A 54,212-nucleotide genomic window follows, 5' to 3' on the forward strand; every position below is an offset into this window, starting at 1 on the left:
TCAGATAATCCTGAAACTCATGGCTCAGATATTCACCACCACGATCTGATCGTAATGTCTTAATCATCTTGCCACGCTGTTTCTCTACTTCATTCCTAAACTCCTTGAACTTTTCAAAGGCTTCAGATTTATATCTCATTAGGTACACGTACCCAAATCTTGATTTGTCATCAGTAAAGGCCAAATCCATGGAATCTAGGTATCCATCTGCATGCATCCTAGACAATCTTGTTTCGTTTATGTGCCCTAGTCTACAATGCCAAAGATAAGATTGATTATCTATCCTAGGTCGTTTCACAGCTACATTGAGCACTTCAGTTCCCATTTCCAGAACATACAATCCATTTATTAATGAAGCAGTACCATAAACAATATCATTCAAAATGATAGAAAATGTACCATTCTTAATACTAAAAGTAAAACCATCTTGTTCTAAACAAGAAATAGAAATAATGTTTCTAGAAATGTTCGGAACATAAAGACAATTATTCAAATGCAATAAAAGGCCCGTAGGCAAAATAAGGTCGGCATCTCCAACAGAATGAGCAGCAACCCTTGCTCCATTGCCAACGCGAAGATCCACCTCGTTTCTCTCCAATCTCCTTGGGCTCCTAAGCACCTGCAACATATTGCAGATATGAGAACCACAACCGGTATCCAATACCCATGAAGTCGGATTAGCACAAGAATAATTTATCTCAATCATGAAAGTACCTGAGGCAGAAGCATCACCATGCTTCTTGTCCTTCACACTCTTCAGGTAGTCTGGACAATTCCTCTTCCAATGGCCTTTCTTGCCACAATGGAAGCACTCAGCATCGCCTTTGTCCTTGGATGCTTTCTTACCCTTCTTGTTGCCCTTCTTCTTCTTGGATTTTCCTTTGGGCTTAAGGGAGTCACCTTTAGCAGGCTCCTTACCCTTACCCTTACCCTTGGCCTTGCTAGGCCCACCAATCAGAAGAGCTTGTGTCCTATCCTTCTTGATAGACACTTCAGCAGTTGTTAACATACTTAACAATTCAGGCAAGCTCACAAGCATCCCATGCATGTTATAATTCATTATGAATTGACTGAAGGAAGGTGGAAGTGAGGCCAGGACTAAGTCATTACTCAGTTCGGCATCCATCAAGAAGCCTAGATTTCCTAGCTTCTCAATCAGCCCGATTATCTTAAGAACATGACTGCTAACAGACATGTTCTCAGACATCCTGCAAGAGAACAGTTCTCTAGAGGCCTCATACCTCTCATGCCTGCCTTTAACGTCATACAACTCCTTGAGATGTAAGACAATAGAGGGAGCATCCATATGCTCATGCTGCTTTTGCAGTTCAGGCGACATGGATGCCAACATGATGCATACTGCCATCGTATCGTCATCCATGTGTTGTTTGTGGGCCTCGAAATCATATTCCGCGAACCCATCTTCCCCTTCCCTAGGAGCTACGGGTAATGCACCATCAAGAACGTAGGCAATCTTTTCGGCCCTAAGAACAATTCTCAGGTTCCGATACCAGTCCATAAAGTTTGAACCGGTCAGTTTATTCGTATCAAGTATTGAGCGCAGTGACAGTGGATTAGTCATACTAAAAACTGAAAAAAAAATGTAAAGAAAGATTAATTAATATATTGTCGTGTTACAATTTATTAAAGACTTTAAATAAATTGCCCCTCCCACTATTTTATCTAAGTCAATGACCCTTACCATTTGACTTAGGGTTAATCTACTTTTAGATTTTACCTTAGTGAGATTAAGAGTGCGATTATTTATTTTAACCCTCGTCTGAGACCGCAAGATTAATTTAAATAATGGGTTGATCCTAATCAACAGTATCTCATACCCTCTCTTAACATTAGGTTGACAACTCCTTGTCACTTAGTGGTGCATCTCATGCAACCAACCTAGCATTATTACCCTAAGCCCATAAGCCCGGCTGGGCCTGCAACTTATGCCTCAGTTAAGCATTAACCAGCACCCTAAGTGTCTAACACTTCTAATACTACTCTTACTCAACGAAACAGTGGGTCCCAACTGAGTTGTGGAGCACCACTATGTAGAGGAGGTTCGAGTAATATTGGTGGTGGGAGGTAATCATATGCTTAATAATTTATTCCTTTTAAGGGTTCCTTTTATTTAGGGATTTTATTAGGTCTCATCAAACGCATTAATATATTATCATGCTAGTCGTAACCTATGTCATACATCTATCGGTTTAGACTAGTCGAAATTGGACGTGCATAATAATCATACAAACGCGATTTGTCCAATTCATGCATACTAGACGTCATAAGCAATAAAGCATACATATCGTGATGCACTATCTCATGCATGCTAGTCGTACAAAACATACATGCAAATAAAACAATTTATTTTGAGATAGTCATGGTGCTCGATCTTTTGTCCATCTTGCTTCTCAAGCCACGGCTTCTTGTCGTCTATACGCCACTAGCCTAAATTCTCTAATTACAATTAAAGAAACTCCAAAACATTTTGGAGGGACAAAATTTAAAATACAAAATTTAAAAATCAAATTACAACTCTAATTTAAAGAGCAAAAATTACACATTAATTTTAAAATTCGAAATTTAAACTTCGGGCACCATGACCATCCCCTTCCTCTTTTGCACCTGAAATGTTAGACAACTCACAAGTACAAAATATTATCATATAATATGTTTTTCACATATGTCTTGATATTTAACAATTAAACATCAAAACAAAAAATTAAAATTAAAATTTTCTTAGATTTCTCAATTGGCCGAATTATATACAACCATTAATATAACTCAAATTTTATTGACTCTTTCTCAAAGAACATAAAATTTAAACCATGCATGTAGCCATCTACACTTGATGGCCGAACCATATACTAATGTATATGAGATTAATTTTCGAAAAATTTTATTACATGCTTTGCTCATGAAACAATTCATGAAAAATAAGAAAACAATCAAGGTGTTCAAAACACCTTTCATGGTCGAACTCCACCTTTCAAAAAGGTGTTTCCTTTTAAAACTTTCATAAAGAAAAGAATGATAACCATGAATACATATGGATATATGAACACAACAATCAAATTAAGATGTTCATAAAAAAAAAAAAAACAAAAACAAAACTTTAACCGTTTAAAGTATTGTAAATTAAAATCCATACATAAAAATTGAATCTTTAACTCTTTAAAGAAATTTTAACCGTGAGAAACAGGTTCACAAACAAGGTACCATCACCCGTCTATGGTAAAGTAACCGGGCTCTGATACCACTTGAAAGTAGAATTGGCCTTGAAGGCCGAAACATGCGTGAGGGAAAAACAAAATTTTTCGCAAGCGGAACACACATGCATATCAAGATACATACTTTAAGACGTATGTCATACCTTGTTCGTGAAAACTCAAGATGATCAAGGTAGGTCTGAAGGGTTCAGACCCTCTAACGTTGATCCACACCACCCGCGTCTAGATACAGGAACTCCTTCCAGTAAGGCCGCCGATTGATCACCACAATAAGGCTTGCTATGCGCTCAGTGTGTGATGCAGGAGGCTAGGTAAAAGTGTTTAGAAGAGTGAAGTGTTCTAAGAGAAAACCTCACAAGGGGCGCATAGATGAGTAGAGAAAGGCTTGGCTTTTCACAAAAACCTAAGGAGGAACTAACTACACATTAAGCACACAAGAGGAGCCTTTTAAGTTTCAAAAACAAATCAGATTTTTCTCCCAAAAATCTGATCAAAGTGGCGCCCTATGGGGAGAGAATAAGTGGAGTTGTTGCATTTCAAAAATTGCCAACAACATCCCAGAATATTCTCATGAGACTAAGTTCAAAACCTAGTCAGAAATCTGATCATGAATCATCATATAATCAGCTATATGGTGCGCCCCATATAGCCTAAAAGGTGACCAGATACATTTGAGTTAGTTGCATTTCAAACTTAAATCAACTCACTCAAATATTCTCCCAACAGACCGTATCTTCTGGAGCTGATTTTGATGATCAAATCTAGCCAAAATCAGCACCCCATTATCCTTGGATTATGTCCAAAAGATCTCCTCCTGATATGTTCCAACAAGATCTCATCTTATCCTTTTGTTATGAAACAACTTTTCATAGCCAATTCAAATTCGAATTTCAAACATTTGAATTCAAACTTTCAAACACTTAAATTTTTTAAATTCAAATTCAAATTCAAATTCAAATTTCAAATTTCAAAATTCAAAATTCAAATTTCAAATTTCAAATTTCAAATTTCAAATTCAAATTCAAAATTCAAAATTCAAAATTCAAAATTCAAATTTCAAATTTCAAATTTCAAATTTCAAATTCAAAATTCAAATTTCAAAATTCAAATTTCAAAATTCAAATTTCAAATTTCAAATTCAAAATTCAAAATTTAAACATTTGATAATTAATTTAACTAATTAAATTAATTAGTAATGTCTTGGACTATCCAAGCCCATTACTTTGATCCATGCGCCCTCCACCCTATCTGTGGAGTTCCAGGCCCAATACCTTTAATGCTAGAGCATCTAGACAATTAGGTGTTAGTGTGTGTAATAACTTCTGGTCTTAGGAAAGACATACCCAAATATAAAGAGACTACTCTAATGATACTCTCTGTGAGAGTTCCTCATATAGTCTCTTTGTGGGTCTGTTCAGTGCGAGCTATACCCTTATAGGTCCACCCACGACTTTAGCTAAGACATCTCCATATCTGTAGCTGATGAGGTCTTTACCTTGCATCCAAATACAAGTAGATAAGTCGTGCTAGTCTTACCCGAGATCACTGATCCCCATTCTCAGTGTCTCTAGACTAGGAACATAAAATTAGGAATAAACATGCAGTATCCTTGAATCCTCATGATCGTGATCTCATCACAGATACTCAAGAGATACCTATTTTATTCCAAGGGGTTTATCCAGTTACTCATATAAATATTAATAGTAATATTGAGGCAAAATATGAAACAAGATAAATAGTGCTTTTATTTGCGACAATATAAAAGGTCTGCATATGTCCTAATCTAATCAAAAGATTGTCTCTAGGACATCCATATACTAACAATGGTGACCTCACCCATCCTCATATGAAATGTCTGTGTCTCTGTGCGCCATCGCTCGACAAGCACAGATATTATTAACCTCATGCCATATTCCAAAGTCAGGATATAGTGATACAATAAAAAATTACTAACCTCATGGTTGCGCAAGCGCGCTATATGGTAGAAGCCTGCCTGCCTCAGCCATGGCTCAATCTCTTCAGGAATGGCACGGTGATCATGTGTCACAGCATGTCGCACATTAATCACACGATCCTGGACATTCGGATCCTCACAGGTGTTCCACACATGTGTGGATATATGTTTCTGCTATAAAGTTAGGAGAGTCTTGTCTGAAGGCCCAGGGTCAATCACGCTGTGTGGAGACCCAGGACGAGGTGCCTCATCATGCTCATATCTAAATAAATTAATACAAAACAATTAAATTAATATTCATCAACAAAGAATTCGTAAATATTTAGCTAAATAAATTAAATTAATAAAAGCACAATTCAATAGGTTTTTCTCCATTTAAGTTTCTGCTTTAACTAAATTAAAAATTATTGCTAACCTATCGTTTCTAAAATCAACAGTAACTAACATTGAAATAAGTATTAAAGAATAAAGAATAAATTATATTAATTAAACCTACAATTTTATGCGTTAATAGATTCACATAATTTCCAACCTAAGGTTTCAAAAATTTAAGAATTAAATAATATTTCTAAATTATTAACGTTTATAAATTAATTAAAAAATTTAATTATGTAGACCTACCATTCATTTATGCGTAAAATAAATTAACATATTTATTAACCTAATGGCTCAAATACCAACATTAAATAATATTAACACATTTTACTAGCCTAAGGTTTCAAAACCCTAAACCCTAAATCTAAATTTATAAATTATTAACGTTTATAAATTAATTAAATTTTTTATTATGTAGACCTAATCATTAATTCATGCGTAAAATAAATTTACACATTTATTAACCTAACGTTTCAAATACCAACATTAAATAATATTCACAAAATATTACAGCATAAATAAAAAATTATTTATATTAGCCTAAGCATTATAGCGTGGAATTAATTAACACATTTTACTAGCCTAAGGTATCAAAAACCAGAATTAAATAACATTACACATGTATTAAAGCTTAAATAATAAATTAAATAAATTATACCTAATCATTTATGCATGATTTAAAATTATCACATTTACTAGCCTAAGGTTGGAAATATCAACATTAAATAATATACCACATTCACTAACCTAAAGTTTCAAGTATTATTCACTAACCTAAAGTTTCAAGTATCAACACTAAATACTATAACATATTTACTAACCTAAAGTTTCAAGCCTAAACACTAAATAATATAACATATTTACTAATCTATTGTTTCAAGTATAAATATAAAAATAATATAACACATTTATAAAAACATAATTAATGAAACAAACATATTATAAAAGCAATAAAAAAAGATACTAACCTTGTAGAGAGAGAAAACACTCAGAGAGAGAGGGAGTGAGGGAGAGGATGAGAGGAAATGGTGGGGGAGGGGTAGGGACCGTGGGATTTATATAGGAAAAAACTTGCACATAATTCGCTACCATGGGTAGCGAATTAGTGCAAAGCTGCCACGTGTCTGACATGCGCAGAGCAGCAGGTGACCGTTGCCACGTATTTCGCTACACAGTGTAGCGAAATATGAGTGGCTTGACACGTGTCCGAAAGGTCACTGACCAGGCTGACCTTTTGACCACGTATTTCGCTACACTGTGTAGGGAAATACGTGGACCAGTGGGGAGGTGACAGATCATCAGGCCTAATTCGCTACACTGTACATGTGTAGCGAATTAGCCTGCGTGGCAGTTTGGCAATTTTTACTGTGCGCGTGACATTCTGGTAAATTTTATGATGAACAGTGGCACAATGGTCACTGTTCCGTCTATTTTACTATTATTAGAAAAAGAAAATAGATTGCAGATAAAATAAAAATAAAATACGACCAAATATATTAGAAACTTATAACATTTAAAGAAAAGATGAAAAAAAAATAGAAGAAAAAAATTAAATATGTCTAAATAAAAAAAATACCAAGGAGACAAAAAAGAAGATCAAATATACTTAAAACTTAAAATAGTAACATAAAAGGCTAAAAGTAAAAAAAAATCTAAATAAAAAAATAGACTGAAGGCAAAAAAATGAAATAGAAGAAAAAATAAGACCATAAATAAAAAATCATAAAATAGATTTAGGACAAAAAATAGAAAATAAAATAAGACTAAATATGTTAAAAATTTATAATATCGATTTCTTATTCTTTTATTTCTTTTTTTGTCTTATTTTTTCCTCCATTTCTTTTAATAGTGATAAAAAGACTAAAAGTGAAAAAAAGATCAAACATATGTAAACTAAAAAGAATAAAATAGATTGAAGATAAAAAAATAAAAATAAATATGTTGAAAACTTACAACGGTAATTTTTTTACTTCTATTTATTTTTTGCTTACTTTTTCTTCTATTTCTTTTTTATCTTTAGTTTATTTTTTCTTTTTGATTTACATTATTTTAATTTTTTTATTTTAGTCTTTTGAGTAAGTGTTGTAAGTTTGCGACATATTTGATTTTTTTTTTTTTTACTTTTTTGTCCTCTCTCTATTTTCTTTTTTTTATTTAGACATATTTGGTCTTTTTTTTCTATTTTTATTTTTCTCTTTTTTAATCTATTTTCTTCTTTTTGATTTAGATTATTTTAATTTTAGTCTTTCCTATTGTTATAAGTTTTCAATATATTTAGTCATATTTTTTCATCTATTTTTAATTTTTAATTTTTTCTCTCCTGTCACAAGATAAGAAATTTGTCTCTAATTGACAAAATATATATAGGTGGATCTCACTTTGATTTTTTTCTCATTCCTCTTTAAAGTGGGATCCACCTATATATTGTGTCAACAGGAGAAAACTATTACCTTTTTTTTCTATAAGTAGTGTAAGTTTTTGACATTTAATTTTATTTCTTCTTTTATTTTATTTTATTTTCCTTAGTTTATTCTCTTCTTCTTACAAGGGTAAAATAGGTAGATTAATTTAGTTTCTAACTGTGTTGAGGATGAGTTTGGTTGGAAATAACCATAGGAGATAAGTGATTTAAAAAAAAGGGTTTAAGTGATTGAAACCAAAATCGTAGGAGAGTTTTTGAACTCTTCCCTTAAGCAAATTTTAAACCATTAATATTTAAACTTGTCACAGTTGTAAATAATGATAGCTTTTCCATCGTAAATTAAGGATTAACACCTCCAAAAGATGTACAAAAATTAAATAAATAACACAAATAAATATTTTTTATATTTAAAAAATCATCAAATAAATAATATTACAGAGAGTTGAAGAGTATAGATCTTATAGGTATTGTTCTGGACCCATGTTATAGGCCTCATGTCCAGCTAGGCAAAATGAATCTTACTTTAGGTAAAACCTCTCTATAAATACACTAATAAAAGAAACAAAAAACCTCTCTGTAAATAACTGATTAAGATTAAAAAATATACTCTCTTGAACCCTAATCCTTATTATTGTCATTGTGCGAACACATACTTCCTTTGACTTTTAATTAGCCTCTTATCCATGCACAATAATTTACCACCACATGCAATTGTCTCTTTCATAAACATTGCTAGTCAATTGTTATTAGAAAAATATTTTCTCATGTTATTGGAGACATCTTGTCTTATGTCATAGAGATAAATATGTTGGCCCACCTTTTATAAGTCACATATTTATCTCTATGACATGAGACAAGATGTATCAAACAACATGAGATTAATAAGTCTCATTGCTATTACCAACGAAAATTAATAATTCTACTAAGGTTTTTTTTTATACAAGTTTGAACCTCTAACCTCGTGCAAATTACTCAAACTCCTTATTATTAGACTAATTTTAGTGAGTTTGCTAAGATTTTTTTTCCCACAGAGTGAAGAGTCCAATTCAAAATGTTAAAAAAATTATTAACTTTTTTAAAGATGACTAATTTTGCAAAATCAATTATTATTTTATTGGATGCCAAATAAATATATTGCCCACAAATTGTTCAAGTTAATTGGAGATATACGAATTTTATTTACTTAAATATTTGAAGCACATTAATTATATATAGACTTAAAAAAAAGTTAAATGTCCCTTTGAAAAATAAAGTGCGAATAAGTAATAATATTAACAGAACTTAAAGAAGAAGCTTTTTATAAATTTAAGAATTTAATATGTATGGTTACATCTTATCAAAATTTAATTTGTGAACCTCTTAATTAATAGTTATCAACGTTGTAGTTGGCTTTTTTTTCTTTTTTCTTTTTCAGTATGTTATACATTTTTTTTTTTTAAAAAATACTATGAAAATACATATCGTAAGAGACTAAGAGTCACAAAATAATTTTATTTCCAAATTGCTTTTTGCAAATTTATTTAGATACTAAGAACTTATTTTGTTTTAAACAATACAGATCGGTTTTACTTTAATCAGCATTTAGCAATCTGTTTGACCATACTTATTAGGGATTTGATTTTCTCATGTTGCATGAGAATTCAATTCTTATGTTGTGACACAACTAATAGTGAGCCTCACATATATTAAAAAGAGAAAAAGAAAAGAAAAGCTTTGTACGCAAATCGAAGAGTCACAATATGAGAATTGAATTCTCGTGCAACATGAGAAAATGTTTTCCCTACTTATTATTATGATTTTACGTACATTTTTTAATTTTAAAAGACGAAGCAAACTCCGACACAACCGTTTTTAATGGCATGTGCCAAACAACTACACGTCACATGCATAATCCTTGATCTAGTATAATTCATTCTGAGCGCATACTTGATCCCAATGCTGCTTATGATTATTACTTATTAATAATAAAACCCACCTACTTCCACGTCCTAATATCGTTAAATTTATATAAGGAAGGTGAAGTTGAGAATATTTTAGTAATAAAAATTTGAAAATAGATCAGTCGATTCAATTTTCAAGTTAGAAGAATCAGTGAATAATATACAGTCTTAATTTTCTTTCATTATTTTTTTTAAGTATATCATTATATATAATTTTTTAAAAAAAATTATATCTATCAAAAGAGAATTTCAGTATTACCAAACACAGATCAATTAATACGTGATATTTCAGCATAATCAGAAATCTCAAATTTAAATTCTAAATATGCAATTGTGTCAAAAAAATTTAAGAAGAGATTTGTCATTTTTGTAATTCTACCATACTCAACTGAATTAGTCGAGTAATCAATGGTGAATAAATTAAAAAAAAAAAAATTTCATTGCGGGTCACAAGATTCATAAGAGAATAATGGTTTTTTTTATTTTATTTTATTTTTTTATACGAAAGAACATGGAATTTAAATGAATTATTATGAATCGCCTTAGAGATAGCATGAAGCACCTAGCAAACTTCTATCTGTATGGACATGAATTTGATCTCTCAGCTTGTGAAACTGTAACTCAATAAATATTATTCAACCACTTTCTTTTCTTTTCTTTTTTGATTTAATATATATAGGAGCTGACCTGCCACATGAGGTAGCAGAGAGCAAGGAAGAATTTCTGCGTCATATGAGGTTGTGGGCTATTAAAGACAGAGTCAATCAACATTGAAATAAAGCCTAAAGAATGGGGCAGAAACCATCAGAGAGAGACAACTTTGGCTAAGTTAATGATATATATAAATGAAGAGCAGAGGAGAGAGAGAGAGAAAGAAAAAAAAAAAAATGGATGTGAAGAAAATTGTGGTTGTGGTAGAAGATGTAGATGCAGCTAGAACTGCTCTACAATGGGCTCTTCAAAATATCATACGCTATGGTGACATCATCACCCTTCTCCATGTCTACCATTCCACAAGATCAAGAAGCAGAAACAAAGCTCGTCTTCTTCGCCTCAATGGCTTTAAGTTAGCTCTTTCCTTTCAAGACATCTGCAACAACTACCCCAACGTAGTTAACTTCATTTCTTGTTTTTCTTTTTGTTCTCTTTCATTTATTATTATTATGTTAGAATTAACGGATATGTGCCATAATCTTAGGATTGTGTTACAGGCAAAGGTTGAGATTATTGTCACGGAAGGGGACCAAGAAGGAACCAAGATTGCTGCTACGGTGCGAGAGATTGGAGCTTCAGTGCTTGTGGTTGGACTTCACGATCATAGTTTTCTTTACAAGTAAGTCCAATGTGAAAATATTTTGAGTTTTGAGGTCAATTTCTTGAGTAGATGAATATTGGAATTATTAATAATGCCTATGAATGTTGGTAGTTGTTATCGGAAGGTCATGTGATGAATGATGATGATCCTCTCCTCAGAATTCATTGCTTTTTGAGACAAAATTCAAGTTGGATTTCTCTCTTGTCATTGTCATCTTGATGTGGATGATCAATGAACACCTGAAAAATAGTGTTCTTTGGATATGTATTTGGGGAAAACAGAAAGGTAAGGTTCTGATTAGAGGTCAGCTTCTGTCTGATGGGTTCTGGGGATTTCACTTTAATTACATCTTACTCAGCAATCTGGCTGATCCTGACCTTCATTATTTGACAACATTTTCATGGGTTAGTGGGACCTGAATTTATTAATTGTCCAATCTTCATGTAATATATATATATCACTACCAGAAAAAACTTGTATAATGACGGAATTGCTATGGAAATTCCGTCGTTAATTTCATCATCGCTATTATTTTCCATCGCAAATTCCCTCGCAAATGATTTTGCGAGGGAATTTGTGACGGAAAGTAGTAGCGAGGATGAAATTAGTGACGGAATTTCCATAACAATTCCGTCGCTATACAGGTTTTTTCTAGTAGTGTATATATATATATATATATATATATATATATATATATATATATATCAGGTTAATATTTTTCTAGGCACTTGAGAATTATGGATAGTACATAGTTATAATGTTAAAGTTGTTTTTTTTTCTTTGCTCAGTCACTTTTCAGAACTTGTGTAATGACGACGTGGAAAAAAAGAAAATAAACTGTAACATTATAACTATATACTAGCCATAATATATAAATAAAAAAATAACTTGAAATAAGTTTATCTCATAAATATTTTATTAATATATATTTCCTATTAGTTACTGCCACACAAAAGAGTTCTAAAGAAGGAAGCTCCAATACTACCATATCTATATATGGCTCAAAGAATTGATGTGGTGGCTCTACCAAATGCTTACAGAACCATTTAATTGCATTTGACACGTATTCATTGTATTTTGTGTCTTGATCAGATACCAAATGCATTGATTTTCTGTTTGTTTCTTATATATATTTTTTTACCTGTGCAACTTTGTAGTACTACTAGGAGAAATCATACAACTCAAAGCTGTGTTTTTATTCATTTGTAACAGATTCGCAATGGCCCATTCCCATAACAGCATAGCCAGCAACTTCAACTGCAGAGTACTGGCGATCAAGCAGCCTCATGTGTCAACACCTAGGCCCATGATATCTGCATTAGCTGTACTTGACAGTTCAACCAACATGGACTTTTCACAGATTGATATTTCTAGATTAGAGTAAGTTTCATGACAATCTATCTCACCATCAACAATTTCTCCGCATGTTACATTCTTTACTTGAGATTAGGAATTTGGAGTTTATATATTATTAGAAGCCTACATTGTTTCCATATGCTATTTAAGTAAAAGCCTGTTTATAGTGTATCTTTGTTTGTTTTCATTAAAGTGGCTTTCTTTCATAAATTTTGAGTAGATATAAATGAAGCAATTAATTAAGAGCATAATGAGAGGCACAAACCCACAATTAAGGTTTTTTAACACAGCTTCTAATAACTCAGTGTTAGAATTGAATTGCAGAGTCTTTCCTACCCCTCCAACAAAAATTCCATACCGAATCTGCCCAAACCCGTCAGCAATTATTTGGAGATCAAGGAGGACAAGGACAAGGAGAAGGTGAAGGACACAATTTCGTTCAGAAAATCTTCTTTTAATTGAAGTGGTCCCAAAAGTAATTTGGGCCTTTTTTTTTTTTTTTTTTTTTTTTTGCCCTTTCCAATTTCCTACAATTTATGTTCACCTGCCACACATACACATACAAAAGAAAAGTGCAATTGACAGATTAGTTTGGTCGTCTATGCCTACGTTAGAATAGTTTGGCAGTTTATGCCTACATTTTTCTCATTGTACAAAGGATCTTGTGGTAACATTACCTTCCTACAGATTTGAAGAGTTAGGTAGAGTTTTCCTTTTCTTTATTTTTTTTATCTTTATCTTTCGAATTTCCCCCTTGCTTACCGAAGATGCTATGACACTGCCTCATTGACACGGCATAATACCAAATTCAAATGGTCAAATTCTCTTTCTTTTCTTAAAACTTTGAATTGGAGACGCGTCACATGAGAGCGTTCTGTGCACGGGATCTCTTTTACTTACGGTAGTAGGTAGTTACAATATAAGAGACTTCACATTGTACGGGGCGTTTGGCAGAAAAATGACGATATTCAAAAATATGATGGAAGATTGAGTTTTATGAGAATATTAACTAGAAATTGTTTGGTAGGTTAAAATATTATAGAAAATATTAGCTTAATTTTCTTAAATCTATATTTGATTAATGTTAAAATATTGCTGGGAATATGTGGTGAATTTACTAAACTAACCCTTGTAATTCATTTTGTTTATTCAGTAAAATATTAGAGAGTTATTTTTTTATTTGAATACAACTGCAGTGCCGTTTTAGTTTTTTCAGCCTAGTACCTATTATCAAGACCCATCGTTCATTCCCCCTCCTCGTTCTCTATCTGTCACCGATCAAAGTCTAACAACAAATATTCGTTCAGAAACTATACTCACAAGTCGAACAATTTGATTTAATTAACATATACCCCTCACAAAAACAAAACAAAAATCATTTCCACAGGCTGTTTGGACATGCAAAAGGAACAGCTGTGACAATTTTTTGGAGCAGCTAAGCTGACGGAGCAGCTGTCCACCATTTTTCGAAGAGTGATGAGGCTATTTTTTCAGGTCTCGGAGCGTTGTCTTTCTCAAATCCAATTTCTTCAGGTCGTCTCCTTCAGAAAACAAGTACACGAAAAGCAGAAAGCAAGTACACGAATCAGAGTTATTTTGTCACAAATTTTGCGGTTACTTTTCCATCTCCCAGGAAAGGTGAGAATACCACTATCTAGGTTGCATTTTTCAGTGGTATTCTAATCACAATTTACACACAAAAAGGAATCCAAGGCATCCTCACTTCTCCAGGATTATTTTCTCAAATACTGTACCAAAGAAGGACTTCTTAAAAATCCATCCCAACTTTCCTGGATTTTCAAAATTATTCCCCCTACCAAACACCCTGTAAGGTGTTACCAAATGGCATTTTGTACAAGTGGTATGTTGACCATATAAAATCATGTCATATGGTTAGAAATAAAATCTCCCACCAAAATTTTAGACTTTCCATTCAAGGAAATTTTTTGTTTCTGTTTTAAACAAATATAATGGCTAATTAAATATCAAATGCTAGAAAATTCATTTTGTGTTCCAAATCTTACCTTTTCCGCATTAAGGATATTTAATAATTTCCATTTAATGCAATTATTAACTTTTTTTTTTTGGAAACAGAGGAAAAAGAAAGAACAACAACTACACACTAACACATCTAGGCACCTCATTACTTATTGCATCATCAGATACTAAAGTCGTACACCCTGCAGGAGCATTATCATACCAGAGGGTATTCCAATCAGGAGGAGCAGCATGAGAGGCCACCCAGTCAGCCACTTGGTTTCCCTCTCTATAGACATGACCCAACACCACCATCCATTGTTTAGAAATTAACATTCTGATTCTATTCACAAACTCATAATAGGGATGTGAGCTAACACAACCCTCTTCCACTAGCTGAATTGCCATCATAGAGTCTCCTTCCAAAATGATCTGTCTCAGTCCCTGATCCCAAGCCCATTCCAGACTTATAATGAATCCCCACAACTCGGCCATTAGGATTGTTCCATTACTTAACTTCCTAGCAAAGCCTTTGATCTAAGCTCCTCAATCATTTCTAAAAAAACCCACACAGGTTAGTCGAGAACCATTAACACGACAAGAGCCATCATTATTGACTTTAATCCACCCAGGAGGAGGAGGCTTCTAGCTTATCAATATCTCTTTGTAATTTTCTAGAGCTAGACCCGCACTAGATAAAATACTAGCCAGTTTAATATTGTTCACAAAGAGAGAAACCTGGGAAAAAATCTCATAGGGAGAACTACTTTTTGTAACATCCCAAGAGCTGGCAAGGGCAGGGAGTGATCGCCGGTGCGAAAAGGCACGGACAATGAGCGGCTCATGCCAAATCTTGCAGCTTGGGGGTTCATGAATGAATCGAATCAACACCCGAAAGAGAGGGATTCCATAGACTGTGCTGGTATGGGACGGTACAGTTAGGAATGACTTATAAGAATTAATTGGTACTACCTATACTAACAAGATGCATCTACTTTTCGGTAGCCCGGATCGGAAGAACTCCATAGTTAAGCGTGCTTGACTTGGAGCAATTCTGGGATGGGTGACCTCCTGGGAAGTTTTTCCGGGAAGTGTGCGAGTGAGGACAAAGCACACTGAAAAGTCTCGTGTTAGTGTGTGGGGACAGTCATTGATTCTTGCAAGTGGCCAGGCGTTACAAGTGGTATTAGAGCAGGGTCTCTCTTCTAGTACGGTGTGGTTCGAGGACGAACCAGGCGGAAGCTGGTGGGCATGTAACATCCCAAGAGCTGGCAAAGGCAGGGAGTCATCGCCGGTGCGAAAGGGCACGGACAATGAGCAGCTCATGCCAAATCTTGCAGCTTAGGGGTTCATGAATGAATCGAATCAACACCCGAAAGAGAGGGATTCCATAGACTGTGCTGGTATGGGACGGTACAGTTATGAATGACTTATAAGAATTAATTGGTACTACCTATACTAACAAGATGCATCTACTTTTCGGTAGCCCGGATCGGAAGAACTTCACAGTTAAGCGTGCTTGACTTGGAGCAATTCTGGGATGGGTGACCTCCTGGGAAGTTTTTCCGGGACGTGTGCGAGTGAGGACAAAGCACACTGAAAAGTCTCGTGTTAGTGTGTGGGGACAGTCATTGATTCTTGCAAGTGGCCAGGCGTTACAAGTGGTATCAGAGTAGGCTTTCTCTTCTATTACGGTGTGGTTCGAGGACGAACCAGGCGGAAGCTGGTGGGCATGTAACATCCCAAGAGCTAGCAAGGGCAGGGAGTGATCGCCGGTGCGAAAGGGCACGGACAATGAACGGCTCATGCCAAATCTTGCAGCTTGGGGGTTCATGAATGAATCGAATCAACACCCGAAAGAGAGGGATTCCATAGACTGTGCTGGTATGGGACGGTACAGTTAGGAATGGCTTATAAGAATTAATTGGTACTACCTATACTAACAAGATGCATCTACTTTTCGGTAGCTCGGATCGGAAGAACTCCACAGTTAAGCGTGCTTAACTTGGAGCAATTCTGGGAGGGGTGACCTCCTGGAAAGTTTTCTCGGGAAGTGTGCGAGTGAGGACAAAGCACACTAAAAAGTCTCGTATTAGTGTGTGGGGACAGTCATTGATTCTTGCAAGTGGCTGGGCGTTACACTTTTTCCATTAAAAATCAGGTTGTTCCTGTCCTTTCAGATGGACCAGCAAATTACTCCAAAATACATTCTTCAAGTAGTGTTCTAGCTACCCCTCTTTAAGTTCGTACTAATCTAGGATTCCATGTCATTTCTTAGAAAGGAGTTTAAGCCCCTGTTATCTATCCACATGTTCCACACCTCTTGAGCCCAAATACATTCTCTAAAAATATGATCAGTGTTCTCAGCTAGGGAATGACATATGAGACAAGCAGCATATCCTGCCATATATCTGCAGACTCTCTATGCATTAGTGATCAAGTTGTCGCCAAACTAAAGGTTAAACGTGATGGTTTTTGTCTATCACCAAACTAAAGGTTAACTTTTAAAATTGATTCTCTAAAGAATATTCTGTCATTATTTCGGATTTGAATTTTCTCATGTGAAAAAAACATAATATGGTCATGTGGAGGATTATAACCATACAAAGGTTGATCAATTATAATAAAGAAAGAAAGAGAGAGAAAATACTAAAATAGGTAGTTACAAAATCATAATCGTTGATTTAACTTTACATGATTGTGATATTCCCACATTATCATGTCATGTTTTTTTTTTCACATGAGAGAATCCATTTCCCATTACTTATGCTTCTATAAGAATAAATGTGGTAACGTATTGGACTTTTGAAGAAATAATTGGGTTACAAAATCTTTAGAATTCTAATTAAAAAAACTTGATTTAGTAGTGACAGGTTTAAGTAGTTATATGATACAAGACGCAGACTTGTATCTGACTAGAGAGAGAGATTTAACAGAAAACAAAAAAGAGTTCTTTATTCATCATACCCATTGTACATACAACCCATTGTATTATATAGTGGTTAATACCCACCTCAATTAATCAACTATACATCAGACTATGCTACTGACCGTACACAATCCTTTCTACTATTAATTGGACCTTTCACTGACTTTACAAGACATAGTCTTTAGTCCATATAGGTTCCTTTCTCTTCCTAATAGGCTTGCTATCCTCACATGTAACAACTTCCCCTTCTTCAAAAGCAACCTTGTCCTCAAGGTGCAGGGAAGGGTAAACTCTTTTAAGCTCTCCAACTGATTCCCATGATGCATCTTCAGGTACCGTTTGAGACCATTAGACCAAAACTTGCTGCTGAGTTCTTCCTCTGATTGCCACTGTGCGGGAACTCAATACTGCAATGGGCACTTGGACAGGTTTGTTATCCATGCTCTCTATAGGCAGAGGTGAAGCACTAAGATTTGTTGAGCCATGAAAAGGTTTCAAGCTTAAAATATGGCAAGTAGGATGGATTTGGCTGCCTTCAGGTAACTTTAACTGATAAGAAACAGAGCTAATAATAACCTTCTGAATTGGAAAAGGGCCAAAATACCTCTTAGCAAGCTTGTGAGTAGCTCTCCTTGCTACTGATAGTTGTCTATAAGGTTGAAGACGAACTAGGACTAGATCACCCACTTGAAATGTATGATCTCAACGGTGCCTATCTGCTTGAAGTTTCATTCGATGTTGAGCACGTTGCAAGTTTAGCTTGAGACTTGCTAAGACTTCATTGCGCTTTTGAAGTAATGTGTTTAAGGCTTCTATTTTGATCAAACCCCTTGGGTACATAGGTAACATCACTGGTGCTCTCCCATACAATGCCTGAAATGGTGATGTATTAATTGAAGAGTGAAAAGAGGTATTATAATGCAATTCTGCCCAGCAAAGATAGGAAGACCAAGCATGATTTTTTTCTGAGCAAAAAGCTCTAAGGTACTGTTCAATATATCGGTTGGTCACCTCAGTTTGACCATCCGATTGAGGGTGATAAGCTGATGTTGCATGGAGTTTTGTACCACTCAATTGAAATAATTTCCTCCAAAAATTGCTCAAGAATATTGGGTCACGATCTGAAACAAAGGACCTTGGAAACCTATGAAGTTTCACAATCATGTTACAAAACAATTGAGCCACTGTTGAAGCTGTGTAAGATGCAGGAAATGGACCAAAATGTCCATATTTCGTGAGTCTATCAACCACTACTAAAATGGTGGTAAATCCTTGTGACTTTGGCAAGGCTGTAATAAAATCCAAGGTTAAATCATCAAAAACAGCTTCTGGAATAGGCAATGGATTTAACAAACCCATTGGGGCTTGAGTAGAAGTTTTCACCTGTTGACAAATGGTGCATTGAGTGATACAATCTTTGACTTCCTTGCGCATATTTTTCCAAAAGAAGGAAGCAGAGAGTTGAAGGAATGTCCTCAATACACCTGCATGGCCTCCCAAAGGTGTGCGATGAGTGTAACACCCCGTGTTAACCCAGTTTGTTAACATGTCATCGTATTAAGCTACGCTTAATTTAAAAATGCGGAATAACTTTTTACTTTCAATTATGTCGTCATTATACTTAGCCAAGTTGATTATTAAAAACCAATTACAAAATATCGCCTGTATGTGATTGCAATCCAACAACTAACTGAAATACCTCATAAAATAAATAACATAATTATGTCTCTAATCACGGAACTACAACACGTAGACCGGACAACCCTGATAGTTTATACAACTCAAGCTAAAAGTTACTAACATCAAAGCGGCATGGACAAACCCCATGCTCACCAAACAAGGCAACAAGCCCCAAAAGAGTCTCAACTCAAATATCAATATAAAGACAGAAAACATAAACAACATCCAATATCCAGTCATGTCAGCATACAACATATATACTCAGCCAAGCTCCTGCCTCCTGCCGCCAGAGGCATCAGCCCCCAAATTACCTGAACCTGAAATAAGCGTTCCCAAACGTGGGGTGAGATCTCTAAACAAGAAATCTCAGTAAGGCAAGGGGTCCTCAAAGATCTTCCACCCCAAGCTCACTTACATATGCAATATAAGATCTAAAAGCAGTAATTCAATATCAGTTCCAAAACCAGTGCAATGCAGTAGATATTCATGTCATGTGTGTTATAACCATTCTACTGATCAGAGAAGTGCAGGAATACGTCTATTACCCACACAGTACCAACCCATGCTGTACCCGCCCACAGGACCACCCCATGGCGTCCTGTCTAGGAGAACACCACATACATATCATATAGCATTTGCACTTAACAGCTCAATAGCATTTCAATAAAACAATACATGAAAACACAACATGCATATAACCTGTGAAACACGGACTCGTGTTTTTGGGAGAATTGTGCATGTCGGACACAGACACGTGTTGGAGACGGACACGTGTACGACACAGACACGTGTCTGACACGCTTGGACAAGCGTCCGACACGCGGTCAATATTTTGGGACACGTGGTCAACTCTCGGACACGCTCCGACATATTTTTTGGACACACAGTCAACTCTTTACGACACGTGGTCAACGCTCGGACACGCTCAGACACGTTTTTTTTAATCTTAATTTTATTTTATAAACTAAAAATAAAAAAAAAGTTATAAATTAATTTTTTTCTGTTATGAAATTTGACATGAAAAATTAACAAGGTACGAAAAATTATTTTTGTTTGTATTTATTTATGAAATTTAAATATTTGATTGGTTATATGACTTATTATAGATTGTTATATCTATTAAATATAAATTATATTATATATATTAAAAATATTATTTAATATCAAAACGTGTCCCAACGTGTCAAAATATGACATTTTTTAGAATTAACGTGTCGGCGTGTCGTGTCCCGTGTCAGTGTCCGTGCATTATAGCATATAACCATCCCCCCACGGGACATGGTGGAACAAACAATGGCTAAGCCGATGACACGAAAGCTTACCTTGCAGGCTAGCTATCCAAGCCAAGAGTCCACACAAGCTCAAGGTCCACACACAGCACAATCACAATTTGTTTTGGACCAGCAATCATATCAACAACCATAGCTTATAAGCATATAACATAAGACAACACTTCTCTTTTACGTTTCATGTCTTAAGGCTTCTCACAAAGCCACAAGCCCTTAATCACTTAGATTCTGACTTAGATAAGTTATTATAGAAATCCCACTTCATCAATCTAGGGTCCACAAACCCATAACTCAGTTCTGTATGAACAAGTACCGTTACTGTTCACGCAAATCCAGAATATCCGGATATTTGTCAAGGCCATATCTGGATATCATATCTGGATATGCATATCCGGATATCTCAAGACCCCATATCCAGATATAAATATCCGGATATCATATCCGGATATTTAGTGACAGAATGCAGTTCTGCATTTCGCGAGATATCCTTCCCAAAGGTGGTTCTTTTCACGATTTTAGAGGCTTAAACATGCATTTCTAGGTATGTTTAACCTTACCCAACCTTAAGTTATCAACTTTAATCCATTACATGCATCAAGGTTCCATTTTTAACCATTAAAACTCATGATCAAGGTAGGTGACACTTACCCAAGCTCAAAATAGAGCAACAATGGCTCTTGGAGCTCACGAATCAGCCTCCGAGGTACTGACTTCACAACAACACAAAAATGGCATCAAGGTGGGTCTTTTACTTCACAAGATGGCTCCTTGAAGCCTCTACAACCCAAGAGAAAGCTCCCACTACACCCAACAAGAAAATCAGCCCAACAACTCTCCCAAAATAGTGCTCACAACTTAGAAGCAAGGTTCTCTCACCCACCCAAGGCAGCTCACACCAAGATATGTTGATCAAGAGAAGAAACAATGATCAAAGGTGGTGTCTTTGGTGAGAAAATGAAGAAGGAAAGGAGTGGCAAGGTGGCTGGTCACAAGGCTTCAGCAAATGCTACGTAGAGGTGCACAAAATTGACCTAGGATCATGTGCCTCTTAGTATTTATAGCCGGTTTAAACTTAATCACACAGTATTAGCCCTAATAGCTACGCTTAGCATTTTAATCCCAAACTTTGGAATCTGAACCTACTCATTTTTTTAAGATTTATCATATTTTTCTTTTATTTTTTGCAGCACCTTTTCGGTACTCGCTTTTCCATAGCCAGTATTAGTTCGGGCACCAGTTCTCATTATTTTGACTTGAAACTTATTTTACAAGTCCTACATAATATTCTAGAAATATTCATGCACTTATTATAATTTTCTGGGATACTTCATCGGTACGCATTTATACTGAGTAGTAGAGCCGATATCTGCACTTTTCGTCAGAAAAGCGAATTTCAGCATTATTAATCACTTACTATAATTATTTAAGCCTCATCATAATTATTAGGGTCAATTATGGAATTATTTCCTGATTCTCACATTTATTTAATTAATTTCCTTAATTAACGGTGCGAGTTATTACATTCACCCCACCTTTTTAAGGATTTTGTTCTCAAAATCAGAAACATACCTGTCTCGGAAGTCGGGATACTGCCGAAGAAGCTCGTCCTCTCGCTCCCAAGTGCACTCCTCAGGAGTTCTTCCAGTCTATTGCACTTTGATCATCGGAATGATCTTGCTCCTCAGCTGCTTCTCGCCTTGATCGAGAATCTTGAGTGGTCCGACGGGAGTCTTTAGGTTCTCCCGAACCTCCACATCATCCAGTTGCACCACGTGCGAAGGATCCGCTACATATTTGCAAAGCTGAGACACGTGAAATACGTCGTGGATGTTGGCCAAGTTCGGAGGCAAGACAAGCCGGTAGGCAATAGGTCCTACTCTACCACGTATCTGGTATGGTCCAATGAAACACGGGCTCAGCTTCCTCACTCCGAGGGCCCGACCAACACCGGTGACAGGTGAAAGTCTCACAAACACGTGCTCGCCCTCACTGAATTCCAGTGGACGATGCCGCACATCATAGTAACTCTTCTGACGATTCTGCGACTGCTTCAGCTTTTCCCTGATCAACTTGATCTGCAGGGTGGTATCTTGGACAAAGTCCAAGCCAAACAACTCCTTATCTCCAACCTCAGACCAGCAGGTAGGAGTCCGACACCTCCTACCATACAACGCCTCATAGGGTTCCATGCCCAGGCTAGCATGGAAACTGTTGTTGTAAGAAAACTCCACCAATGACAGGTACCTATCCCATGCTTAACCCTACTTCAAAGTGCAAGCCCTCAATATGTCCTCCAATGTCTGGATGGTCCGCTCAGTCTGTCCGTTAGTCTGAGGGTGATAGGCTGTACTCAGTCTCAACTGTGTACCAAAAGCCTCCTGCAGCGCCTCCCAGAACCGAGATGTGAACTTCGGGTCCCTATCATTAATGATACTCTCGGGCACCTCGTGAAGTCTCACAATCTCGCAAACATATAGTCTGGCCAACTGCTCAGTAGTGAAGCTCACCTTCACCGGAAGAAAGTGGGCAGACTTAGTCAATCTGTCCACAATGACCCAGATAGAGTTGTAACCAGCCTGAGTCTTCCGCAATCCCACCACGAAGTCCATGGAAATGCTATCCCATTTCCATTCCGGAATCTCAAGAGGTTGAAGTTTACCATACGTCTTCTGGTGTTCTATCTTCACCTTCTGGCAAATCAGGCACTTAGACACAAACACAACTATGTCCTTCTTCATGCCCGGCCACCAGTAGTTTCTCTTCAAATCCTGGTACATCTTTGTAGCACCAGGGTGGACAGTAAAATGGCCATTATAAGCCTCTGTCATCACCTCAACAGTCAAAGGACCTCGAGGAACCACAATCCTCTTCTGAAAGGTCAACAGTCCATCCTCATTCCAAGACACAACGTCTTGGTTCTTCACATAATCTAGGCACTCTCTCTACACTTGCGCCTCTTTGATATTCTCAATGAGCTCGTTCTCAACTTGCACAGTTTCCATTTCGAGAAGTGCACCTCCAAACAAAGAGGTCACCGTCAGATCTTGAAACTGTTCGATGATATCATAATCACCCATGGTTAAACTGGATAGGCTCATGGATTTCTAACTTAAAGCATCAGCTACCACATTGGCCTTGCCATGATGGTACTGCAACTTGAAGTCGTAGTCCTTTAGATACTCGATCTATCTCCTCTGTCTCATGTTCAGCTCCTTCTGATCGAACAAATACTTCAAGCTCTTGTGATCACTGAACACAGCAAACTTCATGCCATAGAGATGATGCCTCCAAATCTTGAAAGCAAACACAATAGCAGCCAACTCCAAATCATGAGTCGGGTAGTTCTCCTCATGAGGCTTCAACTGCCTCGAAGCATAGGCAATCACCTTGCCCAACTACATCAACACACATCCGAGCCCCTTTCCAGAGGCGTCGGTGTACAACTCAACTTCCTCAGCAGGATCAGGATGGACCAACACAGGTGCACTAGTCAGTCTCTCCTTTAACTCCTGGAAACATTCCTCACACTTGTGAGTCCACACAAATGGAGTCTCCTTGCAGGTAAGGCGAGTCAAAGGCAGAACCAGCATAGAAAATCCCTTGATGAACCTCCGGTAGTACCATGCCAAACCCAGAAAACTCCTCACCTCAGTAACTGTCTTGGGCCTCTCCCAATCTAGCACAGCCTCAATCTTGTTCGGATCCATAACAACTCCTTTTGCATAAATCACTTGTCCCAAAAACTTTACGGACTTAAGCCAAAACTTACATTTGGAAGGCTTAGCATAAAGCCTTTTCTCCTTCAGCACTTGCAACACAATCTTCAAGTGCTCAGCATGTTCCTCCTCAGTCTTGGAGTAAATCAATATGTCGTCAATGAAGACGATCACAAACTGGTCCAGGTATGGCTGGAAAATCCTGTTCATGTAATCCATGAACACTACGGGTGCATTGGTGAGTCCAAACGAGATCACCAAATACTCATAGTGACCGTATCTCGAACGAAATGCAGTCTTCGGGACATCCTCCTACTTCACCCGAATCTGATGGTATCCGGACCGGAGATCGATCTTCGAATACACACAAGCACCCTTCAGTTGATCCAACAGATCATCAATGCGCGGAAGGGGATACTTGTTCTTGATTGTCACATTGTTCAACTGCCTGTAGTCGGTGTACAATCGCATAGTCCCGTATTTCTTCTTCACAAAAATGACCGGTGCTCCCCATGGAGACAAACTCGGTCGAATGAAGCTTTTCCCTGAAAGGTCCTCAATGTGTTTCTTCAGCTCCGCCAACTCTGGTGGCGACATCCGATATGGAGCCAATGAAACGGCCCCCACACCAGGCAATAAGTCAATGGAGAACTCTATCTCCCTCTACGGTGGAAACTCAAGAATGTCCTCAGGAAATACCTCGAGGAATTCCCTCACCACAGGAATGCCAGTGATATCCTTTTGTGCCCCACTCACCTAACCTCCCAACATGACATATCCGAAGGCCCCTGCCCTCAAGGCTCTCCTAGCCTATAGTAATGATATATAAGGCGAGGAACTGGCTGTGGAGTCACACAGAGACATCACCACTCGCTTGGCACAACAGTCAATTATCACACAATTCCTGGACAACCAATTCATGCCCAGAATAATCTCCAAATTGGCCATCGGCAATCCTATCAGATCTACCGAGAACTCACGACCATCCCACTGAAATGCTACATTGCGATGAACAGTGGAGGTATCACACTTTTCTCCGGTGGCGATGGTCACCCGCAACGGTGGAGAAAGCACAGACATGGGTAACTCAAGCCCCACAACAATCAGGGTAGCAATGAATGAATGCGTAGCACCGGAGTCAAACAAGACATCGACATAAGATCCACCAATGGAAACAGTACCTCTGACAAGGTTCGGAGCTCGGTCCAACTGCTGCCGATCCAAAGTGTAAACTCACCTCATGACAGGTGGCGCAACAGGTGCCGCTGTAGGTGGAAGGGGAACCATCTGTAATGGAACTACCTGAATTGCTGCAGCTCTCGCCGTCGACGACGAACACTCTCTAGCATAGTGGCCCTCCTTGCCACACTGGAAACATATAGTCTAGCCTGTAGCACACGACCCTAGATGAACCTTCCCACATCCCGAGCATCTGGGAGTAGGAGATCTCGCTGTACTCCCCTGAGCAGAAGTCCTCTTAAACAGATTTGGCGCTTGCCTAGCCGCCAACTGCTTCCTCTTGCCGTTCCCAGCAAACTTTCTGTCTCTCCAAGAAGTGGAACTTCCAGTTCCATTCGTCTCAGCAATCATGGCCCTCTTGGCCTTACTCGTAATGCAGACATCCCCAATGTCCTTACACTATTGTACCAGTGTACCAAAATCTCTCGATGCAGCTCTAGCAATATATTCTGCAATCACCTCACTAAGTCCCCTGCGGAACTTTGCAGCCAAAAAGGTCAGAGTGGGCACCGCCATCCGAAAGTGGGCGAACTTCACAAGCTCATTAAACTTGGCTAGGTACTCGTCAACAGACATCGAGCTTTACACCAATCTATCAAACTTCCACTGCTTCCTCTCCTGCGCATCGTAAGGGAAGTATCTGCCCAAAAAGCAGTCCTCGAAGAATGGCCATGTCATAACATGACCCTGCATCTCATAGGCACGAGAGGTGTTCATCCACCACTCATGTGCATCTCCCTCCAACATGTAAGTGGCGAACATCAACTTCTGCGGGTCCGTACACTGCATAACCCAGAAGATCTTCTCCAATGCCTGCAGCCATCACGCCGCAGCAATAAGATCAAACGACCCATCAAAGGAAGGTAGCTTATGCTTGCGGAAAGCATTAAGCCGGCGGTCTATAGTATCGCGATCCTCAGCAGGCTCCACATAGGGCTCCATCACCCCAGTAGCATGACCAGAGCCCTCAACATGGCTCTGGCTATCGTCCTGCAGACTAGGTGGAGGCGGTGGAGGTGGTGGAGGAGGAAACTGACCCTCATTGCGGCCAGCCCTTATCTCCTCCAACATGACCTTCATCATGGTCATGTTCGCCAACCTGTTTTCCTCAAGAACGTCCTCTGTGGCCCTCCAATGCAGTCAGGACAGGATCCGGCTGATCCTCAGTGGTCTCACGGTTCCTCCTAGATAGTACCATGACTCTGCACAAGTTACACAAAGGATGAGTTGATCAGGCCCACGCAATGTGGTCACATATGCATTATCATAGCAAAATCCAACAGAGAGAACACACAAGAGAGACTCGTAACCAAACATCCTAAGTTATTGCAATACATACAGGCTTTTCCCTAGAAAGTGCTCTGATACCATAAAATGTAACACCCCGTGTTATCCTGATTTTTTAACATGTCATCGTATTAAGCCACACTTAATTTAAAAATGCGGAATGACTTTTTACTTTCAATTATGACGTCATTATACTTAGCCAAGTTGATTATTAAAAACCAATTACAAAATATCGCCTGTATGTGATTGCAATCCAACAACTAACTGAAATACTTCATAAAATAAATAACATAATTATGTCTCTAATCACAGAACTACAACAAGTAGACCGGACAACCCTGATAGTTTATACAACTCAAGCTAAAAGGTACTAACATCAAAACGGGATGGAAAAACCCCATGCTCACCAAACAAGGCAACAAGCCCCTAAAAGAGTCTCAACTCAAATATCAATATAAAGACAGAAAACATAAACAGTATCCAATATCCAGTCATGTCAGCATACAACATATATAATCAGCTAAGCTCCGGCCTCCTGCCGCCAGAGGCATCAGCCCCCAAATTACATGAACCTGAAATAAGCGTCCCCAAACGTGGGGTGAGATCTCTAAACAAGAAATCTCAGTAAGGCAAGGGGTCCTCAAGGATCTTCCACCCCAAGCTCACTTACATGTGCAATATAAGTTCTAAAAGCAGTAATTCAATATCAGTTCCAAAACTAGTGCAATGCAGCAGATATTCATGTCATGTGTGTTATAACCATTCTATTGATCAGAGAAGTGTAGGAATACGTCTATTACTCACACAGTACCAACCCATGTTGTACCTGCCCACAGGACCACCCCATGGCTTCCTGTCTAGGCGAACACCACATACATATCATATAACATTTGCACTTAACAACTCAATAGCATTTCAATAAAACAATACATGAAAACACATCATGCATATAACCATCCCCCATGGGACATGGTGGAACAAACAATGGCTAAGCCGAGGACATGAAAGCTTACCTTGCAAGCTAGCTATCCAAGCCAAGATTCCACACAAGCTCAAGGTCCACACACAGCACAATCACAATCTGTTTTGGACCAGCAATCGTATCAACAACCATAGCTCATAAGCATATAACATAAGACAACACTTCTCTTTTACGTTTCATGTCTTAAGGCTTCTCACAAAGCCACAAGCCCTTAATCACTTAGATTCTGACTTAGATAAGTTATTACAGAAGTTCCACTTCATCAATCTAGGATCCACAAACCCATAACTCAGTTTTGTATAAACAGTACCGTTACTGCTCACGCAAATCCAGAATATCCGGATATTTGTCGGGGCCATATCCGGATATCATATCCGGATATCATATCCGGATATGCATATCCGCATATCTCAAGACCCCATATCCAGATATCAATATCCGAATATCATATCTGGATATTTCTCGACAAAATGCAGTTTTATATTTCGCGAGATATCCTTCCCAAAGGTGATTCTTTTCACGATTTCAGAAGCTTAAACATGTATTTCTAGGTGTGTTTAACCTTACCCAACCTTAAGTTATCAACTTTAATCCATTACATGCATCAATGTTCCATTTTTAACCATTAAAACTCATGATCAAGGTAGGTGACACTTACCTAAGCTCAAAATAGAAAAAAATGGCTCTTGGAGCTCACCAATCAGCCTCCAAGGTATTGACTTCCCAACAACACGAAAAATGGCATCAAGGTGGGTCTTTTACTTCACAAGATGGCTTCTTGCAGCCTCTACAACCCAAGAGAAAGCTCCCACTACACCCAACAAGAAACTCAGCCCAATAACTCTCCCAAAATAGTGCTCACAACTCAAAAGCAAAGTTCTTTCACCCACCCAAGGTAGCTCACACCAAGATATGTTGAACAATAGAAGAAACAATGATCAAAGGTGGTGTCTTTAGTGAGAAAATGAAGAAGGAAGGGAGTGGCAAGGTGGCTGGTCACAAGGCTTCAGCAAATGCTACGTAGAGGTGCACAAAACTGACCTAGGATCATGTGCCTCTTAGTATTTATAGCCGGTTTAAACTTAATCACACAGTATTATCACTAATAGCTACGCTTAGCATTTTAATGTTAGTATATAAATGTCCTAGAGACAATCTTTTGATTAGATTATGACATATGTGGACCTTTTTATATTGTCGCAAATAAATAATAAGCACTCTTTATCCCGTTTCATATTTTGTCTCAATATTATTGTTAATATATTATATGAGTAACTCGATAAACCGCTTGGAATAAAATAGGTATCTCTCGAGTAACTGTGATGAGATCACGATCATGAGGATTTAAAGATACCAGATGTTTATTCCTAATTTTATGTTCCTAGTCTAGAGACACTGAGAATGAGGATCAGTAATCTCGAGTAAGACTAGCACGACTTATCTACTTGTATTCGGATACAAGGTAAAGACCTCATGAGCTACAGATATAGAGATGTCTTAGCTAAAGTCATGGGTGGACCTATAAGGGTATAGCTCGCACTGAACAGACCCACAAAAAGACTCTATGAGGAAATCTTACAAATGTATCATTAGAGCAGTCTCTTAATATTTGGGTATGTTTTTCCTTAGACCATAAGTTGTCACCTAGACTGTGTTCTAGAAGGCATATTTTGATTGTATACCTCGTATGCCTGAAACATGGAGACTCATAGGTATACTTTTGGGCATGTCCTGAAAGAGCACATGCCTAGGGTGATAAGCTGAAGGATTTCGTCAAATCTCTGTAAGGGATTAGGTTATCTGTAAACCGGAGAAATCAGGATGACATTTATAGGACTCGGGAATCTATGCATAGTAAAAGAGATCATGAGATGATCTGCCTTTAGAGTCAGTAAATTGAAGAATCCCTATTTCGAATTAAAGCTTATCCTAAACCGCAAGGGTTGATACGTATCCTCACCCTAGGTTTAAAGGGAAGGTAACCGAGACGAAAGGAAATACAAACGGTAACCAAATATATGTAATAGGATGATCATGTCATTAACCTAACTAGCTCTGGGGCAACAAAGCATTGCTAGTGCTCTGTGTTATCATTAAATGGGTTGTGGGCTTGTTGGGCCAAAGCCCATTTATGTCAGTGGCTATGTTGGGCCTAATGGGTCACACACTAACACCTTATTGTCTTGATGATATAGCATTAAAGGTATTGAGCCTAATAATGGTTGTTAGCCCAAGAAGAAGTTAGGAAGCCCACCTAAGAGGGAAAGGGCGCATGGTAGTAGTAATGGGCTTGGATGGTCCAAGACATTATTAATTAATTTAATTAGTTAAATTAATTATCAAATATTTAAATTTAGAATTTAAATTTTGAATTTGAATTTTGAATTTAAATGTTTGAGCGTTTGAATTTAAATGTTTGAATTTGAATTGGCTGTGAAAGGTTGTTTCATAACAAAAGGATAAGATGAGATCTTGATGGATCAAATCCCAAGTATCAAGAGAAGATCTTTGGACATCTTCTAGCAAGATTGGGGCACTGATTTGGTGATCCTTTGATGGTCATATAGTCAACCAAATAAGATTCAATCAGATTTGGTTTGTTGAGAGAATAAGTGAGTGAGTTGGTTCAATTTGAATTGCAACTACTTAATGTATTTGGACTGTTTTTGGGCTGAATAAGGGCGCACCAAATGGCTGGCCATATGATGGTTATTTTTGACTAGGTATAGACTTAGTCTCATGAGGATATGATAGGAGGTTGTTGGCTAGATTTGAATTGCAACAACTCCACTTATTCCTCCACCATTGGGCACTACATAGGTCATATTTTTGGGAGAAAAATCTGATTCAAATCAATTTGATCTCTCATCTCCAAAAATGCATCCTTTTGTTAGGTTCTCTTAAGGGTTTTTCGAAAACTACCTAGCCTCTTCTCATAGAACTTCATGCCCCACTTTGTGAGTCTTTATGCTGAAAATTCACTCAACTAAACACCTTGAAACCTAAGCCTCTTTCTCTCCTATTGGACGCCTAGCTAGACTTCCTTGTGGTGTTCGATTGGTGGCTTTTAAGAAGTGTTCTTGCATCTTGATGTAGGGTGGTTTGGATCTACATTATAGGGTTTGAACCTTCAAACCTTACACTGATCACTTTGGAGTTTTTGAATCACGAACAAAGGTATCATTACGTCCTAAAGTACGTATCTTAATTTGCATGTGTGTTTCCGCTCTTGAAAAATTTTGTTTTCATCCTCACATGCCTACGGCCTTCAAGGCCATTGTCTTTCATTTATTCCCAAACTTTGGAATCTGAACTTACTCATTTTTCTAAGATTTATCATATTTTTCTTTTATTTTTCGTAGCACCTTTCCGGTACGCGCTTTTCCATAGCCAATATCAGTTCTGGCACCAGTTCTCATTATTTTGACTTGAAACTTGTTTTACAAGTCCTACATAATATTCTAGAAATATTCATGCACTTATTATAATTTTCCGGGATACTTCATCGGTACGCATTTATACCGAGTAGCAGAGCCGGTATCTGCATTTTTCGTCAGAAAAGCGACATTCAGCATTATTAATCACTTACTATAATTATTTAAGCCTTATCATAATTATTAGGGTCAATTATGGAATTATTTCCTAATTCTCACATTTATTTAATTAATTTTCTTAATTAACGGTGCAGGTTCTTACAAAGAGCTTCAGTAATCAGAATGGCTTTAAGCTGGGATTGTGTGCCCAACATGAATCTGTCTTTGTAAAACAACAGGCCATCCTTACACGTAATAAAGGGGTCCTTGTTTGTACCATTTACCAATGACTGATGTATAGCCAATAAGTCCTGGTCTGCAGAATTTTCTGACTTAATCTGATTAATAATGTCAAATTTAGGTTCAGATATCAAAGCTAGAGCTGTACCGTGCACCATGTCATCATGTTGTCTAGATAGTGAATCTGCCACCACATTGGAAAGTCCTGTTTTATACTCAATGCTGAAACTATATCCAAGAAGCTTTGACATGCACTTCTGTTGTTCAGGAGTCTGAATTGTTTGAGTAAGCAATTGCCTCAAACTTTAATGATCTGTCCTTATCACAAAATGAGAACCTAGTAGGTAGTGTCTCCACTTCTTGATAGCCTCGGTTAATGCATATAACTCACGGACATAGGCAGAAGCTATTGCCATTTTAACCCCCAACTTCTTACTAAAAAATGAAATAGGTTTACCATTTTGTAATAATACAACCCCTATTCCAAACTTTGATGCATCCGATTCAATGACAAAAGAAGAGCTAAAATATGGAAGATTCAACACAGGTGTTGTGGACATGGCTACCTTCAACTTCTGAAAAGATACATCAGCTTCAGGAGTCCATGAGAACCTATCCTGTTTCAACAGCTCAGTTAGTGGATGGGCTATTGAAGCATAATGTTGTACAAATCTCCTATAATATCCTGTTAGACCAAGAAAAGCCCTTAGTTGCTTGATAGAGTGAGGGGTAGGCCAGTCTGTTATTGCTGATAGCTTCCTTGGATCAGCTTTAACACCAGAAATAGTCACTACATGGCCCAAATAAGCTATCTCCTGCACACCAAACTCACATTTGCTGAGTTTAACAAAAAAAAAAAGTTGTAATAGGCACCTAAGGGTGATTTCCAAGTGTTGGACATGTTCATCCATTGAAGAGCTGTAAATCAACACATCATCAAAGAAAACTACTATAAACTTGCGCAAGTAAGGTTTGGAAATTTTGTTCATTGTCGCTTGAAAAGTGGCTGGTGCATTTGTTAATCCAAATGGCATGACACAAAATTCGTAGTGCCCTTTATGTGTTCTAAAAGCGGTCTTGTGAATATCTTCAGACTTCATGCCAATTTAATGATATCTCGATCTCAAATCTAATTTGCTGAAGACTGAAGCTCCAATTAGCTCATCCAACAACTCATCTATGGTTGGAATTGGAAAAACATCCTTGACTATTATGGAATTAAGAGCACGGTAATCTATACATGCGCCAACTATTATCCTGTTTTCTCACCAACAAGACTGGTGAAGAAAAAGAACTATGGCTGTTCTGGATGAATCCCGAGGCTAACAGGTCATTAACCTGTTTCTCAATCTCCTCTTTTTGGTGATGAGGATATCTGTATGGTTTTATAGCAATTGGTTTCGAATTTTCCACTAATTGAATGGCATGAGTCATGTCTCTAAATGGTGGCAACGAGTTTGGAATGGAAAATACTATACTGCAGTTGATTAAAACTGACCATAAAGCAAGATTAACATTATCTTTTAAGGCATGTAATTATGAAATTACCTTTGCTTGAGCCTCCTCAACAGGTTGCAGTGAAAGAGTATTACATTCACCTTCCATACCCTCTGTTGATAACTCTTTTCCTTGTTGCTGACAACCACTCAATTTTACTGGTATTCCCAGCCATACAAATTCCATGGACAAATTATTGTAGTCATGGGTGACCTTGCCTAGTTGAGTTAACCAATGCATTCCTAGAATGACATTTAGTTCACTCAACTCAATAACCCACAGATCTGTAGTGAATCCATGGCCTTGAATTTGAAGTTTGACATTGGGACACTTTCTTCACAAAGTAAAAATTCTCCACTGCCTATAAAAACTCTCATTTTAGAAGACTTTTTCATAGGCAACCGAAGTTCTTCTGCTAGTCTTCTTCTAATAAAGTTGTGAGAGCTTCCAGAGTCTACTAACACCTTTACTCCTTGATTCAATATACTGGCCTGCAATTGTATTGATCTCAGATTATTACTCCCCGACAGAGAATTCAAAGCTGCATCAATTCTGGTTCCCTTGGGTTCTTCTAAACCCCGAACTATCTCTTCTTCTTGCTGTCCACCCGAGTCTTCTACTTCTCCTATAAGGAGCATCATCTTGGCGTTGCATCTATGTCTAGCTGTCCACTTTTCATCACATGTGAAACATATATCCAGTTCTCTTTTCTTTTGTATTTCTTCGGATGATAATTTTCTAACAGGTAATGTAGGTGGGGCTGGTAAGGCTAGTGCTTGGGATGATTGAATAGCTAAAGGGGTAGCTTTCTCAGTTTTGGTGGGTGAGTGGGGACGATGAAAGGATTTCTTTGTATGATTGGTGAAAGAGGAACGAAGCTCAGAATGATGGCTATCATAAGCTAAAGCTAGTTGCATAGCTTGATGCAAGCTAGTGGGCCGATGCAACTGAATTGCTCCCTGAAGATCAGGTTGCAAACCTGAAATGAAAAGAATCATTAAAAGATTATCACTGAGATCATGTACCTGGTTCATGAATCTTTGAAATTCTCGCATATAATCCGCCAAGGAACCATTTTGGGTCAATTTTGCAAGAACTCCTCTGACATCTCTGTAATGTGACGAACCGAAACGTTGTCTCACTGCCTTAGTGAACTCCTCCCACGTTTGCACAGTACCACAATTAAAGATCCATTGAAACCAGTCCCCTGCAGCACCGTCCTCAACCCTGCGATTTGGACCTTGAGATGATCCGGAGTCTGTTGTAGACATAAGAACAATTCGGATTTGAAGATCCAATTGTTGGGGTCTTGACCCTCAAATGAAGGAATCTCCATTTTCATAAAACACAGAGACCCTCGATTATCAGAACGCATTGTTGGTGGTGGCTAGGTAAATGGCGATTGTTGAATTGTTGGTTGTGACTGAGGAAAACAAGACATAAATTCTCTAAGTTGTGCCTCCATCGCTGCAAATCGTGCTTCAATCGATTCATTCACTTGATCCAATCGCTGATGAACTTGATCACGGTGAGCGGTGAATTCTTCGGCCAAATCTTGAACCCTCATGGTTGATGAGTCAAAATGAAAGCACCGGTTGATACAAGACGCAGACTAGTATCTGACTAGAGAGAGAGATTTAACAGAAAACAGAAAAGAGTTCTTTATTCATCATACCCATTGTACATACAACCCATTGTATTATATAGTGGTTAATACCCACCTCAATGAATCAACTATACATCAGACTATGATACTGACCGTACACAATCCTTTCTATTATTAATTGGACCTTTCACTGACTCTACAAGACATAGTCTTTAGTCCATATAGGTTTCTTTCTCTACCTAATAGGCCTGCTATCCTCACATGTAACATTATATGAGATTATAGGTTAATCGTGCCACCATTGTATAAAAACAAAAGTTGTTGGGAGTTAAAAAAAAATCTAATTAAGGAATTTACTCTTCTTTTTTCTCCATATGCATTCTTTCTTCTAACTAAATCTTTATTTTTCATCTACTACAACCATGTTCCTAGGTTTTCCCAATTTCGAACGAATTCTTCTTCCACCCTAGATTTACTTAAAGGGTGGGACGATGTAGCAACATCATCGAGAAAATGAATTAAACAGAGGTTAAAAGGTTTGCTTATAGAACCTTCCTGATTCCCTTGTATGTGCAGTCAAGGCTCATTGCCTCAACCCTAATGGCTTCAAAGTTCAAACTATTCCTTCCACTGACATTTTACTTTCTAGCTCTCACAAGTCACAACTCCTTTAGATAAAAATTGAAAAAAAAAACAAAAAACTACTTCGCCTAAATGTAAGTGTTGCTACTTATATATGTCTCATTTCTTAATATCACTCTTTGAGTGCTTTTGCTATTTATTCTTCCAGATATTTCTTTTAATCCACCGACTCAGGTTTCTCTCTTCTAATCATCTAAATTAACATTCACCGTATATTTTTTTCATATGATTTTGATCTCCACTTTGGGTGCATTTTCTAAATTGCCTTATAAACATAGCATGATTTTCTAATTTTTTATGCTCCACCAAATTTGAATAGTAAATTCTCTTTCTTTTCTTAATACACAAAAAAAACCTTTTGGATGATTTTAACATGATAATCTTTTTGTTGTGAAAAAAATTAGGTGATAAGGTCTATAGAGTTCAATCCTTTATTGGGGTCATTATCCGTGTGAGTCCATATTAGGTTATATTATTTTCACAGTATAACAGTATTGCGTTGAACAAGGGTTTTTTTTTTTTTGGGCATACATATATAATAGGTGAATTTTACAACTAGAAATACATGAAAGGGGAAATCGAATCGAGGTCTTCTACCCACAAGGGGAACTCATGTAACAATCTAGCTAAATTTTATAGTTAGAAGTATGTTAAAGGGAAAATCGAATTGAGGTCTTCTACCCACAAGGGAGACTCATCTACCAATCGTATTGCACTTAAAAGTATATGAAGTTTAGCATGTTCAGATATGTTTACTTGAACAAGTTGTGAGGTTGTGCTCGAGCATTTGAATGTAGGTCTGATAATGGTTGAAGGTGGCTCTTCCGTGCCTAACGCTCAAGTTAGTATATTTTAAAAGAGATGGAGTGTAATGGTAAAAAGCATACATGTTGAGCCTTCTCAATGATAATGAAGACCCGACCTATATAAGACGCAAATGCAAGAGGGATCAAGGTTCCCGAAGGAGTCTAGGGTTCCTCCCCTAGTAGGCCATGTGGATAGTGAGTTTAGAGATTGGTCCAAAAACATAACAAGCCCCCAGCTTAGTACTTTGTGTTGGCCTTCCTCCTTCAATACTAAGCTCAAGCCCATTGAGGGATTTCCTAAAAGCCCTAAACCCTAGATCTCACCTCCTCTATATATTCATTAGTTGTGGGTGGAGGTTAGGTTAGAACATGAGGTTAGATTGAGAGAAAAATATTTGAGAGATTTGTGAGCAAAGCTTTGAGCTTTGTATTTGAGAGATCTCTAGAGAGAGTTTGAGTGAAACATCTATAGGGTAGTTTGATTATCACCATTGTTGGAGAGGTTGTGTTAACCACCACATTGGTGAATTTTGATTCTTTGTATCCATTATTTTCATAGTGGACATTTGATCTGGACTAGGTCCCATGGATTTTTACTTCTTCATTGGAGAAGATTTTCCCATGTTAAAAATTGTGTGTTCTCCTCTCTCTCTCTCTCTCCCTTTTGTGTTTTTCATTTTTCCACTACGCTGCTCGACTTGGTGAAGTTCAGGCCGAGGTAAGATTGCCAAGATCCGAGATCCAAGATCTTGCTGACTGACTTCCGCAAAAAGACTTCTAAGCCGAGTTGAGGGAACCGAGTTCCCAATAGTGGTATCAGATCCCGAGTTCGACGAGTTCTGAGGGAGACGAGATGGAGACCACTGGTATAATACATGATGGAGACATGTTCAAGCTGATCGCAGACAATTTCACCTATTGGAGATTGATGATGGAAAATCATCTCTACTGCAAAGATTTACATGAGCCCATTGTCCTTGATGAGAGACGGGCAGGCAAAATCGATAAAGAGTGGGAGATTCTGAGTCGTAAGGCAAGCTACAATAAGAATTTTTTTTGACAAAAGCCTCTTTGAGCACGTGTTCGAGTTCGCGAACGCATACGAGTTATAGACGAAGTTAGAGTCCATGAATCAGAAGAAGACTCTCAGGAACAAAGCACACCTGGTTCGCCGTCTTGTGAAGCTTGAATACAAGGACGACATGAGCATGATTGAACACCTCAACACCTACAAAGGTATTGATGACGAGATACAGGCTTTGCTGTTGTTGAGCTCGCTTCAAGAAAGTTGGGATACTCTGGTGGTGACTTTGAGTAATTCGGCTCAAGAAGGAAAATTAAAGATGGATGTCGTAACAGATAGTCTCCTAAATGAAAAATTCAGGAGAAGAGAACGAGGTGTTTCGAGCACGTCTGAGGCCAACGTTGCTGAGAACAGAGGGAAATTCGACTCCCGGGGTAGAAGTAAAAGCCGGGGTCAAGATCGTGACAGAAGAGGAAAGTCCAGAGGCCGGTCAAACCCGAAATATGAATTGAAGTGCTTTTATAGTGGGAAGACATGGCATAAGAAGCCAGACTACTGGACTCTGCAGAATGATGAGAAGAACGACTCTATGAAGCCGGATCAAATTATTCCCAAAAAGAGGGAAGACAAGAGCACCACTGCAGTAGCTGCCAACTCGGATGTCGAGATATTCCTCCTTGGTGAGGATAATTATTTGAATGTTGCATATGATGAATGCACCTGGATTGTTGACTCTGGTGCCTCCTTCCACGTTACTCCACATAAAAGTTTTTCTCCTCTTACAGAGGTGGTGATTTTTGAGTCATGAAGATGGGAAATCAAGTGACCAACAAGATTGTTGGTATCAGTGATGTGACCCTGACCACAGATATTGGGTGTCGACTTGTATTGAAAGTTGTAAGGAATGTTCCTAACATGCGATTTAACCTAATCTCAGTAGGCAAGCTTGACTATGCTGGGTTAGTGAGCTACTTCGGTAGTGTTAGACGGAAGCTGGCAAAGGGAAGCTTGGTTATTGCCCGAGGTAAGAAGGAAGGTTCCTTGTACGTGATGCAAGGAAAGATCAATCGCAGAGAAGCCAATTCTGTCCGAGTTGGAAATAGCTTGGAGCTATGGCACAAGCGTCTCGTCCGTATGAGTGTGAAATGGCTCCAATTCCTGCACAAGAAAGGATTATTGACTGGGTTGAAAGGTCAAGCGTTGGAGAGTTGCACGCACTGCCTAGCTGGAAAGCAGGACTGGGTTTCTTTCGTGAAACCGAATCAACCCAAAAGACGTAGGTATATTCTTGACCTCGTCCATATTGATGTTTGCTCCATGTTGGAAAAATTCCTTGGAGGAGCTCAGTACTTTATTTCATTCATTGATGACCAATCTCGCAAAGTGTGGGTTTATTTGTTGAAATCTAAAGACCAGGTACTCCAATCCTTTAAAGAATTTTATGTTATGGTTGAAAGGGAGACTGGCAAGAAATTGAAGGTGGTCTGATCTAACAACGGTGGTGAGTATTGCGGCCCTTTTGATGCATATTGCAGAGCGGCCGGGATCCGACTTGAGAAGACGCCCCCATGACTCCACAATTGAATGGACTGGCTGAGAAGATGATCAGGACTATTGAAGAGAAGGTCCAAAGTATGCTATCCAATGCCGGATTGCTGAAATCATTATGGGGAGAAGCCGTAAGAACTGATGTTGACTTGATCAACCTCTCACCATCACGGCCACTTGAAGGAGAAATTCCAAAAGAAGTCTGGACAGGTCAAAAAGCGGCCTATAATCAATTGAAGGTCTTTGGATGCCGAGCTTTCGTGCATATCCTCAAGATGAAAGGGAAAAAATTAATGCAAAGACAAAAGAATGCATGTATCTTAGTTCGTCGAGATGTGAGTTCGGGTTCTGACTTTGGGATCCAATCAATAAGAAGATAGTGAGAAGCCGAGATGTGATCTTTCATGAAGATGAGAACATTCATGACATCTCGAATCCCAAAGTCTGGGTTACTGTCAGATGTGAAGAGCCTGTTCCTCCTGTCCGAGCTGAAGTAGGGGGAGAAAATCAAGAGAATGAAGAAATTGATGACCAGCAACAAGCTGATGATGAGGTCCGAGTTGATGATGAGATTCAGGATGAGAATGATGAACCGGGTTCTTAAGCTGAAGAATAGCCGAGATATCCAATTCGAGAAAGAAGACCCTCTACAAGATACCAATCTGATGAATACATTGTCGTTGCTGAAGACGGTGAGCGTCGGAGTTATGATGAGGCTATGACAAGCACAGAGAAAGAAGAATGGGAAAAGACAATGCAAGACAAGATGAAGTCTCTGAACGAGAATCAGACTTATGAGCTGATCGAGCTGCCTGAAGGAAGACGAATGATGGGATGAAAATTCGTTCCCATCTAAGCCCATTTTGATGGCAAAATACCATCCGTTCCCTCACCTGATGAGCAACTTTAGCATTAAAAACACAGCTAGATGCCTTAGGTTTAAGGGACCACCTCATTCACTAAAGGTCCTGTGCTAAGAAACTGTTGGAGTCAAGGGAGCCATAGGAATATGGAAACTTGTGAGCCATTTAGTCCATGAGCTGAGGAATCAGAGTTGGCAGTGAAGAGACTGGAACAAATATGGAAGTATTAAGTCTTGAGTAGAGAATATTGCTATTTAAGAACGGATCAGTGGATCCGTTCCTTATGTTAAAACTGTTTTCACCCCTCCATATTATTGTCTCTTAAATATTGTTATTACTATTGTTATTTTCACTTTATTCAATCTTGTATCTATAAATCTCCAATGAATACTGTCGTTCCTTCTCTCATCAAGAAGGATTTCATATATAACGACGCGAGGAGTTGTTTGCTGTCAGATTGAACTTACTGTTTCTGAGGAACATTATCAGGACAGTAGGGAACGTTTGACCAATCAGGTCATTTACTAACTTTTCTTTTCATTTTCATTCTTTTTAGAATAGTTTAAGGCATTAATTAGAGTACTATCCTCGTGAGAACGATAAAGAGAATGAAAGTGTTTTCTCTTGATGAACTAAAAGTAAAGGAACGTCCTTCATCATAACATTATAAGCAACCAACAAGTTCACACGCAACAAGTTTTTGGCGCCGTTTTCGGGGATAGTTTGATAACTCATATTTTATTACACTTATCTGTTACTCTTGATTAGTATTTTTAGGATTTATTTGAATAAAATAATGATGTTTTGAGCTAATTTACATTTTTAGTTTTTGATTGGGTTTAATTTATTTTCGTCAGAATTTTTCAGCTTTACGTTACTTCTGTATTTTGGCCATATCTTGGATCACAGGTTTCAGATCACAGGTATTCTTATGCAGAGCTCGAAGCCCAATTCGGATTGTAAGCTAGTCAATTTCTTGCGCCAAGTCGGACACGTTTTGCTGAAGTTTTATTTTATTTTATTTATTTTATTTCGTATTTTAGACATATGGGCCGGTCAGAACTGAACCCTATCCCGCTTTGGGTAGGGGTATATTACGGCAGAGTATGAAACATTGTATTCATTCTGTAATTTTCGAAATTGAGGATCAAAGTATTTTCTCTGAAGCATTCTTCGTGTTCTTCATCTTTTTCTTCTTTTTCTTCTTTTTATTTTAATTATGTTTACCTTAGCCATGCGAGGCTAAGAACCTTTTAATCAACCTAAGGGTAATGGATTCCATGGATTGGTCTTGAGGATCTGCGTTTATTTCAAATCAGTTTTGTTTCCCTTCCCAACTCAGATTGATATCGTGCGATCGTGGATATTCAATCTAAGGTTCGCGATTGCAATTATGGAAAGGGATTAATCATCAGATTTGATGATTAAGTTGATTGACCCTATGACCTTAAATCGAGCGGGCTGTCATCTTTGATCAAATGCTAAGCGATCGCTTAAAGAGGGTTGTCAATTGGAAATAAGGATTCTGATTCGATTGACAAATCAATCACGATTCTGATATCGTCTTATCCGAGGAAAGACGTCCATGGATCCCAAACCTTAGGTTGGTTATTTTTAATTACGAACTTTAAATCCAATTTCATATTCTTTCTTTTAAATTATCCAACCAAAATTCAAAAACCCCCCTTTTAATTTCTGTTTTGATAAACAATTCTTACCCAAGCAATTTCCTTGAGAGAAACGCCTTAGGGTTTCCACTCTACTACAAATTTTCTGAACCCTAATAAATAAAAATAATTTTTAATTTGCGCGAGTTCGACAGCTCGTGTCAAATTTGGCGCCGTTGCCGGGGAAATTGCATCGGTCTAAATCGTTTTCTGAACGTGATCATCTTCTTCTTCTCTAATTTTCGTTTCTGTAAAAAAAAAAAAAAAAAAAAACCCGTAATTTTCTGTTTGCGCACTTGTCTTGTTTTTGCGTTTTGCACTCGATTGCGTTTCTTATTTCGATTTCTGCACCTTTGATTATGCATCAAAATTTGATTCTAGAGGGGCATTTTTTCTCAGTTTTTGAATTTTTTGCATTACGGTTTAGGTTTTGGGCAGTTTTGGGCAAATTTGGGGAAATCGGTAAAACTTCAGTTTGAGATATTGGCTCCGAGAGTTCTTTTCCCAAAGGAATTCAACCTTTTGAGCATAAGTCGCACCCTAAAAGGGTGTGAGGTGATCCTTAATTTTTCCAAATTCTGTCGTTTACTAACCCGTTTGGGTGTTTCTTTGTCGTTTGAGGACGTGTCGGGTATTTCTGGATTTGTTCGACTTACTTTGATCGATCTGAAAATTGGTGACCTGAAGAAGTCGATCATCCCTGTCAAAACTCGTGGGGCTTTGCCCCACGAATTAGGGCGTAGTTTTTCCGAATTTGTTCGTTTAGTATTTTATTTTATTTTTCGAAAATTGTTTATTTGACTTTTGAGTCCGTAAGGTCATTTAGAGTTTAGGAGAGTTGGTCTCATATCATTCTGAGTTCATTTAGTATTTTTCGTAGATTTAATTTTGCTTCTGTTTGCTTTGAATCCAATTTTTCACCCTACAGATGCTTGTCCTTCGTTTCCAGACAACGGTTTCCAAGTTGATCAGTCTGTAGCTGCAGTTTTTCCTGGAAACCCACAGTACCAGCAGCAGCAACAGCAAAACAATCCCTTCTCCAATACATATAATCCTGGCTGGAAAAATCATCCCAATCTCAAATGGAGCCAGGATCAGCAAAGTGCACCATTCCAGCAGAATCAGCAAAGTGCACCATTCCAGCAGAGGCAGCAGTTTGTACCTTCACAACAGAGGCAAAATTTTCAACAATTTGCACCTCCACAGCCAATGCAGCAGCAGCAAATGCAACAACCACCAGTGCAGTAGCAAGCTAGTAGCAATGGCCCTTCTTTGGAGGATTTAGTGAAGCAGATGGCAACTAACAATCTGCAGTTCCAGCAGATTACTGAGTCTTCCCTCCAGAATCTGCAAACACAGATTGGCCAACTTGCAACGTCAATGAGTCAAAATCAACAAGCAAGTGGCAGCTCCCTTCCATCCCAAACAGTTCCAAATCCAAAAGGAAGCGGAAATGTGAGTGCTATTACTCTGCGGTCTGGCAAGCATATGGAGGAGCCAAACCACACTGCTGCTGAGTCATCTAAGGGAAGTGACACTTAGCTCCAAGAAGCAGAGCACTGATACATCTGATCATCCTGTTTTCTGCATTGATGTGATAGATGAAGTTGTTGAGGATTTTTCTCCTGAATTCCTTGCTGATTTTTCATCTATAGAGATAGATCAAACAGACTGCTGGGTTTATCTCAATCCACGTATATTGACAAGATGCTTAAAAGGTTTAGCATGGAAGGGTCGAAAAGGGGTTTTCTACCTGTCAGTCATGGGATACATCTTTCAAAGGCTATGTGTCCTAAGTCACAGCCTAAGAAGGATCACATGAGTGGAATTCCATACGCTTCGGCTATTGGGTCCATCATGTATGCCATGATATGTACGAGACCAGATGTCTCATATGCTTTAAGCATTACGAGCAGATACCAGTCTGACCCTGGAGAGGGTCACTGGACGGCAGTCAAGACTATCCTTAAATACTTGAGAAAAACTAAGGATGTGTTTTTGGTCTACAGTGGGGTTAATGAGCTTACAGTGAAAGGGTTCACTGATGCCAGCTTTCAGAGTGACAAAGATGACTGCAAGTCACAGTAAGGGTTCATATTCACCTTAAATGGGTGTCCTAGAGACAATCTTATGATTAAATAAGGACAGAGATGTAGACATTTTTAATATTGTCGCAAATAAATAAAAGCACTCTTTATCTTGTTTCATAATTATGTCTCGATATTAATATTAATATATTATGAATAACTTGATAAACCCCGTGGAATAAAATAGGTATCTCTTGAGTATCTGTGATGAGATCAAAATCATGAGGATTCAAGAATACTGGATGTTCATTCCTAATTTTATGTTCCTAGTCTAGAGATACTGAGAATGGGGTCAGTTATCTCGGGTAAGACTAGCACGACTTATCTATTTGTATATGGATACAAGGTATAGACCTCATGTGCTACAGATATGGAGATGTCTTAGCTAAAGTCGTGGGTGGACCTATAAGGGTATAGCTCGCACTGAACGGACCCACAAAGAGACTCTATGATGAACTCTCACAGAGAGTATCATTAGAGTAGTCTCTTTATATTTGGGTATGTCTTTCCTAAGACCAGAAGTTATTACCTAGACTGTGTTCTAGAAGGCATGCTTTGATTGTGCACCTCGTCTGCCTGAAACATGGAGACTCATAGGTATACTGTTGGGCTTGTCCTGAAAGAACACAGGGCTAGGGTGATAAGCTGAAGGAATTCGTCAAATCTCTGTGAGAGATTAGGTTATCTGTAAACCGGAGAAATCGTGATGAAATTTACAGGGACTCGGGAATCTATGCATAGTAAAAGAGATCATGAGATGATCTGCCTTTAGAGTCTGTAAATTGAAGATTCCCTAATTTCGAATAAAGCTTACCCTAAACCGCAGGGGTTGATACGCTTCCTTACCCTAGGTTTTATGGGAAGGTAACCGAGACGAAAGGAAATATGTACGGCAACCAAATATGTTTAATAGGATGATCAAATCATTAATCTAACTAGTTCTGTGGCAACAAAGCATTGCTAGTGCTCTGTGTTGTCATTAGATGGGTTGTGGGCTTATTGGGCCCAAGCCCATTTATGTCAGTGGCTAAGTTAGACCTAATGGGTCACACACAAACACCTAATTGTCTAGATTCTCTAGCATTAAAGGTGTTGGGCCTAATAATAGTTATTAGCCCAAAAAGTTGTTTGGAACTCCACCTAAAGGGGTGGAGGGCGCATGGTTCATTGTAATTGGCTTGGATAGTCCAAGACATTACTAATTAATTTAATTAGTTAAATTAATTATCAAACATTTAAATTTTGAATTTTGGAATTTGAATTTTGAATTTGAATTTCGAAATTCGAATTTTGAATTTGAAATTTGAATTTTGAAATTTGGATTTTGAATTCGGATTTTGAATTCGAATTTTGAAATTTGAATTTTGAAATTTGAAAATTTGAATTTTGAATTTGAATGTTTGAACATTTGAATTTGAATATTTGAATGTTTGAATTCAAATATTTGAATTTGAATTTGAATTGCCTATGAAAGGTTGTTTCATAACAAAAGGATATGATGAGATCTTGTTGGAACAAATCACTAGTATCATGAGAGAATCTTTTGGACAAGATCCAAGGCCATATATGGCGCTGATTTGGGTTGTTGGTGAGCAAGATTTGCTCATCAAAATCAGCTCCAGAAGATTCAGTCAGTTGGGAGAAAATCTGAATGAGTTGATTCAAATTTGAATGCAACTACTCAGATGTATCTGGTCACCTTTTTGGGCTATATGGGGCGCACCATATAACTGATCTTAAGAAGATTTCTGATCAGAATTTTGAATAGGTTTTGAACCAATTCTCAAAAGAATATTCTAGGAGCCTGTTAGCAATTGTTGAAATAAAACAGCTCCACTTCTCTCTCTCCTATCTGGCGCCTAATGATCAGATTTTTCAGAGAAAAATCTGATTGGTATTTTATTTTAAATACTCTCCTCTTATGTGCCTAAGTTATCAGTTGTTCATCCAAGGGTTTTTCTGAAAAGCCTAGCCTATTCTCTCCTTTCTCCTGCGCCACTTGTGAAGCTTTCACATTGAGAGCTTCACTCTTTCAAACACTTTCACCTAGCCTCCATCTTCACACATAGAGCGCCTAGCAAGCCTCTTTGTGGTGATCATCCGGTGGCTTCACAAGAAGGAGTTCTTGCACCTAGACGAGTGGGTGGTGTGGATCAACATTAGAGGGTCTGAATCCTTCAGACCTGCCTTGATCATCTGGTGATTTCACGAACAAGGTAACATCATGCTTTCCTAAAGCATGATCTTGATGTGCATGTATATTCCGCAAAGAAAAATTTTGTTTTTCCCTCTTGCATGCATCGGCCTTCAAGGCCATTTCGAACTTTCAATCCATACCTTTACCTCAGCCCCATTACAACCCTGCATAAAGCCCTCTTGATTTGTGCATGCATGTGTTATTAGCAGTGGAGAAGTAGAATTTGAGCAAGCCTATGGTAGGATGATTTTCTGGAGTTGATTTGAGTGATATACTAAATTAACTGATACACTTGAGAGAAAATTGAGGGCATCCTGTGAGGAACCATTTTTGTGTAATTAGCAGTTGCAGTTGAAATTGGCAAGTCTTGTGATTTGAGATTAAGGAATTTTTGTCCTGGTTGTTTTATCTGTTCAAGACTTGTGATTTTTGTTATCTTTTGTATACTTGCTAATTATTAGGAAGGATAGGTTGATCTTCACACTTTTCTTATTTCTTTGCTTTCTTTTTCTATTCTATTTTTTGCCCAGGAGTGCAAAAAGATAAGTGTAGGGGAATTTGATAACTCATATTTTATTACACTTATTTGTTACTCTTTTTTTTTTGGAGGTTACTTATTTTTTACTCTTGATTAGTATTTTTAGGATTTATTTGAATAAAATAATGATGTTTTGAGTTAATTTACATTTTTAGTTTTTGATTGGGTTTAATTTATTTTCGTCAGAATTTTTCAGCTTTACGTTACTTCTGTATTTTGGCCATATCTTGGTCCACAGTTGTCGGATTGACTCTGTTCTTGTTGGGGTTTTTAGATAACAAAAAAGGCTACAATTCTTATGAAGAGCTCGAAGCCCAATTCGGATTGTAAGCGAGTCGATTTCTTGCGCCAAGTCAGACACGTTTTGCTGAAGTTTTATTTTATTTTATTTATTTTATTTCGTATTTTAGACATATGGGCCGGTCAGAACTGAACCCTAACCCGCTTTGGGTAGGGGTATATGACAGCAGAGTAGGAAACATTGTTTTCATTCTGTAATTTTTGAAATTGAGGATCAAAGTATTTTCTCTGAAGCATTCTTCGTGTTCTTCGCGTTCTTCATCTTTTTATTTTAATTATGTTTACCTTAGCCATTCGAGGCTAAGAACCTTTTAATCAACCTAAGGGTAATGAATTCCATGGATTGGTCTTGAGGATCTGCGTTTATTTCAAATCAGTTTTGTTTCCCTTCCCAACTCAGATTGATATCGTGCGATCGTGGATATTCAATCTGAGGTTCGCGATTGCGATTATGGAAAGGGATTAATCATCAGATTTGATGATTAGGTTGATTGACCCTATGACCTTAAATCGAGCGGGCTGATACTCTGTGATTGTATGAGTAGAAGCATCATCTTTGATCAAATGCTAAGCGATCGCTTAGAGAGGGTTGTCAATTGGAAATAAGGATTCTGATTCGATTGACAAATCAATCACGATTCTGATATCTTCTTATCAGAGGAAAGACGTCCATGGATCCCAAACCTTAGGTTGGTTATTTTTAATTACGAACTTTAAGTCCAATTTCATATTCTGTCTTTTAAATTATCCAACCAAAATTCAAAAACCCCCCTTTTAATTTCTGTTTTGATAAACGATTTTTACCCAAGCAATTTCCTTGAGAGAGACGACTTAGGGTTTCCACTCTACTACAAATTTTCTGAACCCTAATAAATAAAAATTATTTTTAATTTGCGCGAGTTCGACAGCTCGTGTCATAGTTACACTAAATTTTGTCCTTATTACTGTTTTACTCTGTGTATATTTCATTTTTATTTTTGTCACATATTTTGTTGTTCATATTATCTGTGTTTTATGGTTTATGAGTGAAGAGTCTGAAACAGATTCTCATCACTCCACCGAAATACCTGAGTTCTTCTTTGATCCTGAACCAGAACGTACTTTACACAGGAGAAGAAGAGATCTTAGGGAAAATATTTTCGAAAACATGGCTGATCACAATAATAATAACGAAGATATCCCTCATGAACAAAACTTTAGAGCACTGGCTGCTCCTTCAAGGAACAGACCAGAAAGAGGAGTAATCCTCCCCCCTTTAGCTCCCAATTTTGAGCTAAAACTCATCATGTTCCACATGATAAGGGAAGCTGGAGTCTTCAATGGACTCCCTACAGAAGATCCTTACACATACCTCATAAACTTTCAAAATATCTTTGATAATTTTAGAACTGAGGGTGTGACAGAAGAGAGTATGAGAATGAGGTTGTTCCCTCATTCCTTGGGCTCAAAAGCTAAAATCTGGATGAAAACTCTCACCGCTGGATCCATACACTCATGGGAGGAGCTCTCCAATAAGTTCGTAGAGAGATTTCTCCCTATGTCTCGCCAAGCTGATGTTAGAGCAGAACTTTCTAACTTTAGAATGTTTTATGGAGAAAATCTCTATGAAGATTGGGAGAGATATAAAGATATCATTAGGAAATGTCCAAATCATTGGATGGAGAGTTGGGGAATCTTGAAATCTTTTTATAAAGGGATTGATCATACTTCTCAATCAGATTTAGACTTTGCTGCAGGAGGATATTTCTTTACAGGGACTCTTGAATCCAGGTACGAAATAATAGAAGGCACTGCAGAAAAATGTCTCCAATGGCCACTGGAGAGAATGAGCCCAGTAAGGAAGCTAGGAATGCTAGAATTAGACAAACAAACTGCCATGGAAGCCCAGCTGGCTACATTGATGAACGAGGTAAAGAATCTGAAAACTGAACAAGAACAACCAAGAATGGAAGTCTTACAACTCACAGCCATTGAGAGTAAACCATGCTCAGCTTGTGGTGATAATCACGATTCAACAGACTGTCCATCTACAGCCTTGGTGTGTTATTCAGAAAACTTTGGGAACAGAAACTTCTCCCAGGCCAGAGACACTCATCATGCAGGACGTAACAACAACCAAAATCCTGAAGGCTCCATAGAAAGATCAGAACCATAACTCACAATGGAGACCACCCATAAACCAGAGACCATACAACAACCCGCAGCAACAATACCAACAAGGCTGTAGTATAGGAAATGGAGCATATGACCAACAAAAAAGATCTAATTATGCTCTGTTTTACAGAGATGACCAACACATCAACACCTTGGAGAATTATGTCAAGGAATATGTTACCAGGAACGATGCTAAGGTCAGAAACATTGAAAGCCATATAGGACAGATAGATGTTAGCCTTAACACCAGAACACCAGGAAAACTGTTAGGGGACACTGCAGTTCCCTCAACATCTTCTCCACAAGAATGATAGGTAAGTACCATGTATAGCTAAAGACACTAAACTGAGCACTGACTAGGAGGAACCCAGTGGATACCTTTGCCCTCTAACAAGGAGCAAAGTTTTGGGGTTGTTACACTTAACCACAGAGCTCCCAAAAGAGAGGGAACATCTGATGTTCACCTCTAATCCAAATAATTGACCTACGTTCCGTGGCAGGAACGTAGTTTTGGGGTGGTTCAATAACCACATATTCCCATTTAATAAAATATATATCCATATATATATATATATATATATATATATATATATATATATATATATATATCTATATATATTTTTAATTATTTTTTTAAATATTTCTGTAATATTGTTTATCAATATATTTTGTCATTTAGATAGTTATTAGCTTAGGATATTATTTTAGGGGTATAAGACAAAGGGAACGTTCCCTGGCTTAGGAGATAAAGACTGAAAGGGACACCTGTCCCTGCTGAGTCATCCAAATCTGCGCAGCCGTTATCAAATTTGCACTCATTGCATATTTTGAAAGTATTCCCTGCAAAAGCAACCGTCCCTTCAGCCATTAATGCAACTGCTCTGTAACACCCCGAATACTCACCCGAGGTGTTAACATTGCTTAACAACATACTTAGCGCGAAAGGCTTACCCTAAGCGTGGTCTACTTTTGAATTCTAGGGGGATTAATTTCGTTCTTTAATTCTACTAAGTTAACAATCGTACTTATCCATCTTCTCATGTATTCTCAGCGTCTACAGATTCATCACAAGGCCTAGGGTGCATTATGTCACGATTTGTATCCATATGAATTTCTAAGTCTTCTAATAATTTAGCTTTTATCCATCCTTACTTTCCATTCTGTATAGTTTCATCATTAGGTCCTCCTATTATTCTCCAATTTTCAGCCATGTACGCAATTACCTTTAAGTTCTTTATGTAAATTCCAACAAGCTAAATATCTCCTCCGGGTCCATCTAATAAGTCATAAACTCAAGGATGAAGTCCTAGCCTTATCCATATCTCTTAATCCATTATGTGATATTAAAATTTAGTCAATTAACCTCAAATAACAATACATGGCCGAATCATATAGGTCTTACAACTTAATTGCATAGTCCATAATCATAAACATAAAGCCTCTTAAATCACACACATCCAAATACAATACCTTAAATGCATATCAAATGTCTAAAGTAGCATAAGTAGCATAATCTATTACAGTCATCCAACTATAAATAGAAGGCATCACTCAATCCATAAGGAATCATTCATGTAGTCATAGTCTCCAAAGACTTCAACCAACACAAGATACATAGCTTGCTCATACAACCATTCATTACAAAGTTTAGTAATTTTATCCAAAAGTAACTGCATGGTATCATATTCATGACGTAGTAGTCTTTTTCCTTTCCTTACCCACTTGGTCAGTTTTACCTGAAAGGGGATCCCTAATGAGGGGTGAGATTGGGGGTCTCAGTAAGGACTCATAGTTGGAGCGACCTCCAAACCATGATACTTACTCCTGCAATAGTCATATAATAACATATACAATAATAGATGGAAAAATTTTGAAACATAGTTTGGAAGATAAATCATGCTTTCAAGACCATCATACCAATTACTCTCCATGGTCTTACAGACGAATACCCAGGGTCCTCGTCAGGTTGCCTCTGCGGTATCAGTGCACAGGCCATCTTTCATCATAACACATCTTGCATGAACAAAACATTAATTCTAAACAGCCAAACATATCATTGCATAGCACCATATAACAGATTGCAGTCAAACCAACACTTTACATAAAATGGTGGCAACTATAGGGAAACTACTTCTACAACCATAAATCACTTACACTATTATCTCGTCTTTTCACTTCACAAGAGGTCAAGTTCGGCCACGTAGGTATTCCCAATGCTCTGGTCTTCCTTCGCACCCTAGGTTCGGCCTAATCAAATAATAAGACTTAATAGGTGGTTCTAAAACTCACTTGGTCCATACATCACATTTCAGTTCGGCCCTTTAGAATATTATTACTTAAAAGATGATTCTAACAATGTGGATTCATGCATAGCACTTTAACAATCCTACTAATTCACATATAATTCGGTTAACATGTAAGTCCAACCCTAACAAGGTTTTCCTTCCTTTTTAAGCTCTCAAAAATTCGAATAACGGGATGAAGATTTTGTATTCCTTTAAGCCCTCATAAAACTCGAAAAATAAGAGGGATGGAGGTCCATATCTTGAACATAGAGTCTAAGAGACCTTACCTCAAAGGATGATGTTCAATGGAGTGATCCTTCCACCAAATATTTCACTCTTGATCTTCTAAGTGTTCACCTTCCACGTGTTCCTCTATAAGCATGGAAGGGTTCTCATCATCTTCTTGATTTGCTCTACACTGAAAAGAAAAGACTTGGTCTTGCTATCTTGTTATGACTAAAGGAAATGGAATAGGACTTTTACCCTTGTTGATGGTGGCTAAGAGGAAACGATGAAGAAGGCTTAAAGTTATTTTTGATGCTCCTATTCCCTAGATGTGCCAATGGCCGAAGCCTTAGGTGGAAGAGAGGGGTTGTTTCTTTTTGTTCTTGGTTGATGATGAGCCGAAGTCTAAGGGGAGAGGAGAGGTGTTGGTTCACTTTGTTTCCTTGTTTATGAGATGATGGCCGAAGTATAGATGGAGATAATAGTGTTTGATTCTTTTTGGTTCTTGTTCTTGAGAAGGCCGAAGCCTTGATGAGGGAAGGAGGGTGTCCTTTTTCTTTGGTTCCTTGTTGGGGAATGGCCGAAGCTAAAGAGAGTGAGGGAGTGTACCTTTTTGCCTTGGTTCCTTGGGTGTGTACGGATAGGATGGGAGAAACGCCTATGGTCATCCATTTTTATTCAAGTCCCCCTAATCATCATGCCTAGGAGAGGATAGGCTAGATCCTAGGTTGAGTGTGGGATAGGCAAGTCTTCTCACATTGTTCAAGGTTATCATGCGCATGGGGAGGGGTGAAAAGAGTGTAGAGTGTGGGGGATACTCAAGGTGTCATACAAGCCATCAATTCCCTAGGTCTTTTGGGAAGTGGTGTGCATGGGGGGAGAGATTCTTGCATGTCACGCCTAGGGTAGAGAGAAACAAGGTTCAAGCTTTAATCACTCATATTGGTTAGTGTGTAAGGCTTTTGCCTTTGATCCTTACTTAACCGAAACCCTAGGAGAAAAAGGTGTCATAGCGTTCTTCCCAATGTGTGGAGGTTGGATGAGGTAACCTTAAGTGTGCAATACTCAATGTAAAGTGTGTAAGACAAGCCATGCTCTTTTCATGATGATAATTTCGCCTAGGGGGAAGGGGAAAAGTGAATCTACTTTTTAATCATGAATGAAGGAAGTCTTGGGTTTATGAACCTTTGATGCGTCGCCTAGGGAGTGGGAAAGGAAATTTATGTCTCCTTTCTTCTATCATGGCCGACGGCTTGCACTTGGGAATGGCCAAGTTTCATTCAATTTTCTTCCCTTATTGGTTGCATGTAGTGGCAACTACTCATCAAATGCCACATCATTCATCATATGTTCATGGACTTGGGCTTTGTTGCACCACTAAAGGGGGTCCACGATGTTGGCTTCTAAATTGGTTGGGATTTCGTTGCATTTTGGTCCAAGACCACACTAGGTAATGAGTTCGGCCCACTTAGCCTTTTGGGGTTAGATTTCCATTGAAATTAGTGAATGGACCAAGTCTTATTCCTTTGCATGGTGGGTTCGGCCCAAGGAGTCTCTTCGGGTTGGGATCACACTAAGTTGGGCTACTCATGTTTAAGTTCGTTGTGGGCTTAGTCTAAGATCATACAACTTCAAGAGTCATGAGTTTGGGCCGTTAAAGGCCATTAGTTAGTGTGGGTTCAACCCATTAAGTTTTTGGGCTTTTAGATCATTTAACCATACTTAACTTGGACTATTCACATATAACTACCATTAATTAATTTGGTTCACACGAGACTCATTAATGAATGTGATTACATAATTTAGGGTTATTACATCCACCCTGCCTTAATAAAATTTTCGTCCTAAAAAATTACAATTAATCCAGGTCGGGATATTGCCGTCGGATCTCATCTTCACGCTCCCAGGTTGCTTCTTCAGGGGTCATTCCTTGCCATTGCACCTTCACCATCGGAATCACCTTGCTGCGGAGTTGTTTCTCTTCTCTATCTAAAATCTTGCAGGGTGCCACCGGAATCTTCAAATTGGGTCTCACTTCAACAATGTATGGTAATACGACATGGGAGGGATCCGCCAAATACTTCTTCAACTGGCTTACGTGGAATACATCGTGAAGGTTTGCCAGATTGGGTGGTAATGCTAATTGATAGGCTACCGGTCCTACCCTTTTCAAAATGTGATAGGGACCGATGTATCGTGGACTTAACTTCCATACACCAAGAGCCCTACTGACACCAGTAACAGGGGAGAGTTTGATGAATACATGATCCCCTACTTCAAACTCCAGGGGTCGGTGTTTCAGGTTATAGTAACTCTTCTGTCGGTCTTGGGCTTTCCGTAGCCTGTCGCGAATCATCTTGATATGTTCCGTCATTTCTCTGATCAGGTCTGGTCCGAACAACACTCTGTCGCCAACTTCTTTCCAGCAGGTAGGTGTACGACACCTTCTTCCATAAAGTGCTTCGTACGGAGCCATACCGATACTGGCATGATGACTGTTATTGTAAGAGAATTCTGCCAATGGAAGGTACTGATCCCAACAACCTTCCTTCTCTAAAGCGCAGGCCCGTAACATGTCCTCGAGTGTTTGTATTGTCCTTTCAGTCTGTCCGTCGGTCTGGGGTGATAAGCCGTGCTCAATCGCAGCTGGGTCCCGAACGCCTGTTGCAATGAAGACCAGAATCGGGATGTAAACTTATGATCTCGATCACTGATTATGCTCTCAGGGATGCCGTGCAACCTTACAATTTCCTTCACATAGATCTGAGCCAACTTCTCTGTCGTGTAAGTCCCTTTCAACGGTATAAAGTGTGCTGATTTGGTCAGTCTGTCGACCACCACCCAGATGGCATCGTAGCCTGCTTGAGTTCTGGGTAAACATGTTACGAAGTCCATAGATATACTCTGCCATTTCCACTCCGTGATGTTCAAGGGTTGTAGGGTGCCTGCCGGTCGCTGATGTTCAATCTTTACTTTCTGGCACACCATGCATTTGCTCACGTACCTTCCCACGTCTCTTTTCATTCTTTTCCACCAGAAGTTCTTCTTCAAGTCTGTGTACATCTTGGTGGCTCCTGGGTGTATTGAGTATTGACTCTTATGTGCCAGCTCCATGACTTCCTCGCTCAGGATTTTTGTAGGGAAAACTATCCTCCCTTGGAAAGTAACTATGCCTTGCTGGTTCAGGCTAACACCAGATTGGTTCCTCAGTCTCTTCTCTGCACCGCCCAATATTCGGCCTCGCATTCGCTATTTACCACTGTTAAGTTCAAGTTCCAGAATTCCTCTATCAGTCGATGCTCGGCTATC

The 54,212-nt window shown here is 38.2% G+C and overlaps 2 protein-coding genes across 2 annotated transcripts; one reads left to right on the forward strand and one right to left on the reverse strand.

Moving 5' to 3' along the window:
* Positions 1-10,808: 10,808 nt before the first annotated feature.
* On the forward strand, positions 10,809-13,137 carry LOC133316533 (uncharacterized). The gene is made up of 4 exons (XM_061518285.1): positions 10,809-11,030; positions 11,133-11,254; positions 12,449-12,616; positions 12,917-13,137. The coding sequence occupies exons 1-4, from the start codon at positions 10,809-10,811 to the stop codon at positions 13,014-13,016; spliced, it is 612 nt and encodes a 203-aa protein (XP_061374269.1). The 3' UTR covers positions 13,017-13,137.
* Positions 13,138-18,200: 5,063 nt separating this feature from the next.
* Positions 18,201-34,528, reverse strand: LOC133316534 (uncharacterized). Its single transcript, XM_061518286.1, has 6 exons — positions 34,396-34,528; positions 33,323-34,276; positions 33,013-33,203; positions 31,860-32,279; positions 31,509-31,736; positions 18,201-18,881 (listed from the first exon to the last, which is right to left on the reverse strand). Exons 1-6 carry the CDS (start codon positions 34,526-34,528, stop codon positions 18,201-18,203), a joined length of 2,607 nt encoding a protein of 868 aa, XP_061374270.1.
* Between the last annotated feature and the right edge of the window lie 19,684 nt (positions 34,529-54,212).

The sequence above is a fragment of the Gastrolobium bilobum genome, unplaced genomic scaffold (genome assembly GCF_033153095.1).
Source record: "Gastrolobium bilobum isolate Gb01-03AN ecotype WA unplaced genomic scaffold, APGP_CSIRO_Gbil_v1 utg50801, whole genome shotgun sequence".
Classification (NCBI taxonomy): domain Eukaryota; kingdom Viridiplantae; phylum Streptophyta; class Magnoliopsida; order Fabales; family Fabaceae; genus Gastrolobium; species Gastrolobium bilobum.

What these genes read in the sequence shown, in the direction of transcription:
- LOC133316533 (XM_061518285.1), top strand. Translation starts at nt 10,809, where the DNA reads ATGGATGTGAAGAAAATTGTGGTTGTGGTAGAAGATGTAGATGCAGCT. An exon ending in TCTGCAACAACTACCCCAAC is followed by an intron (nt 11,031 to 11,132) that starts GTAGTTAACTTC and finishes ATTGTGTTACAG; the next exon opens with GCAAAGGTTGAGATTATTGT. An exon ending in ATTGATATTTCTAGATTAGA is followed by an intron (nt 12,617 to 12,916) that starts GTAAGTTTCATG and finishes ATTGAATTGCAG; the next exon opens with AGTCTTTCCTACCCCTCCAA.
- LOC133316534 (XM_061518286.1), bottom strand. Translation starts at nt 34,528, where the DNA reads ATGAGGGTTCAAGATTTGGCCGAAGAATTCACCGCTCACCGTGATCAA. An exon ending in TAAAATGAGAGTTTTTATAG is followed by an intron (nt 33,204 to 33,322) that starts GCAGTGGAGAAT and finishes ATGTCATTCTAG; the next exon opens with GAATGCATTGGTTAACTCAA. An exon ending in TTGAGGAGGCTCAAGCAAAG is followed by an intron (nt 32,280 to 33,012) that starts GTAATTTCATAA and finishes TTTGGTGTGCAG; the next exon opens with GAGATAGCTTATTTGGGCCA.